Source organism: Nicotiana tabacum, chromosome 3, assembly GCF_000715075.1.
Source record: "Nicotiana tabacum cultivar K326 chromosome 3, ASM71507v2, whole genome shotgun sequence".
In the NCBI taxonomy this organism is placed as follows: Eukaryota; Viridiplantae; Streptophyta; class Magnoliopsida; order Solanales; family Solanaceae; genus Nicotiana; species Nicotiana tabacum.
In genome coordinates this window covers 181,124,794-181,196,882 of record NC_134082.1, presented here as the reverse complement: position 1 = coordinate 181,196,882, position 72,089 = coordinate 181,124,794, and the positions used below count along the sequence as shown (strand labels likewise).

Sequence of the window (72,089 nt, the reverse complement as noted above, 5' to 3'; positions counted from 1 at the left end):
ACAATTTCACAAGTTTTTCTCACAAGCAAAATATAAATGATTTTATTTCTTTAATAATCAATAAGAAATACTATAGCAGCATAAACCAACTCATACTTTTTTGTTTAGAATTTGGTCAAATAGGCTCGTATTAGACTGATAGGGGTGTTGAGCATAGAATAGTCAAAGCCACGCTTAAGCCCTAAGTATGGAGCAAAAACATATTAAGCGCTTCGTCTTGCTTAGCAAGCGCTTCAATATCCTCATCAAGGATTTAAGGACACACTTTTCCGAGCTAACGAGCGTAATACTAAAGAGGTGGCACTAAATAATTAATATTTTACTTTCTAATTTTTTGTCAATTTCTTTATTCATATATTTATCATTCATGTCTATAATTATTAGATTTAGGCTACCCATATATATTTATATTTTGTTGGGGGATATAATGGGACTTTTTCGTATATATATGAGATTTTAAACTTATTTATCCGATTTTTGTCTAAGCATTTATATTTATATAAAGTAACTAATTTTTTTTACATAATATATACAAATTCGGTCAAAATCTATAACTTATCTACAAATTAAATACATATTTTTTGTATGCCACTCAGCGCTTTTTTAGCCAGCATGTGTGCCGGCTTGTTCGCCTCCCTGAAAATGTGTTGTATTCCCTGAATCCTCACCTGCCTCATTAACAACCTGCACTCATGAATAATGTCATTTAGCATTATCATTCCATTATCCAAATAGTTAATGACATCGGTTGAATCTGTTTCTACTTCTAATTTAGTGAATCCTTGTCTAATGGCAGTCTGCAAACCAATCTTCAAGGCCATTAATTCTGCCTAAAGTGGTGTTGTTCCTGGGATGTTTTCATGAAAGCCAACTATCCATTGGCCATTTGTGTCTCTGAACACTCCACCAAATCCACAAAGCGATTGGTCTTCATTGAAAGAACCATCAATATTAAGCTTAATGAGTCCTCTAGGGGGTTTACTCCACGTAACGTTTATTGGAATTTTTACTGACGTTGTATTTTGTTTTTCAGTTATAAACTTAAACTCTACTGTTAAATTAATAGTACTTTTAAGGCTAGCTGAGTACGTATAGTTATTGTATAAATTGTTGTTTGTGTTAATCCAAATTGTCCATATGATAAAGGGAAATAGATCGTGCCATGTGATAATTGGGTTTTTAAAAGTAGAGTTATGGTCTCGAATATACGTTAGCCAACTATTGACACTATTCCAATTTTTGGGATCAATTCCTAAGTGTGACCACAATTGTCTAACTGCCATGCATTCCAAGAAGACATGTTTAATAGTTTCCGTATCAGTTTTACAAGTAGAACATATAGGATTAATGTTTATACCAATATGGTCTAAGAAGCATCTTGTTGGAAGTCTATTATGGTAGCATTTCCATAATAAAAATTTTAACTTGTTTGGGCACTTAGCTTTTCAAATCCACGTAAAATCCTTGTTGCATTCCATTTGACTGCCTAAGATGGAGTAGCATGATTTGCTCGTAAAGAGACCATCGGTGTTCAGCGACCAAATAGGTATATCATAGGATTTGTTTGTGGGGTGTGTAGTATTTATCTTCTTAATAATCCCTGTTTCAAGAGTCATTGAGAGCCTTTTTCTACACTCGACATACAAAATATATAATTTGTTTATGTCTTCTTTTTCTAGTTTTAATATGAAATTTCAACCAAAACCACATCGAATCTTCACCAAATTCTCTCAAAATTAAGATATAAACTCCAAAGGATATTTCCAATCATTTGTAACAGCACTCAATTCAATCAAAAAGTAATTTTGCAAATTTCGTTTTTCGAATTCAAAGCTTCTGCGTTTTCTAATGGATTAACTTAGTTTCCAATTCAATCTACTTGCTTTTGATTAATACTATTTTGTTTATTGATTCCAAAAAGCTAAAAGAAATAACGATCTTCTCTCATTCAAAAGTGATAATATTATTTAATATAAAAAAATAGAGAATAAAAAGAAAGAGAAAACATAATGGAATTGCTTGATGCCAAATCTCTTTGTTCTAGTTAAAGTATGGCTGAAATTGAGGAGAAAGAGGCCAATATTGATCTGTTAATTTATAATTTTAGCTTTGGGGTGAAAGAGGGAGAGAAAGTATGGAAGATTAGAATATAACACATTATTTTATATAAAATTCTTAATTTGTATATGCACTTGTAATTGAGTTAAAACCTCAATAGTGAAGGTAAATAAATTTTAAAATTAGTATAAATAAGTAAAAATCTTTTTTTTAAAATTTGTGCCTTTCTTCATTCATGTCCGCCAATATTGACCAAGCAGAAAATTAATAAAAAGTGTCCAGAAAAATAAAAAAAATTGGGATATTAAGGAATTTTGTTTTACACTCTTTCATAGGCATATTAAAGAATGAATTTTCTATGTGCTGTATTTTTCCTTTTTCCTTTTTAATGTACGAAAATTTTGACCTCTTTAATAAAAATAAAATAATGAGTTTCCTATATATTGTTTTATTCCTTTTTCCCTTATAAGTATGGAAATTTTGACCTCTTTAATAAGATATTAAATAATGAGTTTCTAATTATATATTGTCCTAATTTGTTCCTTTTTAACCTACGGAAATTTAGATTTTCCCACTAAGCTATGATATGAAGGGACCGTTCTACACTCTTTGTTAGAGTAAAATTAGGGATTCAAATTAAAGAAGGAGTTTACTTCTTCTTCTTTTCTTAACTATATTCCTTTTTATCGTACAACAATTTTGTTTTTTAAAAGAGTATTATATGTGTATTTATAATTGTGAGCACGTAATTTTTGCCTTATATGTATTACTCCAAAAAATTCAAAACAAAATAATTTCTGTCAGTGTTTGCAATTTTGGGGATTTTCGTGGCATTTTCTGGTAATTATTTGCATTTGTCGGTGCATTTTTTATTTTTATTTAATTTATGAAAATTGCAAAAATATGTTGCATTTGCATTTAGGATTTAATTTTACGTTTTAGGATTAATTGACAAATTAGTTATTTCATAAAAATGGGAAAAATCACAAAAAAATAGTTTATTTTGCACTTTTAATTTTAATTTTGAATTTTGGTAGTTTTTTCTTTAATTTGGTTTTTAATTATCTGTAGTAACAATTATTAGGGTTAATTAATTTAATGTGGAAGGATAATTTGGTTTAGGATTTCATTTAGGTTTTAATTTTAATTTTGGAAAAAGAAAACGAGTTTTTTAAAAAAAGGAAAAAAAAAAGAGAAAAATGAATTGCAAAAAAAAAAGGAAATAATGAAAAGGAAAATTTGAGCCAAAATCAATCCAAATCCCCAGCCCAAACCTACATCATCAGCCTACCCACCCCAATCACGCAGAAACCCGGCCCAAACCTGCCTCTACCCGGTCCATTCCCCCAACTAAGTGAAACGACGTCGTTTCATGGGCATCGGATCGGGACCGTCGAGGTTGATTGATCTAACGGACGAGAAGCCAGGGTCATTTGATATATTGATGTCCAAACGTTACCCTCCCCCCCAACTTTCGTCTCTCTCAAATCCCCTCAGAGAAATCCTAGAAGCCGCCGGGATTCCCCACCACCATTGATGGCGGCGCCGACGTCCAATCGCCACCAAACTTACACCAAACACTCCCCTCCTTCTCCTCTTTCCGAATCTACAAATCCCCGCCCTCGAATCAACCCAGAACGGCTCGAATCTGGTTTTGGAAAAAAATCCTAGCTGAGCCACCCCCAAATCCCCGGCCTCTGGTGGCGGCGCCACCTCCAAACGCCACCAAAATCACACCCTATAGTCTCCTCACTCCTCTCTGTCCAAATCTCAACTTGGTTTTCTTCGAATCCTCCGAGAACTTTTCGAATCTTGATCCGAAGAGAAGAATCCTAAATCCCAAAGTCCAAATCAACGGGCCCGTTTGAAGATTTAGGACCGTAATAGGCGTTATTCGTGTGTTTTTGCATGGAAACACACGATTAAGGGCTATTCCGGTCAGGAATTTGAAAAGCCCTTCAAAGTTTGTCGAATCGGCTCCTGGCTAGTGTTAGGTGTCTTTTTTGTTCGTTTTGTTTATTTATTTATCTTTTCTTTTGTGTTTCTGCTTCATCTCATCTTCTGGGTTTGTTTAGTTATTCCGGAGTGCTGTTATTCATGCATGATTAGTTCAGGATCCTTTCTTAATTAGTTAATCGTCTAACAGTTTAGTTAATTCTCTTCATTTGTGTCAGTTAGTAGTAATTTAGTTTAGGGTCTTAGTTTTGAAAATTGTTCCAGTACTTGGATGGTTCTGTCTTTCAGACGCTCATAGAATTTAGGGATATTAATGTACGAATTGGGCTTTAGTCTGTTGCTGACCCATTTGGCAAGTGTAGCCCGTTTAATTTGGTCTATGTCCTTGGGTCAATTTGACCCGTTTGGATTTCTTGAAGTAATTTTCAGAAGATAAAAGGGTAATTTGGTCAGTCTGCTTAAGGAATCTTGATGTAACTAACTGAGGGAAGCTTCTTGGAATCTGGGGTGGGGACTAATGTAAAAAATCTGATTTTTGGCTAGGCTTTTTAAGCTAAAACGAAAATCAGCAAAGGGGCAAAGTGCAAAGCTGAAGCTGCCCTAAGACTTGCCTATAAAGGCATCTTTTCTTCTGGGGCAAGGGAGATTATTTAGGGATTAAAAAACAAAAATACGAAAAAACCAAAAAGATCTGAAAAATCAGAGATATACCAGAAAAATTTATAAGAAAATACTATTCCATGGGAATTCTGTCAAAGATCTTAAGTTGTTCTTAGACTTCAAAGCAATTTCTGGAACTTTTGAATGTAAATGGCTTGACCTTGTGCTGGAAAAGCTTTGGGCTTTAGTTTGTTTGAAGTTTTCACTATTCCATTGATCTCTTGTTTGGTCTTCTAAAGGTTTTTTTAAAGTTTCGAAGCATTTTAGTGTATCTCAAGTCAAGTGTGAATTGATTTGGGTTTGGGAAACTAGTTCAAGGTTGGGTCCTGAGGTTGGTTGTGTGTCAACCTATGTTGAGTTGGGATTTTACTGGTCATTACTCCAATCTGTTCTGTGCTGCTTGCTGCTAGCTACTGATTCTTTGCTATTTTGGTTTCTGTCTTATTTACAGGTATTTCCCTCAAACTTTGGATGGAAATGAAGCCTGTTATGGCTATTTGTGTCGGAATCATGTAGTTTAAGTAGGAGAAACTGGCTGTTGACCTGCTCTGTTACGCGATCATCTTGGAAGCCTATTACATTTTGTCTTCATGTTTCTTCTAGGCTCACATAAGTTATTCAGTTTCTCATTATTGTTTTTATTTTAGATTCTTTTATGGTGTTATGTAAATGCTTCCCCTCCACTGACTTAGCTTAAATATTTGAAGGTCCCTGATCATACGTATGAGCAGTAGAGAACTACTGCAAAGAAATCTTAGTAACGTCGAAATGTTTCAGATCTATTATGGTTTGCTGAGGTTAATATTGTTGAATTGAGAGCATGCTGCTCAGTTTTCTCTAGCTAGCAATACATCTCAAGTTTTTCAAATTAAGGCTTGTTTATTGTTAGGAAGGAAGATTGTACATACTGTTGTTTTATTCTAAGGAGACTCGATATCGAGTCCTAAACCCTCCAGCTGTTGGCCTTGAGATCTGGCTTGGGCTTGTTTGGGCCCAAAGCTCATTTTCCTTGTGATATGGTCTCATGAGCCCAAGGCAAGCGTGGATCTAAGGTGCAAGCAAGATTAGATTATAAATTTAGTTGCTTCATGTTTAAATAATTAAAGAAGCAAAGATGTTAGTTAGTCACATGCTCAACGCAATTTTATGATCGGCGGTCAACAAATGTGTATAATTCTGAGTCCTTACGTGTGGTTTAGCGTTGGAATCTGCAGTTGGGCCATTAGCGTTGGCCTAATGTCTTCGGATGCGCTATAAATTGCGCTCAAGACCTCTGTTTCATTTGCGATTTGGGCTTATTGTTGATTTAGGCCTGATATTAATCGGATCTTATATTAGCAAAACGCTTAGTTAACATTTTAATCTTTATGAATCGAAGCACGCCGTTTAGCGAAATTTTCCATGGCCTTCACGAGTGTTATAATTTTAGAAAAAAATATGAAAAACGAACGTCGTAGTTTACCTTAAGCGCGTCAGTTATATAATTATCATGGTTATCAAAACCCGGGGGTGCATTTCATGTGACCCAGTCCTAATTTCCAACAAGGTTAAATAGAGCGTGCTGTAAACCACGGGTGCATTTCATGTGACGTGGCTTGCAATATGTTTTAAATAACCTGAATTAATTCTTTAAATAAGTAAAAGTAGTTTTCCAAAAGTTAAAAAATGCACATAGGTTTCCAAGATGTTTTAAAATCAGATAATAAGCCATTTATAACAGTTGAGCGACCGTGCTAGAACCACGAAACTCGGGAATGCCTAACACCTTCTCCCGGGTTAACAGAATTCCTTACTCGGATTTTTGATTCGCGGACTGTTATACAGAGTCACTATTTTCCTCGATTCAGGATTGGAACCGGTGATTTGGGACACCATAAATCTCCCAAGTGGCGACTCTGAATCTTTTAATAAATATAATCCCATTTCGATTGTCCTTTAATTGGAAAACTCCCTTTATTTAGACCCTTTCTGGGGGTGTAAGGTAAAAAGGAGGTGTGACAGCTCTGGCAACTCTGCTGGGGACTCGAACCCAGAATCTCTGGTTCAGGGTTCAAGAATTCGAGCTTAGAATAATTGTTATAGTTGGCTTTATCCATTATCTGAATTTGTTACATGATTTGGGCCTAATGTGCTAATTAATTGCTTTTACCGCTTTGATATTCCGTGAATTGTATATAAACTGTTGCGAAATCCTTCCTCTCTCTAAGTCTTCTAAATCATGAAGAAGTGTGTACTTCGTGTGACTTCTTTTTTGTTAGAGTCATATTCCAAATTTAGACAGAGGTTCGGACAAGTTGCAAACCCGGTGAAGCTTCTGTATTTTCGGTACGCTGCCCCCCCCCCGGCTCAAGCTGTCCACTCGGGTAAGCCAGATCTAGAACAATAAATCCAGGATTTAAACCTAGCAAAACACAGCTTCATGCCGGATCCCTAGTAGGAACGTTTGTTTGCATCATGTGCATTTTGACTTTGGAAACTCAACACATGGGTTGGGTCTGTCTAGGACAGGTGCACCCGAAACAAAAAGGCCATCCTGATGCATCCTACTTGCGCATTTATTTGCTTCGAATTTGCATGCTGACCGGCTTATAAACATTGGGAAAGGTTGAGGAAAAAGAAATGGCAGTATGAGGGTTAAAGAGAGTTAATCGCCTATTCTGAAAAAACCCAATGTCCAAATAGTGTCGAAACTCTGCCGAATTTTTGAGAAAATATAAAGAGGGAAGAAAGGGACAAAAGTTTTTTTGTTTTCAAAATAGATTGTTTTATTTACCAATGAAATGAAAAAAAAAGAAAAAAAAGAGAGAAAAAGTTTTTGTTTTCAAAAAATAGTTTTATTTGCCAATGAAATAAAAAGAGAGACTCTTATTTTCAAAAATAGTTTGTTTTATTTGCCCGAACTACGCCAGTTTGATTCTCACAGGGTGTAAGATACGTAGGCAACCCCCATCGGGTCCAACTTCTTTTTTGCAAAAATAGCCCAAAAGCCCAAAAATTTTACTTTGATTTGAAAATAATTAGGATGATGCCATTCTTGTCAGAAATAGCCGAATGTCCCTAAAAGGGCGCCGGAAGGCTGTTTTTGCTAGAACAGCCACTTTTGTCACTTTCAAAGGTTTTGGCCGGTTAGCTGACACAGCCTTAAAATCTTCGTTTTTGAAGTGCTGAAAGGCCGTGTTGGCAAGGCCGGATGTTCTATGGAAATTTTGGAAGTGGTCATTTCTCTTAAGTCAAAACGAGTCATGGTTTTCTTTTAAATTAAAATCACCTTAATAAATGTGCAGGATTAGCACAAATCAAAATGACCTTTCTCAGTCCGTGAAGAGATCCCTTTGGAGCTACATATGTGGTGGCATAATTTGGGGGACGACAGCAGAAAAGTTATGACAAAAGCACTGGGCGGTCTTATTGGGCTTTTGAAGGTCAAGCCCAGAAAAGACGTGATTGAGACCTTAATACCGTTTTGGGACCCAACACATAATGTATTCCACTTTGCGGATTTCAAGTTAACTCCTACGCTAGAAGAGATAGCAGGCTATGATGGTTCCGAAAGGAATCTCAGAAGTCAATACCCGGTAGCACCAAGAACAGTGACCCCCCACAAATTTTTGGACTTGTTAAGCATCAGTCGGGAGGTCCGAGATGGAAATTCGGCCAAAGGATTTTGTACTTTCTACTTTCTATACCGACGATACGGGAATCCACGTGGCTTCGAAATACCAGATGCTGGTCTTACTCATGCTGGGAATCAAGACAAGTGGGAAGCTCGGAGAGGATTAGCTTTCATAGTGGCGTTCCTGGGTATTTTGGTTTGCCCGAGAAAAGATGGGAACATAGAGATAGGATTAGTAGGGATAACTGACTTAATAGTGAAGAAGGCAAATGGGACTATAGTGCCGTTGATCTTGGCAGAAATTTACCGAGCTCTTACTCATTGTCGAGAAAGAGTAAAGTTCTTTGAAGGGTGCAATATGCTGTTACAAATATGGATGGAGGAACACCTTTGCCACCGTCCCGGATACTTGAATTGCGGTATGATTGGCCTCGAGTGCATCGAAAAACATGAAAAGCGAGTATAGGGTTATGAGTTTCTAGATGGTACGGAATCATGGCATGCTCATTTGATATTTTTGACCGCAAATAAGATCGAATGGACATTCAGATGGCTCTCGGTCAACGAAGTAATCTATATGTCGGCTGAGGTGTATTTTTTGCTGTTGATGGGTTTGCGGAGTATCCAACCTTATGCTCCATACAGAGTCTTGCGTCAGTTGGGCCGGTACCAGACCATCCCACACAATGAAGATTTGAGTCATCAAGTCATTGAGTTAGATCCAAAAGTTGCCTTCCCAGAAGAAAAAGTGCGTCGGGTTTGGCATCAGTGCAGATTCTTAGGGCCTAACACGCGAGTACAAGACCTATCCAGAGGCGAGGTGGAGCCCAGTTATATTGCTTGGTATGGTAAAAGATCCCGAGTTCAACATGAGCCTGACAGGCCCGCAAAGAGACCTCATGTCCAGCAATTCACCGACGGAGCTCAGATACAATAGGATTGGCTAACCGAAGAAAACGATTACAGGGCTACCATAAGCAAGTTGGAAAAGTAAGTCACAGAACTTCAATTCGAGAATAGCTTGCAAGTGGCGGCGGATGAAGGAGAAAAGAAAAAACTAGACAAAGAAAATGAGGCCCTTCGAGCTCAAATCCAGAAATTAAAAGTAGCAGCAGAAAATCCAGTCCGAAGTGACAGAGATGAAAAACTCATAGCTAACCTGAGGCAGAAAGTAAATGACTACAGTTTTGATTTGAATAAAGCAGAAAATGAATTAGCCAAGGCTCGAAAGCAATTGGCTAAAAACTCAGATGAACGAGTACGCTTGGTTAAGCAATTGAGAGAAAGGTACGAAGATGAGGTTGCAGGGTTAAAGAGAAGGGTCATCACTGCAGAAAACAAAATGATCAAACAGGCAAAAGACTTTAAAGTTGAAAGGGAACATTGTTATACAGCATTGGTGCAATTAGAAATAGATTTGCAACAACTTCAGGAGCAAAATCATGTGGCTGAGCAAACTTTGGAAGCCAAGGCCCAGCAGATTGGGCGTTTGTTACAAGAAAAGGGCTCCATAAGAGAGAGAATTAGAAGCATTGCCGACTACATCATTATGAAGTGCCACATCTGTGAGGATATGACTCGCACTACATTCTTTGTAGCGGTGATGACCTATGTTAAACAAATAATGAACGACTTGGACCGACTTCAAAGGGATCTTGCACATAGGCCCGTGGCGAGACCGAATGATGTCCCACGGGCACCAGGAGCTTTGATGTATTCGTGATTTTTCATTTGAGTCTGTATTTCCTTTTCTGTCGGAGTCTGTAAGTCATGTTGAGTTTGTATTTTCTTTCTGTTTTTGAGTCTGTATTTCTTCGGAGTATGACAACCCATTCTTGGAGTCTGTATTTCATCTTTGCATCGAAATCTGTTAGTCTTTTGGAATTTGTTAGTTTTGAGTTTGTAATGGAGGAATTTGTTGTTTTATTTTATGAAAACTGAAAATCCCAAAAAAAAAAAAGTTTTATTTCACACTTATCTACAAGAACTACGCGTGGTCCGATTCATGCGGGGTCATGATACGTAGGAAATCTCCGTAGGATTCGACCGCAACCAAATAAATAAATAAAAAACGAGAAAAGGGAAAGAAAATAAGCAGAAAAACAAGAGAGTGAAGAAAAGGAAATAGCGGAAAAACAAGAAAGAAAAATAGAAAATAAGAGAGAGTAAAAACAAAGAGTGAACAGAGGCAAGAATGAAAAGAAAGAAACGAAAAAGAAAGAAAAGGGGGAAGTTTGCAATTGTAAGAAAAGGCCGGGATAACGCATGCAACCGATCAAATACATAATAGAGACGGTTAACTGTTTAGGTGCATTCATGCCCAGTGTGCGGTTACCAATCTGTTAAAGCCTAATCGCTAACAAGGTTTTTTGTTTGATGTATTAAGTCCAGGCAGGTGGCTAGTTGACTGGCATTCTGGCAACTCACTCCTACAACACCCGATCAAAAGACAGGCTGAATATGGTCGACCAGGAACCGAAAACAAGTATTGTCGACCCATCGAAAGAGGTGGAAGAAATGGACGTTAATGCGATGAGGGAAGAAATGTATAAGTTGAAACAGCAGATGGCTGAAATGTACCAAGCTTGGGCAAAAGGGCATCCACCACCGGTTTATCCCGCCAATCCTGCTTATATCCCACCATCAGCCCAACCTCCGGAGCCTCTCACTGTGAACTCATCTCCAGTCTTCCCCCTCTACCAATAATGCCATGGCACCACTTCCCATACTTCTCAAGCTCCACCACCCAAACAAGTCATGTACCCTCCCCCACCAATTGCACCTGTTTTTGTGGCACCTCCACCTGCTACATTACACAGATCTTCCAATGAACCCCTATTTCAAACTCACGATAACTAGTACTATCCCCCTGAAACCACCTTCAAAGTTCCAGAACCATATCCTTACACTCCTCATCTTGATATCCCGGCAGAGACCAAGAAACCGCCCAAAAATCCCGAGCATGAAGAGATGATCAGAAAGGTTAAAGCTTAGAGCAATCGTTCCCAGACCATTTCCAGTATAATCTTGAAATCACCCCAGACCGTCTGTCACTGACGAAGATTGAGAAGAAGCCCGGTAAGAGTTTTAGAGAATATGGGTTCCGTTGGAGAGAGCAAGCAGCGAGGGTTGACCCCCCGATGAAAGAGAGCGAGATGGTTGATTATTTCTTGCAGGCTTTGGAGCTCACTTATTTTGGTCATTTGGTGTCAGCAGTGGGCAAGTCCTTTAATGAAGTTGTGAAAATGGGAGGCATGGTTGAGGAGGGACTCAAGTCCAATAAGATCATGAGTTATTCAGCAATCAAAGCAACCACCCAAGCCATTCAAAACGGTACTAGGGGTGTACTCGGAAAGAAGAAGAAAGAGGATGTTGCAACGATCGAGTCGACAGCTTGGGGTGGATCCAGGAACCTTCCACAATTCTACAACCAGCCTCGACCCTATCCCCAAACCTACCCCCACACTCCATATAGCTCACCACAACACTACTACCCACCGCCAGATCCCCATTTTTCTGTCTATCACGCACAAACCTATACCCAACCTCCCGCTCACGCGCAATGGCGTGCGCCAGCTCCACAGAGTCCCTACCAAGCTCCACAAAATACCTATCCACGCCCAAAAGCCTACAGAAATCCTCCTGGAACAGGTTTTCGACCTAATCAAGCCTTCAAGAATGAGAGGCTGCAGAAGCAGAAGACTTTTACTCCATTGGGAGAATCCTATACTAGTCTATTCCACAGGATGAGACAGTTGGGCATGTTGAATCCGATCGAAGCCAAACTGCCGAATCCCCTTCCCAGAAATCTTGATCGCTCGGTGAGTTGTGAGTATTGTTCAAGGGCCCCGGGCCATGACATAGAGAAATGCTGGAAACTAAAAACAGTTATACAAGAGCTCATTGATACTCATCGGATCGAGGTTCAGGCCCTAGAAGCACCAAATATCAACAAGAATCCATTGCCAGCTCACCATGAAACCCATATGATTGAGTTGATACACAAGGGATGGGAGGCTAAGAAACCCTCACAGACAGTGATGATGATCCGCTCCAGTGAAACCAGTTCAAAGGAAAAGGTAATCAGTGGGAAATCAGTGGTCCAGTTGAAAGGGGTAGACAATAAGCCAGTTGTGGTAGCCGGGAAAGGGTTGTCAAGTGCTGTCACAATGAAACCAGAGAAAGCTAAAGTGGTGGTACCAGGGGTTACAAGTAAACCTGTTGTGGTCGTGAAGGGTGCTCGCACAGAGCCTGTTATCATAAAACCGGTAACTCAATTACCGATAGTCAATAGCAAGGCGGTCCCGTGGAATTATGAACAAGTGAGAGTAACTTACCAGGGAAAAGAGGTTAAAGAAGAAGTGTGTGAGACCCATGGTTTGACTCGATCGGGGAGATGCTTTGCCCCCGAAGAGTTGAGAAAAGCTAAAATTTCCAAAGACAACCCACTGTTGGTGAAGAAAGCTGTGTCCGAGGAAGAAGTAGAGGAATTTTTGAAAAAGATGAAAGTGCAAGACTATTCCATTGTGGAGCAGTTGAGGAAAACACCGGCTCAGATTTCATTATTATCATTGTTGATCCATTCCGACGAGCACCGCCGGGCTTTGATGAAGATCTTAAACGAGGCTCACGTTCCTGACAAAATCTTAGTAAACCACTTGGAAAAGATAGCTAGCAAGATATTTGAGGTAAATAGAGTCACTTTTTCTGATGATGAGTTGCCCATGGAGGGTACCGAGCACAATAGAGCCCTTTATCTGACGGTGAAATGTGAAGATTCCATGGTTACTCGGGTACTGGTTGATAATGGGTCTAGTGCAAACATTTGTCCTCTCTCCACCCTGAACAAGTTGAAGGTGGATGATGAAAGAATTCACAAGAATAGTATCTGCGTTCGGGGATTCGACGGTGGAGGGAAGGATTCAGTCGGAGACATAGTGCTTGAGCTCACCATAGGGCCAGTTGAATTTACTATGGAATTCCAGGTGCTCGATGTGACTGTTTCTTACAATCTGTTGCTAGACGACCCTAGATTCATGCTGCCAAGGCAGTCCCGTCTACGCTACACCAAGTTGTCAAGTTTGAATGGGATCGACAGAAAATTGTTGTACACGGTGAAGATAATTTGTGTGTGCCCAATGATACCATTGTTCCGTTCATAGAGGTCGACGACGACAAGGGGGCGTGGGTTTATCAGGTTTTCGACACAATATCGGTGGAGAAAGTTTCAGAAGGAAAGTGCGTTCCGACTCCAAAGATGGCTGCGGCATCAGTCATGGTAGCCGTTGAAATGTTGAAAAATGGTTTCGTACCGGGCAAGAGTTTAGGTGCTTCTCTGCAAGGTATTGTGCAGCCAGTTTCTCTTCTAAAGAATCTGGATACTTTTAGTCTTGGGTTCAAGCCTACCGTTGTAGACGTGAGAAGAGCTAGAAAAATGAAAAAGAAAGCATGGGCACTGCCAAAGCCAATCCCGCGTTTGTCTAGGTCATTCGTCAGGCCGGGTACCAGAAAGCAACTGTTGTCAAAGGTCCCTGGACCACTGATTGGTGCCGATGGAGACTTGGAGAAGGGTTTCGAAAGGTTATTCGCCGAGGTTAACATGGTTCAGGATGGGGAAGGGTCCAGCAGGGCAGATGTGCAATTCGTGGGACCACGTGCAAAAGTCAACAACTGGGAAGCTACTCCTCTTCCTACCCGGAGGGAGTCTTGGTAGTGGGTTTTGATTTTCTTTTAGTTGTCTGGATTATTCCAGGGTCTGTAATTCAGATATTATGTTCCGTCCAGTTGGATGTGTTAAAACCCTGTTATCTTTATATTCAATGAAATGCAATTGTTCCTTTTCCTTCATTTCTTCTAATTTTATTTTTGTTTTCTTCTTTTGTATAGTTTTTTTTATGTTGATATCAATGACATTACATGCGTGAGGAATCTTTGGCCCAGTTTTAAAAGCCAATCTAACTCTGAAATAATAGTACAAGAAATTGAGTGTGATGACGAGTTGGAGTTTGAGGACGATGAGGCCTATGAAGAAATTAGTAAGGAACTAAGTCATTTTGAGGAAAAGCCCAAACCTAATTTGAATGACACAGAAGCAGTTAATCTGGGGGACCAAGAAAATGTTCGTAAAACTAAAATAAGTGTCCATCTGGAACCTCAACTCATGGAAGAGATCATTAAAGCACTGTTTGAATATAAAGACGTTTTTGCATGGTCCTATGACGACATGCCGGGTCTAAGCACTGATTTAGTGGTTCACAAGTTGCCCACGGACCCGGCATTCCCTCCTGTCAAGCAGAAGCTGAGAAAATTCAAGACGGATAGGAGTGTAAAAATCAAGGAAGAGGTCACCAAGCAGTTCGATGCCAAAGTCATTCGGGTCACCCGGTATCCCACCTGGTTAGCCAATGTTGTGCCTGTGCCAAAGAAGGATGGCAAGACCAGGGTGTGCGTTGATTATTGGGATCTCAACAAAGCAAGTCCGAAGGATAATTTTCCCCTGCCGAACATCCATATATTGATTGACAATTGTGCCAAACATGAGATTGGTTCTTTTGTGGATTGTTACGCGGGTTATCATCAAATCTTGATGGACGAGGAGGATGCAGAAAAGACGGCATTCATCATGCCGTGGGGAACGTACTGCTATTGGGTCATGCCATTCGGTTTGAAAAATGCTGGGGCAACCTACATGAGGGCAATGACAACAATATTCTATAATATGATACACCAGGAAATCGAGGTATACATGGATGATGTGATCGTGAAGTCTATAAAGTAGTCTGACCATGTCAGGGATCTGAAGAAGTTCTTCTGGAGGTTTCGCAGGTACAATCTCAAGCTTAATCCTGCAAAGTGTGCTTTTGAGGTACCGTCTGGAAAGTTGTTGGGGTTCGTAGTCAGTCGCCGGGGTATTGAATTGGACCCATCAAAAATCAAGGCCATCCAGGAATTGCCACCTCCGAAGAACAAGACCGAGGTGATGAGTTTGTTGGGGAGATTGAATTATATCAGCAGGTTCATCGCTCAGCTCACGACAACTTGTGAGCCTATCTTCAAGCTGTTAAAGAAAGACGCTGCTGTCAAGTGGACAGATGAATGTTAGGAGGCGTTTGATAAGATAAAGGGGTATTTGTCAAATCCACCCGTGTTGGTCCCGCCAGAACCATGGGGACCTTTGATTCTATATTTGACGGTATTGGACAATTCATTCGGCTGTGTATTGGGTCAACATGATATCACTGGCAGGAAGGAGCAGGCCATCTATTACCTCAGCAAGAAGTTCACATCCTACGAGGTTAAGTACACTCATCTTGAGAGGACATGTTGCGCCCTAACTTGGGTGGCACATAAGCTGAAACACTATTTGTCATCTTATACTACTTACCTCATATCTCGCTTGGATCCATTAAAGTATATATTTCAGAAGCCTATGCCCACAGGGAGGCTTGCAAAGTGGCATATCCTGCTCACAGAGTTTGACATTGTCTACTTAACTCAAATTGCAATGAAAGCACAGGCCTTGGCGGACCACTTGGCCAAGAACCCGGTTGATGAAGATTACGAACCTTTGAAAACTTATTTCCCTGATGAAGAGGTGATACACATTGATGAGTTGGAACAAGTCGAGAAGCCTGGATGGAAACTTTTCTTTGATGGAGCCGCAAACATGAAGGGCGTGGGGATAAGAGCAGTACTTATTTCTGAAATATGGCAACACTACCCTGTTACGGCTCAGCTTCGTTTTTACTGTACCAACAACATGGCTGAGTACGAGGCATGTATTCTGGGTTTGAGGTTAGTAGTGGATATGGATGTCTAGGAAATCTTGGTCTTGGGTGACTCGGACCTCATAGTGCACCAAATTCAGGGAGAATGGGAAACACGGGATTTGAAACTCATACCGTACAGATAATGTTTGCATGATCTTTGCCAACGATTTCAGTCGATAGAATTCAAGCATATCCCAAGGATCCATAATGAAGTTGTTGATGCTTTGGCTACTCTGGCGTCAATGTTACATCATCCAGATAAGGCTTATGTGGACCCTTTGCAGATTCAGGTCCGTGATTAGCACGCTTACTGTAATGTGGTGGAAGAAGAACTTGATGGGGAGACATGGTTCCATGATATCAAAGAATACATTAGGATGGAGGTATATCCGGTACAGGCCACTGGTGATCAGAAAAGAACAATTCGACGATTGGCAAGTGGATTTTTCTTTAGTGGAGGGGTATTATCCAAAAGAACTCCAGATCTTAGATTGTTAAGGTGCATAGATGCCAGACATGCCACAGTTATCATGACTGAGGTACACTCCGGAGTTTATGGACCGCATATAAGTGGGTACATTCTGGCAAAGAAGATTCTCCGAGCAGGTTACTACTGGCTCACTATGGAGCGGGATTGCATCAGTTTTTTGCGTAAATGTCATCAGTGCCAAGTGCATGGAGATTTGATTCATTCTCCACCATCTGAATTACATACAATGTCTGCACCATGGCCTTTTGTTGCTTGGGGCATGGATGTCATAGGGCCAATCGAACAGGTAGCATCAAACGGACACAGGTTTATCCTGGTAGCCATTGATTATTTCACCAAGTGTGTTGAAATGAAAACGTTCAAATCTGTGACCAAGAAAGCAGTGATTGACTTTGTGCATTCAAATATCATCTGTCAGTTTGGGATTCCGAAGGTAATCATCACGGACAATGGTGCTAATCTCAACAGACATCTGATGACAGAGACATGTCAGCAGTTTAAGATTGTACATCGCAATTCCACCCCATACCGCCCTAAGGCAAATGGAGCGGTCGAGGCAGCCAACAAGAATATAAAGAAGATACTTCGAAAAATGGTGGAAGGTTCTAGACAGTGGCATGAAAAGTTGTCGTTTGCATTGCTGGGTTATCGCACTACTGTCCGTACTTCGGTAGGGGCCACTCCTTATTTGTTGGTGTATGGCACGGAGGTGGTGATACCCCCAGAAATCGAAATCCCATCCCTTCGGATTGTTGCTGAGGCAGATATTGATGGCATTGAATGGGTCAAAACCCACTTAGAACAATTAAGTCTGATCTATGAAAAGAGATTGGCAGCAGTGTGTCACGGACAATTGTACCAACAGAGAATGGCGAGGGCATATAACAAGAAGGTACGTCCACGGAAGTTTGAAGTGGGTCAGTTAGTGTTGAGACGTATCTTGCCTCATCAGGCTGAAGCAAAGGCCAAACTGGCAGGGGCCATTTGTTGTAACTAGAGTGTTGTCCAATGACGCGTTATATTTGACAGATGTGGAAGGGAAATGTGTAGAAATGGCTATCAATTCCGATGCAGTCAAAAGATACTATGTATGATTTCCTTGTTTGATTGTACTTGTTTGTATTTGGCATATTTTGAATATTGAAATGACGAAGGCGTTTTGTTCTGCTATCTAAACACTTTATCCTTTGTCACCCCTTTTGAGCTTTATTTACTTTCTTTCATACCCCTCTTTCGAGATCAACGACACAATTCAGAAACGCAAGTGTGGAGGATAAGTAAGTGAAAAGAAAAAGAAAGAATGAACAAGAAAGGAAAAGGAGAAGAAAAATGAAAAGTGAGAAGAAAGAAAAGAAAAGAGAAAAAAAAGAGAAAAAGAAAAAAAAAGAGAAAAAAAGAATAATAGAAGAAAAAAAAGAGAAAGAAAGAAAGAGAGAAAAGAAAAATCGCAACAACAAAGTAATTTCTATGCCATGAACTACGTTCAACCTGATTCCTTTTAAGGATATCTAGGCAGTCTCACGGTTCGGTCTCATCAAAACAGAAGTCCAAAAGTTCCCAAGCAAGGAACTGGGGCAGAAGGTGTGGATGTTGTGAGAAACCTGATTCCGAAAGTTGTAAGTCTAACCCATTTGAATTGTTTTGAGCCTTTTATAACCTTTCTTTTTAACCCTGTCCAAAAGCCCACATTACGGTCCAAAGAAAGACCTTCTGATCAGTCTTTGAGAAATGCCAAGTCGAGCAAGCAAAGGTAATTCATGTCAGGGGCAACACTCTGGTTCAAGCAAAAAAAATAAAAATGAGAGAGTCTTATTGGTGAAAACCTTCACAGGCACCATAAGGCGACAGAAGTTGAGAGAAATAAAAATGAGAGAGTCTTATTGGTGAAAACCCTCGCGAGCACCGTAAGGCGACGAGAGTTGAGAAAAGTAAAAATGAGGGAGTCTTATCGGTGAAAACCCTCACGGGCACCGTAAGGCGAAAGTGAGTCGAGAGATGAACGAATGAAAGAGGTCTGCTGGTGAAAACCTTTCAAGGCACTGCAGGATGAACAAGGCCAAGGTTTGGGTAAAGTAATCAAGTCATGGAAATTCTGGGGCAACAAAGTACGGCAACTGAAAGTTGATTGGTTGGAATTGGGCCGATTAATTCAAAATGCATGTCATGATCATTGGTACCAGCTGTTCCACCCAGATAAGTTTCTTTTCTTTCTCCTTTGGTAGCAGTCATCTGGTTTTGGATTCTTCTTATCCTTAACCCGCAAAGTCATCGCATTTCATTTTCTTTTGGGTATTTATCTAAAGATGTTTCAATGTCAGTCTTGTTCAAATCGAGTGAAAAGGATTTCAAAGCTCACTACCAACTTCCAAAATTGCAAAGCACGGAGTGGTCAAAGCATACTAAGGATAACACGACGTAAGAGGGGGATACAAGGAATCACCGGAAGCTTCATCGGTGGAATGGTTTGGTAATGTCATGGGAGATGCAAATGTTCAGATAAAGGGGTCAGAGGTAAGACAACAGCGGGGGTATAGAACACTCGGCTCGTCAAAAGTCATGGGGTTTGAAAGTCAGTCAGAAAGTCAAAGCGGTTCAGGGCCAGTTAGGAGAAGCTAGTCAGAACAAACATTGCAGCAGAAAGATCTTCAGCAAGAATGCCATCAGCTAACCACCACTTTAAACTGAGAAAATTTTTCTTTGATTGAAATAGGAGCAAAAAATTCATTGGATTCGGAGAAACTCTCTGTGGAGAAAGGCAATCACCAAACAGGTTTGTTTTGATTTTCAGGACCCTCCTGGAAAATGGGACCTAGTTTAAAGATCAGAAATGGCATAATCTAGCATAAAAGCATTCCAAAAGAATATAAGTTAGCTTAGAAGTTTGCATGTTCGAGATAGGATTCAATTAGGAGTTGTCAGGACTCTCTTGAATAATGGGACTTAGCTTAAGATTTCGATTAGATACCAACATTTAGCGTAAACTCTGTTGTAAGGTAGTATAATTCAGACATGAAAGTTGTCACCTTTAAGATAAAATTTGACCTTTGAGTTTCAGGCCCCTCCTGGATAATGGGGAGTAGTTTAAAGATTCTCTTAGATAGCAAGATTTAGCAGAAGTCACACTCGTAGAAGATATAACTTAGATTTTAAATTGTCGTTAGTTAAGAGTTGTCAGGACCTCCCCTGAATAATGGGACCTAGCTTTCAAATCCTTGGTAACACTTGGTAACATGATATAGTTTTACAATCACATCTGTCCCCAACCGCCAAACTGGGGCAGAAAATTTTCTTTGTTTTGTCTGTTTTGTTAAAGTCAGGAGCCCGCCTGGAGAGCAGGGAGAAGACTTTCAAGTCAGCAATCAGGATCCCGCCTGGAGAACAAGGGAGTGCAATTGAAGTTTTAGTTTTCAAATTCTTTGCTTTGTTCATTTTGAAGTCAGGAGCCCGCCTGGAGAACAAGGGAATACATTTCAAGTTGAAGTTAGGAGCCCACCTGAAGAGTAGGGAATACTTTCAAATGCAACAGTCAGGAGCCCGCCTGGAGAACAAGGGAGTACAATTTAAGTTTGAGCCTTCAAATTCTTTGCTTTGTTTATTTTGAAGTCAGGATCCCACCTGGAGAGCAGGGAATACATTTCAAATTGAAGTTAGGAGCCCGACTGGAGAGCAGGGAATACTTTCAAATGCAGCAGTCAGGAGCCCGCCTGGAGAACAAGGGAGTACCATTTAAGTTTAGCTTTCAGATTCTTCGCTTTGTTTATGTTGAAGTCAGGAGCCCGCCTGAAGAGCAGGGAATACATTTCAAGTCAGGAGTCAGGAGCCCGCCTGGATAGCATGGGGATACATTCACGTTTTGAAGTCAGGAGCCCGCCTGGAGAGCAGGGAATACATATCAAGTTCAGCAGTCAGGCACCCACCTGAAGAAGGGGAAAACATCTCAGTTTACAATTCAAGGCGACAACAAAGAGATTCCGCTAAGAGAATAAAGGACAACAAGGCAACAAGAAACACAAGAGCATGTTTGGAGATATAGATAAGACTTTTGTAATCCATAGATCATAGTCTAGTCTAGCTTTTTGTTTTATTTGGACATGGTGTAATAAGGGGGTTCAGCAAGCAGTAGCAACAACAACAACAACAGTGAAATCACAGCTTCGTGGTAGTCCCAGCTACCAAAACTTTTTGAACTACACTGACCTGATTCCTTTCTAGCCAAGGATATGTAGGCAACCTCGGAACCAGGGTGTGGTCAAATCTTTCAAAAAATGCTTCCCACGGAGTATTCAAACGAGCAAAAATCGCTCGTTTCCGCTCACTTATCTTTGCACAAAACTCTTCGTGTTTCCGGACAAAGAAGGGCAGCTGTGAGCACGTGATTTTTGCCCTACATGTATTACTCCAACAAATTCAAAATAAAATAATTTCTGTCAGTGTTTGCAATTTTGGGGATTTTCGTGGCATTTTCTGGTAATTGTTTGCATTTGTCGGTGCATTTTTATTTTTATTTAATTAATAAAAATTGCAAAATATGTTGCATTTGCATTTAGGATTTAATTTTACATTTTATGATTAACTGACAAATTAGTTATTTCATAAAAATGGGAAAAATCACAAAAAATAGTTTATTTCGCACTTTTAATTTTAATTTCGAATTTTGGTAGTTTTTCCTTTAATTTGGTTTTTAATTATCTGTAGTAACAATTATTAGGGTTAATTAATTTAATGTGGTAGGATAATTTGGTTTAGGATTCAATTTAGGTTTTAATTTCAATTTTGGAAAAAGAAAACGAGTTTTTTTAAAAAAAGGAAAAAAAGAGAAAAATGAATTGATAAAAAAAGGAAATAATGAAAAGGAATATTTGGGCCAAAATCAATCCAAATCCCCAGCCCAAACCTACATGTTATGGTATAGTATGACACAGAAACCCGGCCCAAACCCGCCTCTACCCGGTCCATTCCCCCAACTAAGTGAAACGATGTCGTTTCATGTGCATCAGATCGGGACCGTCGAAGTTGATTGATCTAACGGACGAGAAGCTGGGGTCATTTGATATATCAATGCCCAAACATTACCCTCCCCCAGCTTTCGTCTCTCTCAAATACCCTCAGAGAAACCCTAGAAGCCGCCGGGATTCCCCACCACTATTGATGGCAGCGCCGGCGTCCAATCGCCACCAAACTTACACCAAACACTCTCCTCCTTCTCCTCTTTTCGAATCTACAAATCCCCGTCCTCGAATCAACCCAAAATGGCTCGAATCTGGTTTTGGAAGAAAACCCTAGCTGAGCCGCCCCCAAATCCCCGGCCTCTGGTGGCGGCGCCACCTCCACATGCCACCAAAATCACACCCTATAGCCTTCTCACTACCCTCTGTCCAAATCAAAACTTGGTTTTCTTCAAATCCCCCGGGAACTTTTCGAATCTTGATCTGAAGAGAAGAACCCTAAATTCCAAAGTCCAAATCAATGGGCCCGTTTGAAGATTTAGGACCGTAATAGGCGTTATTCATGTGTTTTTGAATGGAAACACACGATTAAGGGCTATTCCGGTCAGGAATTTGAAAAGCCCTTCAAAGTTTGTCGAATCGGCTCCTAGCTGGTGTTAGGTATCTTCTTTGTTCGTTTTGTTTATTTATTTATCTTTTCTTTTGTGTTTCTGCTTCATCTCCTCTTCTGGGTTTGTTTAGTTGTTCCGAAGTGTTGTTATTCATGCTTGATTAGTTCGGGATCCTTTCTTAATTAGTTAATCATCTAACAGTTTAGTTAATTCCCTTTATTTGTGTCAGTTAACAGTAATTTAGTTTAGGGTCTTAGTTTTGAAAATTGTTCCAGTACTTGGATGGTTCTGTCTCTCAGAAGCTCATAGAATTTAGGGATGTTAATGTACGAATTGGGCTTTAGTCTGTTGCTGACCCATTTGGCAAATGTGGCCCGTTTAATTTGGTCTATGTCCTTGGGTCAATTTGACCCGTTTGGATTTCTTGAAGTAATTTTCAGAGGATAAAAGGGTAATTTGGTCAGTCTGCTTAAGGAATCTTGATGTAACTGACTGAGGGAAGCTTCCTGGAAGCTGGGGTGGGGACTAATGTAAAAAAATCTAATTTTTGGCTAGGGGTTTTTAAGCTAAAACGAAAATCAACAAAGGGGCAAAGTGCAAAGCTGAAGCTGCCCTAAGACTTGCCTATAAAGGCATCTTTTCTTCTGGGGCAAGGGAGATTATTTAGGGATTAAAAAACAAAAATACGGAAAAAACCAAAAAGAGCTGAAAAATCAGAGATATACCAGAAAAATTTATAAGAAAATATTATTCCATGGGAATTCTGTCAAAAATCTTAAGTTGTTCTTAGACTTCAAAGCAATTTGTGGAACTTTTGAATGTACATGGCTTGACCTTGTGCTGGAAAAGCTTTGGGGTTTAGTTTGTTTGAAGTTTTCACTGTTCCATTGATCTCTTGTTTGGGCTTCTAAAGATTTTTTTAAAGTTTCGAAGCATTTTAGTGTATCTCAAGTCAAGTGTGAATCGATTTGGGTTTGGGAAACTAGTTCAAGGTTGGGTCCTGTGGTTGGTTGTGTGTCAACCTGTGTTGAGTTGGGATTTTACTGGTCATTACTCCAATCTGTTCTGTGCTGCTTGCTGCTAGCTACTGATTCCTTGCTATTTTGGTTTCTGTCTTATTTCCAGGTATTTCCCTCAAACTTTGGATGGAAATGAAGCCTGTTATGACTATTTGTGTCGGAATCATGTAGTTTAAGTAGGAGAAACTGACTGTTGACCTGCTCTGTTACGCGATCATCTTGGAAGCCTATTACATTTTGTCTTCATGTTTCTTCTAGGCTCACATAAGTTATTCAGTTTCTCATCATTGTTTTTATTTTAGATTCTTTTATGGTGTTATGTAAATGCTTCCCCTCCACTGGCTTAGCTTAAATATTTGAAGGTCCTTGATCATACGTATGAGCAGTAGAGAACTACTGCAAAGAAATCTTAGTAACGTCAAAATGTTTCAGATCTATTGTGGTTTGCTGAGGTCAATGTTGTTGAATTGAGAGCATGCTGCTCAGTTTTCTCTAGCTAGCAATACATCTCAAGTTTTGCAAATTAAGGCTTGTTTATTGTTAGGAAAGAAGATTGTACATACTGTTGTTTGTTTCTAAGGAGACTCGATATCGAGTCCTAAACCCTCCAGTTGTTGGCCTTGAGATCTAGCTTGGGCTCGTTTGGGCCCAAAGCTCATTTTCCTTGTGATGTGGTCTCATGAGCCCAAGGCAAGCGTGGATCTAAGGTGCAAGCAAGATTAGATTATAAATTTAGTTGCTTCATGTTTAAATAATTAAAGAAGCAAAGATGTTAGTTAGTCACATGCTCAACGCAGTTTTATGATCGACAGTCAACAAATGTGTATAATTCTGAGTCCTTACGTGTGGTTTAGCGTTGGAATCTGCAGTTGGGCCATTAGCGTTGGCCTAATGTCTTTGGATGCACTATAAATTGCGCTCAAGACCTCTGTTTCATTTGCGATTTGGGCTTATTATTGATTTAGGCCTGCTATTAATCGGATCTTATATTAGCAAAACGCTTAGTTAACATTTTAATCTTTATTAATCGAAGCACGCCGTTTAGCGAAATTTTCCATGGCCTTCACGAGTGTTAAAATTTTAGAAAAAAAATATGGAAAACGAACTTCGTAGTTTACCTTAAGCGCGTCAGTTATATAATTATCATGGTTATCAAAACCCAAGGGTGCATTTCATGTGACCCGGTCCTAATTTCCAACAAGGTTAAATAGAGCGTGCTGTAAACCACGGGTGCATTTCATGTGACGTGACTTGCAATATGTTTTAAATAACCTTGAATTAATTCTTTAAATAAGTAAAAGCGGTTTTCCAAAAGTTAAAAAATGCACATAGGTTTCCAAGATGTTTTAAAATCAGATAATAAGTCATTTATAACAGTTGAGCGACCGTGCTAGAACCACGGAACTCAGGAATGCCTAACACCTTCTCCCGGGTTAACAGAATTCCTTACTCGGATTTTTGGTTCGTGGACTGTTAAACAAAGTCAATATTTTCCTCGATTCGGGATTGGAACCGGTGACTTGGGACACCATAAATCTCCCAAGTGGCGACTCTGAATCTTTTAATAAATATAATCCCGTTTCGATTGTCCTTTAATTGGAAAAACTCCCTTTATTTAGACCCTTTCCGGGGGTGTAAGGTAAAAAGGAGGCGTGACAACAATATTATCCATTATAGAGTGCACTTATGATTAGTTATGAAGGGTAAAAAAGGCGAACGATATTTTACTAAGGGGCTTCGTGCTTTTAATATAGTATATATATATATATATATATATATATATATATATATATATATATATATATGAATAACCATATTTTGAATAACCAACTACATTGGAAAAATATTATAAGAAAAAGATTCAGCGGCAAGTATGGTAAACGAACTTGCCAAACGAATACTACAGCTAAAGTGAATTTTCAAGCTAAGTGATTTTGGCCAATAATTGAACGTAGATTTATGGCAATAATTCGACTATTCTATTCCTTTCCCCCCTCCCTCCCCCCTAAATATTAGAAAAAATATAGTTATAGTTGTGTCATAATTAAAGTAAATAATTTATATAAGGTAAAATTTTAATTAATTTTAAAATTATTTTCTAAATAATCCAATAAGGAAATATATAATAAATAAAATTTTAGTTGATTTAGAAGTCCTAAATATTAGAAAGATTATTTTGTCCAGTATAAAATATATTTTTAAAGGGTAAAAAAGGCGAACAATATTTTGCTAGGGGCCTTCGTGCTTTTAATATAGTATAGATAGATATAGATTATAGAATTCTAGATGTGAAAGAGTTTTATAGCTATATGGACCATTTTTTTTGGGCCAGAGGTGAAGTAGTATTTAATTATTTATAAAAAATAACAAAGTTCCTAATATGTTTGCACATGATAATTAACCAAATAAAGTAAATTATAGAGACATTTATAAGTTGTTCGCTTGGACTTTCGAGTTGGAGGTTCTGCAAAGTTTCTCAATTTCTTTTTTTTTTTTATACGGAAGATTTTGTTTTCTAACTAAGAATTTTTTGAATGTTTTCATAGATTCTTTTTTTGATTGAAGTATTTTTGAAAAAAAAGAAAGATAATTCTAATATAGATTAAATTTCTATAATCAAAGTGAATTGAAGATTGCCATAGAAGAGTCAAAATGGAATTAAAATAATTGAAAATTTAGTGACAATAAATGAGATTTCATATATAGTTATTGACCTATTTGATAATCTCCCCACAAATTATCCTTAAGATTGCCAAGTAGAAATTTGATTATAGTAAATGAGATTTCATATATTGTTCATAACGAATATTTCTTATTTAACAATCTCCCCACAAACTCTCCTTAAGCTTGCCAAGTAACTTGTTAATAACTTGCCACTTGGCTTAATTATAATAGAAACTTTATTCCTTCAATATAGATACTAGTATTAGTACCCCCGCGATGCGCGGACACAAATTATATCAAATTGTAATCTAGGTTGTTTGAATCATGTGCAAATAACTTTAAAATATAAACTTTTCATATAAAAATTATACAACATTAGACATTAATTTTTGAAGCAAGATATGAAACTATTATTCAAATCTCGTAGTAGACAACTTTTATTTTATTTGTAGCAACCTAATTCCTTGATTTTAGTACTTGTATTTTGTTTCGGTGTCAATATTAAAAAATACTAAATATGTCATGTTGTGATCTGTGTTGTTTGAGCACATTATATCATATTATTTTAAGAAAATTCTTACTATCACTTTGTTTTTGACTGAAAGTCAAATATGTCTTATTCATCACATAATTTTATACAAATATTTTTTATTTTTCTTCTTTTCTTATAGTTATTGTATTATTTATTATTTAATATTATAATACTGTCATATATTATTTATTTTTCAATTAATTTAAAGTATAAATCACACTACCTTTATTTTTTATACATCTCTTCCCTACTATATTTTAAATAATTTTTATATTAATATTTTACCTATAACCAAAATAATATCATATTTTATTTTAAATTGTAACTTTGACTTAGTCTAAAATATTAATACATAAGTTATTTGATTATTACGTTCCAAATATATTGAGTTCTCTTATAATTATTTTTGTATTAGATGCAGTTAAATTTTCTTTTCTTTTTAGCTTTAAGATACAAATTTAATTTTTAATTATCATTAGTAAAATTACCTATATTAGAAATTAATTTATATTTTTAAAATTTTAATTTAATCATAGAAAATGTTTTCTTTATTGTTTGAACATATTATATCTAAATATTGTAGTAATATTTTTACTATTTTATTTTTTTACATAATATTTTCAAAAAATAATTTATGAAATAAAAAAATCTTATCTTAAATTTAAATTATTATCATTCTATGTTGTAAATTGGACCGCATTTTTAAAATATTATGCTATGCTTTCAAACTTAAACTAATTGCACTCAATTCAGATATTAATCATAGGAAAATATTTTCTTAATTGTTTGAACACATTATATCTAAATGTTGTAGTAATATTTTCATAGACGCAATATTTTTATATAACAACTTAATCAGATACCGATAAGTAATCATGTTAATATATAACAACTTAATCAGACACCGATAAGTAAATTCATAAACGCAATCTTACTCATGATCTTCAAGTTCCACATTCATATAAGTGATGGTCTTAGCACCTTGGTTATGTGATTCTGCTTCACCATAACTTACAACCTCTACAATGACATCTATAATAATTTTAAAAAATGATCAGGATAAAGTTGATAAGACATTCAAATAAAAGAACTGCGAATTGAATACTTACCGAAGAGTTTACTTTCTTCAACATCAATTTTGTTTATCAAATACTCATAAGGTTTTAAGTCGAAGATACACATACCAAAAAGCTGATCATTTGCTTCCTCTACAATCGTCTTATGAGTAAATGCCAAATTCAATTTATGCCGCGTGTATTTAAGTTTCGTATAATTTGGTCCAACCACAAAGTTCTTCATAAAGTACAAACCCAATTCTTTTATCTTTGGTTTGAACATACATACAAGAGACCGATCAACAGTCGCATGAATACGATCGCCCTAGAAACAAAAAATTCATAATTAATATTGAGTCAGACAAATACTCAGTTGTACAGTGTTGTCACAGAGTATATTAAACAATGAAATATCAATGGGTAAAACATAATATGTGAATGCTTGCCTTTCCAAAATAACACATGCAACATATTTGATGGTAAATACTTTTCATAAGACAATAAACTTAGATATTTCTATGAAAAAACAAATGCAACTAAAAAAGAATGCATCTTTTCGTCTTGAATAATTAATTCAAGGGAGACGGTGTTGTCTGATTTGTCACGGTTTGGAACGTGCCACAATCTCACTATTCGTACCTTCAAATTCCAACTCATCTTGTTACTCGATATATTGCTGATATAGTCAAATGCCGTCATATTTCTTCTTAGAGAAAATTTTATAAGAGGATTGTCTGTCAAATGCCTTCAAATGTCGTATATATATATTAAATATATACGGAAGACAAACCCTAAATAGTAATTAAGTACAAAAAAAATCAGTTACTATATATATATACGGAATGCAGTAATTTATTTGTATGAAAAAATAAATTTTCCATAAAAAGATCCGTAAAATAGAGACCTATGCATTTGGGATTCCCCATTTAGTTGCTATCCCGAAATATCTGGCTTAGATGTCGTCCTCTCTTAAATGACACATCTCTCCAGAATCCAGAGGCGAAAAAGATGAGAAAAAACGACCGGAAAAATCATCAGAATTTCTAAGAATGTCAAATTTGAATGCCTCCTCTTCTCCCTATGTATCCCAATCCAACAAAATTGCGGAACAGATTAAAAGGCTTAGGTTTAAGCTTTGAAATTCCCAATATTATGCGTTATTCGTATAGAGAAAATCAAAGAGACCAGCTTTAATGAGGAAGTATAACGACCCGACCGGTCGTTTTGAGCTCTTGCATCTTTGGTCGCCAGTTCTCGGGCATGACTTGCCCCGTGTGGTGTATTATGACTTATGTAAATCGTTGGTTTAGGTTTTCAAGGAAATCGGAACAAATTTGGAAGAACAATTCTCATTTTGTAGCTTGAAATTTGAAAGATTTGACCAAGATTTGACTTGTTTGTATATGATCTCGGATCGGAAATTTTATGATTTGATCAGCTCCGTTGGGTGATTTGGGACTTAGGAGCATGATCGGAATGCATTTTGGAAGTTCGTGGAAAGTTTAGGCTTGAATTGACGAAATTGAGATTTCGGTATTTTCCGGTTGATAGGCGAGATTTTGATATAGAGGTCAGAATGGAATTCCAAGAGTTGCAGTAGCTTCGTTGTGTTATTTGGGATGTGTGTGTGTAAAGTTTCAGTCATTCGGACGTGGTTTGGTTGAGTTTTTGATCAAAAGCGTATTTCAGAAGATTTTAGAACTTAGGCCTGAATCCGAGGTGTTTTGGTTGATTTGATATTGTTTGAAGTGTTTTGATGATTGGAACAAGTTCGAATAAGGTATTAGGATATGTTTGTGCTTTTGGTTGAGGTCCCGGGGGGCTCGGGGTGATTTCGGGTGCTTAACGGAGAAGTTAAATGTTGGTTGCAGCTACAGATTTGCTACTTCTGGTATTTTCGCATCTGCGGTTTGGGGACCGCAGATGCGGCGCCGCAGATGTGGGTGATTTATCGTAGAAGCGAAAAAGGGTTAGATAGGCAGAGACCGCAGAAGCGGTATGGTGACCGCATCTACAATGTCGCAGATGCGGGAGATTAGTCACATAAGCGACTTTGGTCCCTTAAGTGATTCCGCAGAAGCGGAGGTTTAGACCGCAAATGCGGTACCGCAGAAGAAGATCTTTGACCGCAGATGCGGAAAGGGCTGGACAGAGCATATATGTTATTTCATTCGCGAGTTTGGGTTATTCCACCATTTTTGACTTCGACCTTGGAGCTTTTGGGGTGATTCTGAAGAGGGAATCAAGAGACTTCGTTAAGGTAAGGCATTTCGGACCTAAAACACATTTCTATGGTGGTATTTCATGAATTTAGACTGAAATTAAAGGAATTTAAGGGCTAAAAATGGAGGATTAGGGCTTGAGTTTAAGAGGTCTTAGATTGAGGATTTGAGGGGTCATTTGAACTCCGATTTTGGTATTCTTGATATGTATAGACTCGTGGGGAGATAAGGAATCTAATGATGTAAAAATTTCTGAGTTTCAAGAAGTGGGCCCGGGGCTCGGGTTTTGCTAATTTCGGGATTTTATAGTATTCTTCAATTGTTTTCGCTTGGGCTTTGTTCCCTTGGTATATTGTGACGTATTCGTTCTGATTTTGGATAGATTCGACGTGCGTGGAGGCCGATTTGAGGGGCAAAGGCGTCGCGAGCTAGAGATTTAGCTGGTTCGAGGTGAGTAATGATTGTAAATGATACTCTGAGGGTTTGAAACCCCAGATTTGCACATCGTTGTGCTATATTGAGGTGAGACACACGCTTGATGACGAGCGTGGGATCGTGTACTATTGGGGAGTGTGACTTGGTCCTTCTCGATTGATGATTTTACCGCGTATTTGACTGAAAACTATTTGCTATCATCATTATTTGGGCTGAATGCCATATTTGGGCCTAGTGCCAGTTATTTGATCCCTTCGAGGATTTTTGTTGATATTTTCTCACTGTTTTGACTTTATACTTGAATTCAATCATGTATTTTTCCACTGTTTTCAAAACTCAGCCAAGTTCATTTTGCTTTAACACTTGAAATGATATTTTAAATAATATTTTGGGCTGAGGATCATGTTTTACTGTTGCCCGAGTGGCTTATGTGATTTTGACTGAGTAAGGCCGAGGGCCTGTATGGTGAGGATACTTTTGGATCGGGCTGCACGCCGCAGCGGTGAGATCTGATTTGATTATGAGGCCGAGGGCCTGAGATATGTACGCTACGAGGTGGCTTGTTGATATTGATATGAGGCCGATGTCCTATTTATGATGCCACGAGGTGGCTTTATATTGCGCTTGGGCCGTAAGGAGCCCCTCCCGGAGTCTGTACACCCCCAGTGAGCGTGGATACCTATTGTGATGTGAGATATAGCCAGAGGGGCTGATATTGTTCTATGTGATAGCCCGATGGGCTGGTATTGTTCTATGTGATTGCTCGAGGGCTGGTACCGTTCTATGTGATTGCCCGAGGGGCTGGTATTGTTCTGAGATATTTCCCGAGGGGCAGGGTTGTTGACATTGTGCCCGAGGGGCGAACCTTTATATGTTTATCTTTCATATTTACCTGTCATTCACCTGTTTAACTATGGTACTTGTGCCCGAGGGGCGGATTTCTGTGCTTATCTACACTAACTATTTTTGCATTCATTTGCGTAATTGTTAAAAAAAAGTCATTTTCAAAGAAGTTTAAATTGAGCTAAGATATTTTAAGAGATTTGTACATTTTCACTACTTTCTCCTTGGTTTTTGAACTGCTTCTATACAACATCTTGATATGCTTTACGTGATTTCTTACCATTCAGACTTTAGTTATGATTATTACTCATTGAGTTGGAGTACTCACTTTACTCCCTGCACCTTGTGTGCAGATTCATGTATTTATACACCCGGTAGCGGGTTTTGGCTGGTCGGAGGCAGAGTCATCAGAGTTTAGCAAGGTGGCTACCGGCGTTCGCAGTACTGCTTTTCTCTCTCTTCATTCATTAGTCTATATTTGTACACTTCAGACTTTCAGTTGTATTTACACCCTAGCAGATGCTCGTGACTTGTGACACCCGGTTTGGGCTGTGCCGGGTTGGATTGTTCCGCACTGTTACTGATATTTCCGCTATTCAGTATTATTAAATTATGTTTAGACTATTTTTGTGTTGATTAACTGCTTAAAAAGATGAATTGGGTTAAACTGGCTGGCCTTGTCTTCATGAGAGACGCCATCGCAACCGGAATTGGGGTTAGACAAGAAGCGAAGAAAATGGGATACGCGTTAATGAGGAAGCGAAGAAAATGGGATAAGCGAAGAAATATGCTGTATGTGTTATTTTGGAGGGTGTGACTCAATTTTTGTTATAAATGGGATTCCTCGTTTAGATTGGTATCCCGAAATTTACTCATACGTTTATTTAGTAATATTTTATTATTAAATATAGTAATTTTACACAATAGAGGCCTATACATTTGGGATTTAAAACTTAGTTGATAGCGCCGAAAAATATAGCTGTTACAACTTGCATTTTAATAAAATTAAGTTTTAATAATTAAGTTGCCATGTGTAATTTTAATAGGTTGCCACCTAAATTTCTAATAACTTGTCACTTGGCTAAATGAAAAGGCAAACTATCTTGCTTTAATATTATATATAGATAACCATAATATTTATTTGCACTTGATATTCACGTCAAATCAACATATGCATGACATATGTCTGTACACAGATTTCTCTCATTTAATTATGCTTAATTAATATACTAAAAAAGGACTAAATTACTCATGCATATACGCCTAGGGACACTTTTGCCATTCGTTAATAATTAATGTACGAAAGATGGCCAAAACTACCAATGTACTATCTGCATATGGAAACTTTTGCCATTCGTTAATATTTGGGTATTTCCCCCCCCTGTCGTTACGAAACTGGGGAGAAATATTAATTGTCAATATTTATTTTGTGGTTTTAATATGCACAAATTAAGGTTTAAAATGGACCCCTTAGTGAAAAGAGAAAATATTAATTAGAATTTTCTATTGAGAACAAAAGGAAATATTTTGCAAACTTTTGAGGGGTAATTTGGACCTATTTCATATTTAGTTTTAATTTTTTAATGGTTCCGTTAGTGAAAAAGGACAAAAGTGAACCTTTGGCATATCACAAGTGCAAATATGTGCCAGCTTTGTAAACGTGTCCATAGACGAATAGTAAATAGGCAATTTTGGTCCTTTTTTTTATTAATATATATGATTTTTGATATCATTGAATTACTTATCATGAAATTAATATAGTTTGTTACAAATGTGACATACAAAACAGAAGAACTTATATATCATGGAATTATTTTTACCTTGTTTTGAAAGAATAGAACTATAGAAGGAAATTGAAGTTTTTACCGGCATAGTAGTGTTAAATTATTTATGGAGGATCAATAAGACCTTCTAAGGTAAAGTTCTAAAAGTTCCAAAGAACAAAATTAAACGCAAAAGGCATAGTTATTACCAAAAGGGCCTTAAATCAACAATAAAAACACAAACCCAGATATCCACGTTAACTTTCTTGGCTTTTCCGCTTTACGGTGAAGAATAGAGTAATAAAGAAATTGCCGAATAAAGAATCCTGTACCTCGTGCATTAGCACTTGTACATATTAAACCAGTACATAAAAACGTGGACGAAGCTCTTTTCTTTTTCACCTCTCTTCCCAGTCCACCACCATACACCAACGCCACCGTCGCCGGCGAGCTCACTCTTTAGCTTTGAATAGTCAATGCCTGCTCAAAAGCGTTCGTACGACACTCCTCCTACTCCTCCTCCGCTACCGGACGAAAAAAACGATGATTCGTTACAAGGTAATCAAAATCACGACGAAGAAGCCTACGACAGCGACGGTACGTGTATACATAGGGGTGCTTTGTATATAATTATCTGTAGATTCGTATGTTTACATTTTATTTGTATATGCAAACAATTTTCAGCAGTGACTCGAGTTTCACTCAGCATATCATGATATTTTTGTGATATTTTGCTCTGTGTTTTGACTTTCAGATTCGGATGGAACTACTTGTTCGAGCGGCGGCGAGAAAGATGAGTAATGCACTCTTTCTCTTTCATTTTTTCATTTGTATATGTTTTGGTGGAATAATGCATTTTATATATACGTAAGCGCGATACGTATACGATTATTTCCCGTTGCAGTTTTGAATTCAATGATGTGATTTGGTGGTTTAAGGACCTTGTGTAATGTTAGAGATGGCGTATAGTTTGAGATCTACTAGTTTTGTTTTGTAATTCAGTTTGTAATTTTGCTTCTTATGGACATTGCTATAAGGAGCTCTGTAGCTTCTTCTTCCCATTGGCTTATTTTTTTGTTTTTGTTTGGAGGTTGGAGAGTGATTGATAGTATTTGTTTGAAAATGGTCAGGAAATTTGAATTTTGATCAGCTTTATTTTATACATAATATTGTTTGCTTGCATGTGGCATGTCTAGATGCAGTTGGAAGCTATAATTTGCTAGGGTAAATCAAGTTTGGTTGGATATGATTATAAGAAATCCTGCTGCTTGAGTTATTTGAAGATATTGTAGGTTTCAGTCATGAACTTGTGTGAATTAGATTGTGCGAACTCAAATTCTTTGATCTGTTTTGCATAAATCTAGAATACTCCACTCATCTTGTCCTGATTCCATCTGTAACCTGCCATTTCACAAAATGCTCCTACACATCTCCTGAATCATTAATCTGCTCTCCTTAAATCACATCTTTGTGAAAGCATTTGCGTTGTGAGATACATGAACTCAGAAAATATAGACTCCTTCCATGAGCAGATTATTGACTGGATCCAAAATGGTGTTTTCTTTTGACCCAAGCGATTAATATCTTGTCATGGTTAAATAGACAGAAATCACTTCCGGATCGTAAACATCCTCTTGGATCTGGAACCATTCCATGATAGAATTAGAATTGACTCCATTTCTTTGAGCAAAACCAAGGGTCCAGCTTTAGCAAAAGATATGGTGTTCATTACCTTCTTCTACGCATCCCTGTCTAGGATTGTTAGCATAAATACCAAAATTGTTCCTTAAACTAGAAATTTTGTTATTCCAATAAGTATGCTTTGACCAAGTTGTTTTGTTCTTGAATCTTGATAAATTTTGGGACTTCCAGCTCATCAAAATTATATAATAATGAATCCTGAAAATGTAGTTTAATTTTATCTCCACCCCCTCTCCCCCCCACCCGACATTTGTTTTTGTTTTTTTTGTTAAGTTTATTTCATCTTATCTTTTAAAGCTGCCTGCTTAACAATTATACTCTGTACGTGTATTTAGCTAATGTAGAGAAAAATCTATTCATGTCCCTATTTTTCTTTACGATTTTCATATTATGTACTTTTCCAAAAAAAAAGTGCATGTTTCCTTTACAAATTATTTTTCAATTTGAAAATTGTGGCAAATATTACTAGTCTTTATGCAGAAAAATTGCACTGCACTTATTACTAGTCTTATAGAATTTCATTTGAATTCTAATTAAAATAAATGTTTTGATGACTATAGTACTTGGTCCTCCTTGATCTGGTGATGGATGTGTAATTTTGTATGGGTCATGCAGTTGGCTTCCTAATAATTCTTCAAAAATAGCTAATTGTGTTGCGAATACTTGTGCTTTCTGGAACTTGTGCCTTTTACAGAGAGTTAGAGTAACAACTTCAGGAACTAAGATTCGAATCTCAGCAGAGGCGACACTAGGTGAATTCCTTCCATGGGTAGAGTTACCCAAGCGATCGGGTGGATTAGTTGTGGTGCTTGCAAGTTGGCATGTATACCACCATTATAAAAAATACATAAATAGAAAAATAAAATTGTGATTTCTGGAAAATGTGCAGTTTACAAAGAGAACAAGCATATGATACTTCTTACACATCTATGGAACGCAAAGTTAAAGTTGGTTCCCCTAGTTGATATTAAGTATTGAGCCCATGAAATATTTTTATTCGCCAACCTGGCTTTGGTAGGAAAGGAAAGGAAGCAACAACATGTCTTTTGTGTCTGGTGAAGGAAAGTGCTGAATGAGATGTAATTGCTTTGGTTACTTTTAGTGTTTTTATTTGGTGACCTTAAAATTTCCTATTTTTCTTTCTGGCAACTTGCTCACTTAAGCATTTCAACTGTTTCTTCAACTTGGGCTTTGGACATTTGGCTGGTGACTGTGAAGAAGTTTTGTTGCTGCTACTTAATACTTATCAATAAAAAATCTTGTAGTTGCTGCACTTATATTAAGTTGAAGCAAATTGGTTATGGGCCAAGCACCTTAAGTTTCAATGCTTAGGATTTTCCTATGACTTTGACAAGATAAATATAATTTGACATGATAGTGCAGGCAGGGGCGTACCTGGGGGGGGGGGGGTTCCATGGGGCACGTGAACCCATGCTCCCTTCCCTAAATCATGTATGGTAAATATATGTGTGTGCACCCATGGTCAAAGTATTATATAATGTGATGATTATTTTGTGTATCTCTCAAAGTGAGGTTGTGAGTTCAAATCTTATATCTATATTGTTATTTTTCTCTCTCTTTTTTTCTAGCACTAGACGCCCACGTGAGATGAGCGTGTGTGGTGTCACTTTTTGCGTATTAATTAAGTACTTTTCTTTTTATATCTTTTTTTTGGTTTATTCTTTCAAAATTTTCAAATATTGAGTTTTCTATTCTTTTTTTGTCACTATAAAATCTTATATGATTAAACAAGATATGTATATTATAACTAGTAGCAGTGTATAATGTAACATATAGTCAATGAGTTCAATTGATCCTAATATTTTCAATATTGAAAATAGATATAGATGTAAGAAAATTACTATTTAAAAAAAATTATTTTTGAACTTGTAATTCCAAAAGTGTAATGGGTGCGCAACAGTAAGAATTAAAGGTTGAACCCGTAAAATTTATATCCTGGATCCACCTCTTCTTAATAGTGCACTCATCCTGCCAAAATCCTGAGTCCGCCTCTGACAGGCACATCTCAGTTTTGTCCTTGTGTGAATTTGGTAGTAAGCAAAGTTGCTTATAGAAGCATGCAACAATACCTTTTCAACTAGCTCCTTATTAAGTTACGACCTCGAGTTTTACATGATATCTGATTTAAAGAATGATAGTGGGAGACAGACTTGTGGATTTTCTCCGAAGGGAGGTATAAATACTTCTCTATATGTTGTTTTATTCAACTAAAAATCATTACTTCCCCTTCTTTCCAGCTTGAGAGAGGTTGCAAAGTCCAGGTGGTACCTTGTTCCCCTTACTTAACCATTGTTTACTACAATAAAAGTAGTGCACATGATGCTTCTTTTACTTTCTCACCTTCTACTGTTCCTCCTTTTGCAACCTAACATATAATTCAATAATATAAGCATTGTAAACAACCGAAAATATTGGGAATAGGATGCACAACCAACAATACTGCAGAGAATGCGCATATCAGGAAATGTTTTTTGTCAATATCAAAGGTAGACTGACTTTTGATAGAAAATAGCCAGATGAATCTCATAACAAAATGGCTCAACAATTTTTGTTGAGTCAGTCCCTTCTAAGAGTATTCTTGTCAACCTAGGTTAGCGCTAAAGCCCTGTTTAGACAGCTTTTTTGGAAATGTTTGGAGATTTTTTTTTAAAATTCCGTGTAAAAGAAAAAAACAATTATGATAGCTGTTGTCTAAAAAGTTTTCTTCTGACGCAAAGCATTCTTTAGGAAAGTGTCTCAAGGCTATTCTTAAATGCTAGAATATTCTTCCAACAACTGATCAGACAAATACATTGTGAAGTTCTCCAAAGTGGCTAAGTGGTGTCTCGTTAACTTGTAAATACATTCTTTTGGAGAACAAATGAAGAAGAATGTTGCGGTCTTTTCTATTAAAGGAAGTGTACATAATCTTCTGTACCCCATAATATAAACTGTGTATTTGAATAAGCGCGAGTAAGTTTGTTCTTATACAAATGACTTACAACCAAAGATAATAGGGGGGCTGGTAATAGTACATCAACGTGGTGTGGATGTGGGGGATGCACTCTAATAGAAATAGGAAAGAGCTTTTCAGTTATGGTCTTGCTCTATGTTTTACTACCACAAACATGCCCTCAAATACTTAAAAGAGAGGCGATTCGATTCGAGTCTGTTAGTGAAGACCTTAGATGTTTCATTCAAGATAAAGAAGTTTTAAAAAGCATAAAAATATTAAGCCAACTGGAAGAGAATGGAAACAATTTACTGCTCTGAGAAAGATAGACAGGTAGAAGATTGATAAGGTGTGATTACAAGCAAATTCAAGTGCTTTCTTGTTATGCTACAAAAGGAATTAAACCTTTTAGTAGGTGTAGGTAATTGTTTCCATTTGGTACATTATGGTTAATGCAAAAGAAGAAGGTATTGCTCCAATAGATCCATACCATAATTTAAAGATTACGCATTTAGCATCTAGGATTGATACATCTGTTTAATACATCAATTAAGCACAGCTTTTTGGATTGATGATCTATGTACCTAAACTAGTTGGAAAAGGCAACACATTAGTCTAGGTTTTGGCTTAACTGACTGTAGTTACATGTGCATACAGATATCCAGGCTAAACCTAGTTCTGGTCATATTTTCTTCATGTTACCTATCAAAACAGTGTATGTTCTGGTAAAATTTTACTTTCAGTATATAAGATTTTTACTTGGTTTCTAATTTTGTTTGACATCATTGTCTTGTAACGGTGTATATCGGAATATATAGCGGCCGGAATTAACCTTTTTTTCTTTTTGAGAATTTTCTTGATAAGTAAAATCCTTTTCCTTTCAAGAATTAAATAATTTGACGCTGATATTATTGAGTTTGCAAAGGTTTTGCTGGTAGAAGATTCTGTTATATTGTAGATTTATCTTTTAAGCATATCATATGTCTTATTGTTCTGACTACTTGACTATGTTTAGTTGTATTTGGTTGGGGATCCATATAAGTTGAAGCCCACATGAGCAACAGATTGTTGAAAAGACAAGGTGGTAATATTAAAATTTGATATAAACATTGGTGTTCTTTTGTCCTCTTTGGCAGTATATTATTTAGCACTCAACTGTTATATTATTAATATATGATAGTTTGCAGAGCCATCTAAGTAATAAATACTAAGACTAATATTTTCTTTGGCACCTGCACGCTGCACCTGACCTTTCCTTCTCTTCTGCTGCCGTCATTTTATACCATCTTTCCAATGAATATGTTATTGCTTTGCACTCTTTGTTTATCTTATAGTGAACTATTGTTAATTCGGAAATTGTTTGATTATTAAGTTATTGGAATATGGGGTATCCTGGATTTTGCTTATTGTGTTTACTTTTGGTTGCTTGCAGATTTATCACTGTGAGACTTTCAGAAATTCGCAAAGAAGTACAGTGCCCTATATGTTTAGGTCTGGTTCTTTGCTCTTTCTTGATTGCTTTTTTATTATTATTAGAATTGGATATACCTGGAGAGTATTGCATAGGCAAGATGTGTTTATGGTCGTACCACCTTATTAAATACTGCATTTCAAAGAACCGTAAAAAATTGCATGTCAGGATATGTAGTTTTTGGAAGTCATGATGCACATAAATATGCTGCCTTCATTGTCCTTTGCATATGGTAGAGGTTGGGAGAGGGAGAATGTGAAGCTCTCATCTATAGTTGTGTGTAAATGTTATGATAGTTCCCCCCGGGATTACTGATGAATTCCTTTAAGCCCGATATGAGATTCTAAGAAAAGATCACACTCAGCTGTTATACTTATTTTTCTATCTCTAAAAGCTTAAAACTATCTCTAAGTTATTTTTTCATGCAGTTTCTAGATTTTGTTTAGTGAAATGACAAACATGGCTCATTGAAACTGGGAATCTGAGGACAGCTATGTTAAAAAATCCTTTTTCTCTATCCAATTTTTGAAAGGCAGTATCAATAAAATGGAGATTTTGGTCGGAAGCAAGGAGTTAACCTACCTTCCTTTTATGTACCTAATAAAACAGCATTTCCAGCTCTATATTATCAAGTAAATGTTTCTCTATTAACCCAATTTGCAGTCTCTGCTTCAGCTCTGCAAGAAACTTTGCTAATTGGGGCTTCTCTTTCCTGTTAGGAACTGATATATGTGAAATTTTTTTTAAGTTGCCTACATAAATTTTCCTGTCGTTCATATTATGATTTGGATCCACTATGTGGATACTGGATCTGGTACATGCTTCTTCCTGTTGATTGAGGAACACATACTTTTAATGGCAGATCCATCAGGGGAAAGATATCACTTATCTGAGAAAACAACGTTAACACATATTCACTAAGAAAAGGAGAGCTACATTAGTTCCTGATTGTCTAATAGAGGAGCTATTTTAACTATGATTCAAGCTATATGGGGGGATCTCTTATAGAACATAGTGATAAATCTCTGTTTCTGTAATGTATGCCTACTGCCTACTGTTACTTACCGGTTTACCACTGTGACATGGGCAGGCATTATTCGAAAGACCAGAACAGTTATGGAATGCTTGCATCGCTTTTGTAGAGAATGCATTGACAAATCTATGCGAATGGGGTACCTGCTAAACTTATCTTTCATTAGTTAAGAAGTAACCTGCATTTGTTTATCCAGTTCAACATGTCAATTATATTTTAGGAACAATGAGTGTCCTGCTTGTCGTACCCACTGTGCTAGTCGCCGTTCTCTGAGAGATGATCCAAACTATGATGCTCTAATTTCCCTTCTATATCCAGATATTGATAAATATGAAGAGGAGGTACTACTATTAAACTCTTGTATGTCTCATGGAAAAGGTCTACCATTGACCTGTTTCAGGCCATGTACTTACTCTTTTGTGTATCACTCAGGAATTGGCTTTTCATGAAGAGGAGAAAGCTCGGAATAAGCAGGTAAGCTAATGCCAAGTTCAGCGTCAGAGCTGTATTCCATGTAGATTATCGACTTCAACAGCAGATCTTCTTCGTTCTTGTAAAATTGTCAGATACGCCCTCGTAATGGAGGTGTGGTTGATTCCACGTGCTATGTCAAAGAGAAGTGTACATTTCTCTTAATATATATTGGTGGGGTTATATCTATTGCAATGTTGAATTTGGGTGAAGTGTATCCTCTGCTGTAGGGGACTTTAGGTTATTGCAATGTGGACCATTAGGTATTTCCTATTTTTTGAAACACATTGATCTGAATCACCACCTGAATGCCTGCATTGCAGCCAACCGAATCACATGCCTACTCGAGTTTGCTTTTCTTTTTGCACCAATTCATAGTTTTCATACTCTTTGAACAGATACAAGCTTCAATTGCACAGACATTACGGCGACAATCAGAAGCACTGGGAAGGAAACGGACTGCTAGAGCTACAGCAGCAGCTTTTGCGAGGAGATCTCAGGGACGCTATCGAAGTTTAAGGGGAAGAAGAAATTTTCAGGGTGCTGAACACCAGATATCTGATGAGGAGGAAGATGGTAATCATGATATTGGCAAAGATTCTTCCTCTGCTGATGATCGCTCGATAGAAGTCAAACCAAAACGGTACAAAAAGAGGGGAGGAAGGCCTTCGCAGGCTTCAGCAGCTAGTGACGAAAATGATGCAGAAATAAACCAAGAATCACTTGGCGCATGTAGTGGACTTATTCGCTGTTCAGAGATTCTTGCCTGGGGAAAAGGTGGCATGCGAAGTAACACGAGACATGGGGGTCTTGGGGGAGGCACTGGCAAATTTTCCAGGAATAGCCGAGTCTCAAAGCTAATTGATCGTCTTTCTTGTTCAGATGAAAATGAAGGGAAGGTACAGCAAATCAATCCTATGTACCTATTGGATGCTATACTTTTAAATATTTCCTGTCTGTGGTTGAGCCTGAAAGATATTGTTTTCTGAATAGTTTTGTACATTTGAGATGATCTAATACTCCCTCCGTTCCTTTTTACTAGTCCTCTATTGACTAGGCACACTCCTTATGAAATCATTTATTAAGGGTTTATTTTACTTAATTACCCTTGTTAATGGTTATTAAAGTTGTAACTAGGAGTGTGGGTACTTAATACTAAGGGTAATATTGAAGAAAATAATAATTTTCTCTTGATTTGCTAAAATAGACAAGTAGAAGGGAAAGGGACTAGTAAAAGGGAACGGAGGAAGTATACACTATCGCTATTTGCTTGTTGCTTTCTATGACTGAGGTGATATAGATGGATTTTTTTGGTTTTGCCATGGATCTAAAAGGAAATATTTTGTTTTCTTTCAGTTGGATGTCAGACTGAAGCTTGTTCCCATATCTGAAGAGGATATACCAAGTTTGCAACGACCTTACCTTTGCTGCCGGCCCACTATGGAAGTTAAACATTTGAGCCAAGTAAGTGTACCACCATCAACCTTTTTCACACTTTACAAACCTAAATCATTACCAGACAAATTTATGTCTGCATGCTTCATTTGAATGTATACTCTATGCAGTATGTAGCACAGCAAACGTCCATAGAAGTCGGCAAAATCGACATAGTGCTGATAAAAGAGCTTAACCCCAGTGACAACTCTTCAAGTTCTGATATCATGGCTATTTCCACACTCGTTGGAGATCCTTGTAAGATTGAAATCCATACGGTAAACGAGCATCAGACATTAGGGGAAATCCAAGAGATGTGTGGTTTTAGCCAGCGTAATCTGGTAAGCTCCCTGTAAGACAACGTAAACAATTCCAGAAACATGTCGACAATTTTTTCTTCCTTTGGGGCAACTATTTTCATTACCAAAATGAAAGAATTACAGCTGAAAAAGACAACACTGGTCTAAAATTGGACATGAAGCCCCAACTTTAGACAATCTTATATTTGATAGTCATATAGCTGCGTTATAGTATTGTGCTCCTCTAGTCAACACACACTGTTCCTGAAAGATTCCACAATATTCCATTGATACTCTTCTTCTTAGCTTTATCTTGAGTATACTAATTCACGTGCTGTCTTTCAGATCTTAGCATACGGATGCAAGTCAAAGGATAGGACAGACCATGATGAAGGGAAGGTGACCGTGTAATTTGAATATACACAGAATATAATACCCGAAAATCCGTATCTGTAATTTCAACTGGGGCGTATCTGTAAATCCGTATAGAAAGTAAGTAGCTTAGTAAGGTGTATCATACACAGATGTAGTTCATTATCCAGGAAATAATCCCTTCAACTACATCGAGTCAGTTATGCACCTTGAAGTTCACATTAGTGTAACGATTTATTTACCTCTTTATGCACTCGTTTCATGTACTGTGCTCCAAGTGCTTAAATATAGCCTTAACTAGCCAAGATTTTGCCTTGGTGCTTCAATTTTTAAGATTAGATTGGTGCTACTTCCTACTTGTGTCACATTTGACTAATCGCGACCATATTGTTCTTTTGTTGGTTATAGACTTATAACAATCATAAAGAGGACTTGAACCTTTCCTTTGCAACTAGTATATGAATTACCCTTAGCTTGTCTCTTGCTTAAAGGCATTACAATCCAAAAAAGTCTGCTGATTTATTTCTAAAAGTCTATTCGCGTCTCATGCTTTGCTAGGAAGGTGCTTATTGAGTTTTGCGTCTCTACCTTGTTTTACCCAAAACACTCTCATTTTAGGAAAACCTTGGGCCATACAACACATCCATCTCGTGTACGTAGGAGATGATGCCTTATTGAGTTTTGCGTCTCTACCTTGTTTTACCCAAAACACTCTCATTTTAGGAAAACCTTGGGCCATACAACACATCCATCTCGTGTACGTAGGAGATGATGATCTAATGTCGACGTAGATCAGCCAGTTTTCTCTTTCCTTTTATAACCTTTGGGAAAGGGAAAGGAAACCATTTTAGAGTTCTTTCCTATCCTCTTGTGAAAACGAGAGTATGGTAGATCTTAACAAAATTGTTCTTCCTTTACTGTTTTACTCGGGTTGCAGGAACAAATATCTCGAACCTTATTCTTTGACAGTGAAATCTCCATTCTTTTTCAACTGTGACACTTCTTAACAACTGACTCCCCCCATAAGTGATTTTTTAGCTTTTGACACGCTCTTTAAGAAAATGCAAATTCCAAAAAGAAAAAATAAGGATAAATTTTAGAAAAATAAAATTAAGTCTTTCTTGATTATGTAAAATGATACTTGTTTTAGATAAAAATAAAAAGTCCAAAAGATCATTATGGACACGAAGGAGTAACATTATTTGACAATTCAATCTCCTACTTTTCCAATGCTTCAGCTCACGTGACATTCAACAGGCCCGCATACCTTATTACTGCCGAGAGTGGACAATGGGCCCGTGCCAAGTTTCATAAGAATAATTGTTACTCCAATTGAAAACAGATAAACACGAACTTGCAAAACGATAATTACGCTTGACCATATAATAACAAAACAAAAACATCACAATATTCATAACAGATCTTTAATACACAAAACAAACATCAAAACAGTGGTCTACCACAAACATACAGTAGTATCAGCAGCGGCATTTGGATGGCCCTTAAAGCTCAAGTTAGCTTGCAAAACCTAACTAAAACATACTATAGTAGTTGCTTAATACCCAACAGAAATTCATATAATACGAAATAAAGATAAAAGTCCAGTGATCCATGCTTCATTAGCGAAGCAACTAGCAGGAAAAAACACTATTTACATAGGTTTCAACTTGTTGCCACCCAAAAACTCTCAGCACTTCTCGTGATGCTTAGATCTGGTGTTCCCATTGTAGAGCCTGCCATTAAAAATATAAGAGTTAAGTACTCCAAACTGACGGTGTAAATTAAAAAAACTTAAAAAACTTCAGATATATATATGTGTGAGAGAGAGATCTGAGTCATGTAACATACCAGTCATAAACAGTGGGAGCGTTAGGGTGAGAGGGCTTGTCAAAGACTTGAGCACCAATTCTCTTGGTGGCAATATTGCTTCCTGGGTGAAAAACACTCCTCCATACGTTTTCTTTACTTGCCGTCGGTGACGGAGTTGTTGGTGTCGCCGGAGTTCCTGGCGTCGGCGGACTGGCCGGCATCGAGAGAGACCTCTGGTATTTGCTAGATCCTTCTCCAGATTCCCCACCTGCTCCATATTCCATAAACAAAACATCACATAAAGCAAGAAAACAACAAACGAAAACTTTATATATCCAAAACATATTGCATGGCAGCATCTATTTTAATATCCTTTAAAACATATCAATATGAAAATTAAGAATTTTAATTAAGTCAGTGGATCTGTGATTCTGTTTGTATATGTACTTCTAGTTTTTCTTTAATTAAATATTTATGAGGATCAATTGGAATTCAACGGAACTCACTGCCAGTATATATATTATAGGTCCGCCTCTGGTTCAAACAGAGTTTTCAATTTAACAAAAGGATTTACATATAGGAGTATATGCTTTTGAGAATTATATATATGAGTACCAGTTTGAACAGTGAGGCTTTTTCGGAGCTTGCCAAGGCCATTATCAGGTTGAGGTCCAGCCATAACATCATCCCATAATTTATCAATCAACACCATCTTCTCTCTGATCTCTCTCTTACTTCACTATTCTTTGATCTTCTGTAGTCAGACTTGAATTTTTCTAAGTCTGTGGTGTAAATGCTAAATGTTGCGTGCTCCAATATATAGACACTCAAAAATATCTCCTATTCAAATCTCTAACTACAGTTTTATCTTTTTTCTATTTTTATTTTCCATAGATTAATTGTACTACTTACAAGTGTTAAAATTGGAAGGTAGGAAATACGAAGCGGTAAATTTAATCAACAGTACCACAATCAATATGGCTGTCTTTTTCTATCCGTACGTAGTAACTTTGTGCTTGTATGACTAAGTTCTACAGTTGAGAACGCCCCCCGTTTCCGAATAGTTAGTACTAAAAGTTTTATTTCAAAAAATATTTTGTTATAGTATTTTATTTCCATATTTTAGTGTGTTTTAGCTAGCTATTGTAAAAAAAATTGGAAGTGGATATTGGAAGCTAAAGGTGGATAAGGATGAAGACTAAGCAAAAATGTGGGACCAAGGAGGCTGAGCAGGTTATGGGTTGCTATCCAAGTGTCCGATTATTTAAATTATATATATTGTCGTATTCTTCTGGTTATAAAAAGAAAAAGAAAAAAAATAAGACGTGGGGCCACCATGATGGGATTAATTTTGGTCTTACAACAATGAGATATTTTGTATCATTATTGGTTTGGTTTTGGGATCATATTCTATGAACAAGGTACACACATCATCATGTTGCGATTTTCACTGACGTTGGTAATTTGATTCGGGTAATATTATCAACTTTCTAACAATCAAGATTTTAATAGTTCTCTCAGGAAGAATTATTTAAGCTAATTAATTCTTCGGTTGTCCTAATTTGTATCTCATTTTTTCTATACTCTTTAATTCTCAAAATGTTTGACCTCAATTTACTAATAATAATATTTTATATAATTCTCACAGATGCTGGAATTCAGATATTTTTTTGTTTTATGTTCGATATTATCGAATTTGATAGTCATTGAATATGTTAAACTCGGGTTACAATCAATTGGTGTCACATAAGCAAGAGGAACGAGGTATTATTGGAAAAATAAAAATAATAATAATAATAATAATAATATATATATATATATATATATATATATATATATATATATATATATATATATATATATATGTTTTGCTTGTCCAAGGGTGAAATTAAAAAATAGCCAGATTTACAAGTAGTAATTGAAAAATAACCACAGTTTCAAAAGTAATCGAAATTTAGCCACTTTTCATGTAAAGATAAATCTGAACTAAAATATTGTTAAAAATCCGAAAAATATTCCAGAATAATATACTGGAGTTCGAATTTTTTATATGTGAACTTCCAGCATTATATACTGGAGTTCCAGCATAATATGCTGGAGGTTCATACACAAGTGCTCCAATCTCCCGTATATTATGCTGGAACTTTCGGAGTTATTATGCTGGAAATTCATAGCACCAATCTCCAGTATATTATGCTGGAGTTGTCCGTATTGCGGCAAAATAGTGATTATTTTTTCAATAACTTTACAAATGCTGACTATTTTTCAATACCAACCCAAAAACTAGCTAATCCGTGCTATTTTTACCTTTTTCGGCTATCGAATATAAATAGTTTCTGGCGCGGGCAAAAAATAAAAAAGTTCTACATTATTACTAGCAAAGGCCTTAGTTTTATAGCCGGACTTTAAAAAAAGGCCCGTAAGCGTTTAGTGATCGGCCCATCTGAGACCTTATACTCCCGGCCCATTGGAGAGACCTTGTATTCCCATCGTCACACGGCATAGATAGTCATTTTCACGGATGCTATTTAAAAATTATTCAGTATTTATTTTATTCTAAAATTCAAACCAAAAATCTTAACTTTAAGATAATTCAAATATTTTTATCTTGAAAAATTGAATTGAAAAACTAAAATTCAGGACCCACAGACTAATTTCTAAATAGTAGTCTTTTAATATGGCAACCTAGTGTCATTTCTACGACGAACTTTTAGTTTTGGACGATCTAAAATGTTGATATTGTTCTGCTAATAATATTGTTCTAAATAATTTACAGAATTTCGAAGAATTCAAATTCATCAAGCATGTCAACTTGACATTACGGTGTTTTCTCTGTCAAGCTATTTTTCCAACCATTATTTTATAATTTATTCTTTTACTACCACTAACATAATTAAAAGAAATCGAACTATCTTAAACTTTATCCAATCAAATAGTCATATAAAATGAGATTGAGGAGTACTAATTATTCACAAGGTCATGTATGAAGCTACTTCCAATTTTCATCCCTATCCGTTATGTTATTAACGTCTAATTTGTCTGTTAATATTTGTACTTGCCGCAAGACTTTGGGTCAAAATTAGTCGATAATTACGCTGTTCCTTTGAGCTAGGACTGTCCAACAAATGAATCAAGTTATCACAAAATACAAACCTAAGGGCAACAACAGAATGTCTCATCACTCTCATTTTCAATTTTACTTTGTAATATCCACCAAATCATAACTCCACATCACAAGTTATTCAACTGAGAAAGTGACTACCAACAAATGTACAACTAAAATATACCAAATTAATGTTGCAGTCAGTTTCAATGTTGGTTCCAAACGGCTCCATTTCAATTTGTGTATAAAAGACCAAAAGTCGGATAACATAGTTGTTCAACAAGCAAGCAACATCGCATATATGGCGAAGAAAAAAGCATCAGTTTATGATGCCAGAGATTCTGTATCGAGTGATTCACTCTCCTTTACAGGCCTGGTGTGTATTCAGGATCTACCGTCGATTCAGGCACGGAGCAATTATAACATCTCCTCATCTCTAGCCAAAAAAGAATCATTTGAATTTGGTCATGTAACTCAGAACACAGCTGTGAATCCAACTATTAGTAACTGCCCAGCTGATATTTTGTTCTATAAGGGTCAGCTCTTACCACAAACAATCCAACCACAGCCAACTCAAGCTCAATCGCTCAAGCAATCTAATTCAGTAGGAAACAACAACAAGAGATCAGGGATCAATGAGTCTAATCTCAACAATGGGGCCAGCCAACTCAATAATGGTCATGCCAAGATCAGCAGCACGAAAACGAAGGACGCTACTGCATGTCAATCGTTTGGTCAGAAAATTTTACGGTTTGCGACCCCTTGCAGAGACTGTCGTGCCACTGAAACAACTCCATCTATAAAACCACAAGCACTAAGATGATGAAACACAAACATAGTTCTACCATTTGATTATTTCTGTAATGAAAATTGTTTAACCCAAAAAATAGTTTTCAAGGTCAAAGCAATAATTTTATATGACAGGCCACAAACAATCGATTCAATCCGAAAGATATAAATTTTCGTTAATGCATCGTGATAGAGATGTGGAAAATAAATTCAATGACAGATAATATAATAAAAATAAAGCAAAGAAAAAAGAATTCTTATTGAATGATGCTTGAAGGGCCGAACTATGGCTAACTTGAGAGCAATATGCTATAAATTACAATGTATAAAATTGTAGAGAAGAAAATTAGATTCTCGTGATGATGGTAAAAGTATGTCTATTTATAGGGCTAAATCTAAATAACTATTCTCCTTGAATTATGGGTCCATTATGAGCATTTACTCAATCCATCTGTTACTTTTGGAAGACTTGTATCAGCTGTGTACAACAACAACAATAACAACAACCCAGTGTAATCCCACAAGTGGGGTCTGGGGAGGGTAATATGTACGCAGACCTTACCTCTACCCCGAGGGGCAGAGATGCTGTTTCCAGGAGACCCTCGGCTCAAGAAGGCAACAAGAGACACTATATTAGTACTATCAATAGACTTATAATAAAATAACATAAAATACCATAAAATCCATAACATAACATAAATACCATAAAATAACAAAGTAACAGCAATATAAGAGATATAGGAAATACGAGAAAGATGTAAGGTATACTAATAAACAGCAGATAAAGCCCATCATCAGTAGCTGATCAATAGCATCCTAAAACTAATTCCTAATTGGATAGTCTCACTCCAGTGCGCGGTAAAAAAGAAATCACAATTTCCCCTAACCTACAACCTTAATGCTCGATCTCCATAATTCCCTATTTAGGGCCATGTCCTCAGTAACCCTAAGTCGCGCCATATCCTGCCTGATCACCTCTCCCCAATACTTCTTAGGTCTCCCTCTACCTCTCCTCGTACCCACCACAGCCAATCGCTCACACCTTCTCACCGGTGCATCAGTGTTCCTCCTCTGAATATGCCCGAACCATCTGAGTCTTGCTTCCCGCATCTTGTCCTCCATGGGGGCCAAACCCACACCCACTTGTATCAGCTGTGTAAATGCTGGAATTCCGTAACTGATGAGTTAAATCCATAACTGATGAATTAATTCCGTAACTGATGAGTGAATCCTGTGCCCGTTGAGTCAATCTCGTACCTGTTGAGTCAATCTTGTAATTGATTGCCTTATTCTAACCGTTACAATCATTTATTGCATTTATTGTATGTTACATAATTGATTTGTAACTGATGGTGCAATGATGGTAAATCCCATATAATCTAGGATTAATTGATTCCTTCCTCATTTGTAATTACTAGATATTCTCCCGCACCTGATCCGTGCTATTTTATGATGATCAGTTTCTACACTAACATGCACGGTACGAGTATGTTCGGTCTCGGAAGTGTTTCACATATCATCTTTACATGTCATTATTCACTGTTCTCCAAACTTTGCTGACACGTGTCGCCATTTAATAGACCCAGGTGACGAGTCTATTTTTCACCAATACAGACAGTTCCCCACTTTTCGATTATTCACTGTGATATGATCGGAAAGTGAAAGATTTTATCTTTTTTATCCTTGCCTCTGCCTCATTAAAAACCTTGCTGAAAAACCCAATAGAGACAAAAACCGGACGAAGGAAAAAAAAGAGTGCAGAACTTAGAGATTCAGATGACAACTCCACCGCTTATGTTCCTTTCGTCAATAATCGGTTGGTTTACCCATGTCTTGTTTTGGGGTTTAAAGACAAATGTTTGCCTTATGTTTGCAAAGTTTGATATATAAATTTCGGCTTTATTTTCTGCCTATTTTAATGTTTAGGTTTTTGTTTCACCCTTTGTTATTTAACGCTGCATTAAAAATGCTTCAATATTCCGTAATTCTGACAGACGCGAAATCATAATAAAAGAGGTGATAGAAACTAAGCGTCTACCAAATTGTATAGAGAACCAGGTTCTCTATCAGTTCCCATTGTAAGCAACAGACTATCAGTATAGGGAATCAGGTTCTCTATTTGTTCCCACAGTAAATCGGCAGTAAATACAGAACACAGAGGAATTTTACGTGGAAAACTCCCAGCTCAACGGGATTAAAAATCACGACCTACCCTTGTAGGTTTTCAACTTTACTACTGAGCAATCTTTAGATTACAACCTATTATAACCTAGGAATTAACCTCTTAATTTCTCACTAAATTATAACTACACTATTACAAGCCACTTTGTAATAACTCTATTGCAAAAACTTAATCACTCACTAACTTGTAACAACACTATTACAAGCCACTTTGTAATAATTCTATTACAAGGACTTTACAAGTCGACTAATTCTAGCCAAGACACAAACACAAGAGTTTATGATTTACAAAGGGTTTCCTACACAATGTTTCTAACTAAGCTAAGTAGGAGTTACAAATGAAGAACAAATAACAAAGACTCAACAAACCTACGGACTTAAGATATCTTCAATCTATGGATCTGGTCCTTGAGGTTGCAGCAGCTTTGTTCTTGAGAGAGGTTGTGGCTAGCACTTGAGAGAATATTTTCTTTTGATTTTGCAAGTGTTAGAGAGATGAAATCTCTTGCCTGATGTTGATAATGTATGTGTGTGATGTCATCAAGGATGATGCAATAAAGTGCCCTTTAGTTTGACCTTAGAAAGCTACAGATGTGCTGCTGCCAGACGGTACAATACATCAGCCTACCAGACGGTACAATGCAACAGCTTTTACATATGTAGAGTTGACTGTACAATGACGAGGGAAACTGATCCCTATCTGGTCCCTCTGCTATTTCCTTATCTGATTTTATTGAGAATTGAACCAGACATATGACTAGTTATTCTGAATGCAAGGGAACTTAATTTTATCAGATTCCTTATCTTGTTCTCTCATGAAGTAAGTTGTTTTACCTTCCTTGATTGTATTTATACATGTGTGACATAACTTACAATGATGTAAGCAAGGTAGTTAAAAAGCCTTCCACAGAAAGTTGACTACTGCATTGTTCCTGTACAGTAGCGTGTGCATGAAACAATTTTCCAGCTAGAGAGTTGACTTCATACAGTCTCATCGGGAACTGGTAAGGACCCGTTCCCTCAGTTGTTCCTTCCACTCTAAAGAGTTGAGCTATATCCCACGCTGGATCCCAACTTGGAACTTTGTGATCTTAAGGTATTGTAAATGTATAACAGGTTCCTTATCTGGTTCTGGATGGTAAGTTTGTTAGATCACAAAACATAAAGTAAAGTACTTATGCCCAAAGAACTTGTAACCTATCAATTTCCCTTTTTTGATGATGACAAACTTAGAATTTATATTCCCCTTGAGAACCGGATCTCCACATTATTTCCCCTATGAATAAGCCATATCCCCCCTAATAACCAAACCTAAGGAGTTGATCACAACTGGTTCCTCAAGACTGTTTGTCAAATCATCAAAACTCAAAATACCATAACTTATCAGTTTCCCCTTTTTTGATAATGACAAACCCATAATTAATATTCCCCTTGAGAATCAGATTCCTTACATGTATTGATCATATCTGGTTTGTACCCAGTTACTTGAGAACGTTTGTTATCATCAAAACATGACATAGTGTAACTTAGAGCAATTTCTCCCTTTTTGATGATGACAAATCCAAAATTAATATGCCCTTTGAGAACCAGATTCCTCACATGTTTCCCTACGGATCAGACCTATAATCAACATATTATCAGCAACGTTCCCTTTGCGAAGCAGAACTATCTTTCATGTACAACACAACATATCAATTCGATTCTGTTCCTCCCCCATGTTGACACCTATATAACTTCTCCCTTTTGGCAACACAACATAAACAATAACAAAAACAACAAGTGAATGCCATTGCATAAAATAGAGTGATTGCCCATAGTAGAGTAATTATAATAAAACACGGTAGTTTCAACAATGTATAATATGACAATTTAAACAACTAAAGTACCAATGTCATCAAATATAGGAATCAAAAAAAGATAAGAATTCAATGGAGTTTGGAAGGAGTGAAACACACGGATCACTGGGCAGGAGGAAAAGTAATGGGCTAAGGCCTTGATGAGCTTGTCCATTAAATGATCATCTGCTATCTCAGTTCCTCCACCTGTTTCCTCAATCTTTCATTCTCACCCTTCAACTTAGCATTCTATTCTGCCAAGGGTCCACGAGGACCTGGTTCTCAACCTATCTAAGTAGGCTGAACTATCAATCAGATCACCAAGAATCTTCCCAAGCTTCTTCTCATCAAGAACAAACTCAGTCCCATGCACATATAGCATTAGAGTATCACATAAAACATAGAAGGTTTTACTTCTTCTTTATATACGTTGGGACTTAGAGGAACAAAGAGGTGATTCTATTATTGGAACTCAACAATGTCAAGAAGTTCCTCCATTTTTCAGCAATATCAGAGTCAACACTCTGCCTAACAGCACTTTTTGAGACTTCAGAGTTTTCTACCTCTCCAAACCTGATGACTCAACCTTTTGCTTCTGCAAGGAACTAGGTTCCTCACTTACACTACCCTTTCTATCCCTGAATAACCATGTTTCCCTCTTTTTCTTCTTAATCTTCTGCTGCATCTTTCTCACCCAACTTTCTTTTCTCCATTTTTTTGTCACTTCATTCTCTATTCCACAATCACATCAGCAGGTCACACCACTTCATCATCACTGGATCGGAAGTTTGTTTAAACACAAAACTCAGAAAGAAAAAGATCATCATTAAAATTGACTTCCTAAGAAGGACTTGAGGGATCAGGTCCCTCATTCAGTTCTCACATTTACCAATTTCTCCATCCTTCAAGACTTCCACAAATTCAGCAACAATTTCAGTCTCACGCTCTAGAATATTAGATCTACCCTGTTCCCTTTCAGTTAAACTTCCATCAAAATCTACCAAAGACTTTTTGGGGTTTTGATTCAGATGGAGTTAGGATTTTGGAAAGTGACAGAGTTGGGTTCACTTCTAGCATATTTGGAAAGAAGGATTCTTTTTGAGATAAGGTTGATTTTGGTTTGGAAGAAAAGAATTGGTTTTAGTTGGGTGTAAGATAGAAAAAGTGGTTTTTTTGGGGGGCAAAGGGTCAGTTCAGAAGAGGTTTAACATTTTGGACTTCAAAAATTAGTAGAGAGGCAGGGGAAAGGCGAAAATAAATTAATGACATGACACTTCAGCAGCTTAAAAATGTATATAAGTATTAGAGAGACTACTAACCTGAGTCGCAGAAACCAGGTTCCTTGACGGTTTTTGAAAATATGAGCAAAGACTTCTAGAAGTGCAATGTCATTGTTACTTGTTTTGTCCTGAAACTGCCATATGTGTATACCTGTAATGGTATAACTTTGAGTTAGATGTCACCGAAAAACACTTTTTAGCATTGTACTTTTCCTTCTTAACATAGCCAATCATCGAGGGACCATGTCCCTCTATTAAGCTTGGTCAACCCCAACTCCAGATGATTTCTTTCAAAGTGTAACTGCTCACGCCTTAGTGAAGATGTCTACTATATGTTCCTCCGTCTTTAGGGATAGTAGAGAACCAGGTCCTGCATCCATTTGAGATATCTTAGGATTCTCTAGGTAGCTTTCAGATGAGATTCCTTTGGATTGGATTGAAACCCGGCATACAGACCCATACTAAAAACAATATCTGGTCTGCTACAGAAGTAACCCTATGATACCTCTATACATGGTCTGATTTATAGGGGAACTGGGTTCATCCATGTCTAGACGAGTAGCTTTGGCGATAGGAGTGACAATTATTTTTGATGTCTCCATGTCAAATCTCTTCGTACATCATCCACGACTTTGTTTTCTGCTTCAGATATTGTGATTGAGGGATCAGGTTCCTCTATGTCGGCTGGAGTTTCATCTTTAGTTCTGAGGAACAGGGTCCATGTAAATCTTGATTAGTCATCCACAATGACAAAAATATGTACCTCTTTCCTCCTTTACTTGGCACCCTCATAGATCCACATAGATCCATATGGAGGAGATCAAGTGGCCTTGAGATGCTAACTTCCTTTTTGGGCTTGAAAGAGAATCTTACTTGCTTTCCTTTTATACATGCATCACACACCCTGTGATCCTTGAAGCTTGACTTTCGCAGACCACGAACCAGGTTCTTCTTGACCAATTTGTTCAGCAGCGTGAAACTTGCAGGACCCATCCTTCTGTGCCATAGCTCAGCATTATCATCAACAGCACTTAGACAGCTAAGATCCCTTCTCGATCCTTCCAACTCCTAGAATGTATCCTTTCTTCCCATTTTCTAAGGATACAATCCCTCCCTACAGGGCCTTCAATGAAAGGAAATCATTTGTACTTCCAGTCATGTGCTTCGAGCAACCGCTATCTATGTACCAGTGTTGATTGCTCCCTTTCACTATTCCCTGCATAAGAAAATCAATGGTTAGACTTAGGAACCCAAATAAGTTTGGTCCCTTGTAATGAGGAAAGGGGTGAATGAGGGCTTTTTTTGTCCAAGAAGGCATTATACGTTTTTTATGTGAAGGATCAGGTTCCGTAGTAGCAGTTACTTTTTCAGCAAAAACTTTGTTTTTCTTTGAGACTGAATTCTGGCCTTACAATTTTCTTTAAAGTGCCCAGTATTGCCACAGTGAGTGCAAAACCAATTGTCAGGTACAATAACGTACTTGCTATGAGGGTTTTAGGAAGTCTTTTTCCTTTGGAACCCGATTCACTGCATGTTTCCCCCATTGTTTGTGTACAAGGCAGTGATAGTATCAGAGGACCAGGTCCACTTAAGTGATTTTTCAAGATCACTCTTCCTAGTTTTCCTGAAGTTGTTTGTTTTTCTCAAGCTCGACACACAAACTAGATTTCACTAATTTTAACTCATTTTCAAATTTAAGGTGTGCCTTACTTGCAACTTCCTTTCCCGTTTGAGTGTTCACAAGCCTATTTTCCCTTCTTAGTTCCTCAATTGTTTCCTTTAGGTCTACAACTACCACCAATAGGTCATCTCTCTCGTGCTCTATATTCGCAATTCTCTCAGTCAAGGTATTTTTTTTCCCGTTTTAAACTCTCAATGGTCTCTCTTAGATCAACCACAACCACCACTAGATCATCTCTCTCGTGTTCTATTTCTCATAGTTCTGTGGTTAGTGCATCTTTATCATCAATGAGATTGTGATAAGCATCAATTAAAACATTTTCCAAAGATATAAGGTTCTTTTGAGAATAGGATTTCAAATTTCTTTGAACATCCAGAAGGTTTACCTCATTATCATCGTCGTCATCTCCATCATCATCAGATTTTTCCATCAATGCAAATATGGAATCATATTTTGCAGCTTTACTTTCAACGACCATTATGGAGGTGTTTGCCTGTTCATCATCACCCTCAGATTCACTAGAGGAATATCCCCAGGCATCCAGAGCTTGATTTACAATATTATCAGCGAACTCTCTTCTCTTGAACTTTCTATCGGGTACCGGGTTCCTCTTAACCATCTTTTCAGCATTGTGTTTGTAATGGTCCTGATTGTGGAGAGGACAATCTTTGATGAAATGTCCTGACTTTCTGCACTTGTGACAACAATTGTATCCTTTAGTGTTTCTAATAGAGCCGCCCTTCTTGGGAATGCCTCCATTTCTACGAACAATTTTCTGAAATCTTAATGTTCTGTCGGTTGATTGACTTTCCTCGAAGTTTGGTGGAGCAGCAGTGTAGATCCTTTCTATGTGTTAACCTTTTAGAAAGAACCTGCTCTAATACTAATTGATAGAAACTAAGCGTCCACCAAATTGTATAGAGAACTGGGTTCTCTATCAGTTCCCACTATAAGCAACAGACTATCAGTATAGGGAATCAGGTTCTTTATTTGTTCCCACAATTAGTAAATACATAACACAGAGGAATTCTATGTGGAAAACTCCTATCTCAACGAGATTAAAAACCACGACCTATCCCTGTAGGATTTCAACTTCACTACGGAGCAATCTTTAGATTACAACTTATTATAATGTAGGAATTGACCTCTTAATCTCTCACTAACTTGTAACTACACTATTACAAGCCACTTTGTAATAACTCTATTACAAAGACTTAATCACTCACTAACTTGTAACAACACTATTACAAGACACTTTGTAATAACTCTATTACAAAGACTTCACAACTCGACTAATTCTAACCAAGACACAAACACAAGGGTTTATGATTTACAAAGGGTTTCTTACACAATGCTTCTAACTAAGGTAAGTAGGAGTTACAAATGAAGAACAAATAACAAAGACTCAACAAACCTAAGGACTTAAGATATCTTCAATCTTTGGATCTGGTCCTTGAGGTTGCAACAACTTTGTTCTTGAGAGAGGTTGTGGCTAGCACTTGAGAGAATATTTTCTTTTGATTTTTCAAGTGTTAGAGAGATGAAATCCCTTGCCTCATGTTGATAATATGTGTGTGTGATGTCATCAAGGATGATGCAATAAAGTGCCATTTACTTTGGCCTTAGCAAGCTACACTTGTGCTGCTATACTACTGCCAGACGGTACAGTGCAACAACCTGCCAAACAGTGCAGTGCAACAACTTTTACAGCTGTAGAGTTGATTGTACAACGACGATGGAAACTGATCCCTATCTGGTCCCTTTTCTATTTCCTTATCTGATTTTATTTAGAATTGAACCAGACATCTGACTAGTTATTCTGAATGCAAGGGAACTTAATTTTATCAGATTCCTTATCTTATTCTCTCATGAAGTAAGTTATTTTATCTTCATTGGTTGTATTTATACATGTATGACATCACTTACAATGATGTAAGTAAGGTAGGTAAAAAGCCTTCAATAGAAAGTTGATTGCTGCACTATTCCTGTACAATAGCGTGTGCAGGCAGCAACTTTTCAGCGGGAGAGTTGACTTTATACATTCTCCTCAGGAACTGGTAGGGACCTATTCCCTCAGTTGTTCCTTCCAATCTGAAGAGTTGAGTTATATCTCACGCTGGATCCCAACCTGGAATTTTGTAATCTTAAGGTCTTGTAAATATATAACAGGTTCCTTATCTGGTTCTGGATGATAAGTTTGTTAGATCATCAAAACATAAAGTAAAGTACTTATGCCCAAAGTACTTGTAGCTTATCAAGAGGGCCCTTTTATAAACGACACTGATGAAGATGACGTCTCATCTTCATATTGGTGTAAATATATGAAAGAAGTATAAAGAAAAAATAATTTGAGTAAGTTTTATTCTTGAACTTTCAATCTTTGTACATCATTCTTTGTTTATGTAATACAACATTTACAACTCCTTCACAAATGTTTTATTTACAAAAGGTTCAAAAATTTTGGGTTTATAATCCCGTGACTAAAAACTCAAATATTTTGGAGGGGCCACTTTTTTGGCTCTTAGGCTGATTCAAACTTGAATTTTGACTTTTTGTCTTCTTGAATACCTGATACTTTTGTCTTCTTGCCTTTTGCCTCTTCATATGTATATAGTCCCCCCAGTGTTAGAGTTTTGAAGTATGAAATCTCGAGCATCAGATCGTTTCTTCCTTTGGTCCATTCCCTGAAAAGGAAAATATAGACGAGACTCGAAAGTATATATTTAGATGATGACTGCTTAACCCTTTTTTATCAGAAGGGTTGTAACCTATACCGGAAATAATACAGTGTTCCTCGTGTCTTTCGTGTTTAATATCATTATTTGGCATTTCAGGAAATTTATCCGAGTACTAAGTTTTCTTGGCACTTTAGAAAATTATTTGAGAGCTCATACCTAGTCTTTTAGACTTAAAATATATATTTGGATGCATCGTTACATGTGCGGTGTCTTAATATTGCACCTTTGGGTGTCTAACTTTAACATAAAAGAGGGCCCCTTTATATATTTTAAACGCTATGAAGAGGACGTCTCCTTTTCATTCAGGCGTAAAATAAGATCGATTGATCCGAGTAGACTTTTAGTCTGAGGGAGTATTAATCCCGGTAAGATTTACAAGAGTATTGACCTCATTAAAATTTACGGGAGTATTGATCCCATTAAGATTTAGGGGAGTATTGATCTCGGTAAGATTTTGAGTTTGAGAGAATATTGATCCCAAATAAACATATATCTTAGTAGATTTGTCCTGAAGAGACATTTAATCTGATTGGATTTTGAATCCAAATTGGAGTATATGAACATACTTCCAAGTAGAGAGGGACACATGTCCGAAATAATATTTGAGATTTTTATTTATATATGCGGGATAATCGATCCGAGTCATAATACAATTAGCCATTAAGAAACGCTTATATATTTAACTTGAATGGTCGTTGTTGGACTGAATATAAGTCACGTGTTTATTCAAAGTGAACTTTATTCTGGTGACATATTTGCATACATTTATCTTGACTTATATGTAAAACTCTCGTTTTTACCGTGGGATTCTTGACTCTGACACGGAGTTCTCGATCCTTTTTGTGTATGTGTAGTATATGTATTTTTGAAGAACTCATTCAACACTGTTTGAAGTGTTTATGCTTGTATGAGCAATACAACTAACTGAGTTGAGATGGTAAATAATGTCGGAATATTCTTAGGAATTCTATCTCCCAAGGCAATCAATTGTTTGTATCACTTATTATAATGTCAGGTCAAATTGACTAATCTTCAAGTATAAGTAATCTCCCTAGTGTTTGAGTTTTGAGGTATGAGAATTCAAACACTGGAATCATAATTAGACAGTCCGCAGTTTAATAGTCCCCGGTAGGATAGTTAGTTCCGATATTGATGGACTTTCAAATGGTCTAGTTCCAACATAGGGACGGTACCAGAGCTCTTTTTATCAAATATTTTGTACTCTGATCGGGAACTACGGAGGTTCTAAAATGTTATCGAGGATCATGCCATATCTTTATTTGAGCTATTCATACTGACTTTGATGAGTTTTCGATTTAAGGCCTTATTACCAGAGTAATTTTCATTGCTTTCTTTATAAATTTCTAGCATCATATATTTTGTTTGTTTGGTCCATGTGGTATTTTAGCTTTTGGAGCTTTGAATATTCTCAAATATAATTCTCCTTCAACAAGGCAGTACGGGATGAGACACACTCAGAGTTATCGATAGCATGCTTATCTTTGGATAAAGTCCCATTCTGCAAGTAATAAATGAATTTATTATGCCAATTCCAAATTAAATTAGTCAGGCTTACCTCATTTCATTCTAATTGATGACAGATCAGATCGCCTAAATAAGAGATGACTCGATCCCGAGACTGTTTGATCCGGAAATGATATTTCTCAACAAGAGCCCGGAGTAGCTTTCGGAGTCAGTGATATCAGCAGTAGATCCGAGACTAGTACATCCAGCTCGATTTTCTTGGGCTGCATAGTTTTCTTGGATTTGATCAATCATTAAATCAATATTTTTGCTCTGTGTCCCCCAGCTAATTCAAGCCATGTAGCATATGCTTCGTACTCGGCTTTGTTGTTAGTAATAAAATAACTTTTATGAATTATCTAACTACTTTCCTTGATAGGCATTAAGCATTTTTCCTAACTCAGGAATTTTAGTATTTGTGTACCTAATTGTGCAGAAAGTTCAGATCCCAAGAATTATTCCAGAAATAACATGTACTATTTTTTTTAGCTTCGGGTAATATGTTCGAGCTAAGATTAATCATGAAATCTGCTAAACTAGTGATTTTATAGTCATACACGACTGATAAATAATACTAAGTTCGACTACTCATTTAGCTAGCTTTCCTAACAGTTCATGTTTATGAAAAATATTGCATACTGAAAATATAGTGACTACGGGAATTGAATGAGATTGAAAATAAAGCCTTAGATTTAGGGCAACTACAATTAATGCCAACTTATTAAAATATAGATATGTAGTTTTCGTATCTAAGAGAATTTTATAATAGATATGAGAATGTGTACCTTTATCTTCTTGAAGTAAAATTACATTTACCGAGACATCCGAGATAATTTGGTGTACCAGCAATCATCTTTCTCCTCGAAATTTTGAAATTAATGATGTGTTGTTGTTAGCTAGCAAGCTCGAATGATTCGACTTTTCGGACTAAATCGATCTTTCAAAGTTCTATAACTTTATCTTTTATTATTTGACTCTAGTTTCTTCTTTTGCTTGACCGAATTATACCGCGGGTCAATATTGAGCATATAAACCTTTATCTCTGGTGGTATACCTGTTATGTTAGCATGGAGGCAAGCAAAGCAATTTTTTGTTAGCATGTAAAAGTTTAATCAACTTACCTTTAAATTCGGTGTCGAGTCTCGACCAATGTAAAACTTCCTATTTGGGAAGTCAATGATAATTTCTAGTTCTTCAGCATTTGACCTCGTGGCTTCTGATGCCTTCGGTTCAATGATTGATTCCAAAAATATTTGTATAATTGTCCAAGTTTATTAATGAACCTTCCTTCCTCGTGGTCTATTCCATCCCGCAGCTATCTCTTCTTTTTTCAGTTGTTAGGTGTGGTATCTTTGTAAGCAATCACGTGGGTGTTTTACCCATATTCTTCCTAATCTTCATTCTTCTCCTGTGAAATTTTACAATTTAGCAAGGTAATTCCTTACCTGTTCGGGTAGATCCGGATCTTTTCTAGCCCGTGAAGAAAATCTCGTATCTCTTTGCTCGGACCTGTTTTTTAGATTTTTGTGTTTAGATTCAGATCACCCAAGAATCACATCCGTTTGATCTCCGGACCTGTTTTTGACTTTCAATTGAATGAACATGTCTTCCTCTATTTGAAGCTTTGTATTATATCAAATGTCAATTTTACTCCTCAATTCCTAGAAGATCCGGCGTTATTTTTCTGACTCCTTCAATTGGATCCGGAATTACCTCGGTTTGGTTTTCGAACCTGTTTTTGGACATCTTATTAGTGTTAATTCGACTTACCGTATTTTCTTCTGTTTAAATCCTGGTGCTGTAATAGTTATGCATATCATTCTTATATGATAGATAGGAATTTCTGGAGGTGTTCTATCCACTCGTTCTGTTCCTTGATCTGTTCCTGTAAGGTTAGAACTAAATTTTGCAAATTAAAATTACCTAGTGTATCTAAACCTCATGTTTCGAAACTGTTTTTACAGATCCGTTATAATAAGTTTTGGTACTAATAGTTGCGGTACCAATATATCGATGTACATTCTCCATTTTTCTCTGCTTGTTGCTTGCTTATCGTTATCATGGCTAATCTTCCCTTTTTATTTTACATGGTAAAACCATCTTCAATTTGGTTGTCCTCAACTGTGTTGATTGGCAAATTTCGGCCATGATAGAGGTTTAAACTAAAACAAGTGAATATTAACAAAACTTTTTACTATATTTGGATGAATAGCAAATTTGTTTGAGTTCCCGGTAACGGAACCAAATTGTTTAACCCAAAAAATAGTTTTCAAGGTCAAAACAATAGTTTTATATGACGGGCCACAAGTAACCGATTCAATCTGAAAGATATAAATTTTCGTTAATGCAACATGATAGAGATGTGGAAAATAAATTCAATGACAGATAATATAATAAAAATAAAGCAGAGAAGAAAGAATTCTTATTGAATAATCCTTGATAGGATAATGAGCCGAACAGAGCTTGAAGATCGGAACTTTGGCTAACTTGAGAGCAATATGCTATAAATTACAATCTATAAAATTGTAGAGAAGAAAATTAGATTCCTCTGATGAAGGTAAAAGTATATCTATTTATAGGGCTAAATCTAAACAACTATTCTCCTTGAATTATGGGTCCATTATGAGCATTTACTCAATCCATCTTTTACTTTTGGAAGAATTGTATCAGCTGTGTAAATGCTAGAATTCCGTAATTGATGAGTTAATTCCGTAACTGATGAGTTAATTCCAAAACTGATGAGTTAATTCCGCAACTGTTGAGTCAATCTCGTGCCTGTTGAGTCAATCTTGTAACTGATTGCCTTGTTCTAACCGTTACAATCATTTATTCATTTAGTGTGTGTTACATAATTGATGTGTAACTAATGATGTAATGATGGTAAATTCCATATAATTCGAGATTAATTGATTCCTTCCTCATTTGTAATTATGAGATATTCTCCCGCACCTAATCCAGACTATTTTATGATGATCAGTTCCGAGACTAACAGGCACGGTACGAGTATGTTTGGTCTCGAGGGTGTTTCACATATCATCTTTACATGTCATTCTTCACTTTTCTCCAAACTTTACCGACACGTATCACCATTTAATAGACTCACGTGGCGACTCTATTTTTCACTAATACAATAATGTGTCAAAGTATGAACTTCCTGAAAAATGACTTAGCCTGGATCTTTTTTTTTTTTTTTTTTCAATGTTTCATTGGGGAGTGAATTATACTTTTTAGGAAAAATCATTTATGTATGATTGAGAATAATGTTAGCATATCCAGCAGTTTGCTTGATGAAGTTCTAGAGTATTAAAGATTGATAATAATGTATGATTATTCGTTGGAGCTCTGATATAAAGTAAGATATGATTAATTGTGAAGGAAAATGGGATTCATCATTATGGGATTCGTTTCACAGGTGAACACCCCTTCCACCTCCAGCAGTACAATTAGCAATTAGTATTCATGTAACTGCAAGCCAAAATTATGTTTTGATCAGCAACAATATACTTTTTTCACTTTGCCTTATGATAAATAAATAATTTTTTTTTTAAAAAAATCTGTAAGCTCATGGATTCCAGGTGCAGCATTTTAAAGAAAGGAATCTCCAAGATTAACATTCACACGTTCATTAGGTTATAAGACTTCTCATACCACAAAAGAATTCCTCTCCCTCTAAATATTTTTCACACTCATCAACAATTATAGACCACCACGATTTGGTATTTCTTGACATTGAATATAGAGTAAGAGCAATATCCACCAAAAGGATAAGATAGTTTGACTAATTTATACTTTAATCTAAAATGTATAACCAAATAGTCACAACACCATCCCAGTGGAAACATCACTCTGGATACATGAGAAACTATTAGAATATTTCAAAAGAACAAAGGCAACTGATTCAATATATGAAAATGCATTTACACATTGCTATATATATGCCCACTGACCAGGGAATTTCCTACAGAACACAAAAGGCAACTCATTCAATAAATGAACACATCCAACATAGATAGTTCCTCATTCCATAACTCCATTAATTTGCTATTAATTAAGTTGCAGCACACATTTTAAGATAAGATAAAGTAGGATGTGAAGTTCCAAAATACAAATTTCACACATCTTTTTAGCTTATTTTTTGTATACTTCATTCCACAACAGGAAAAGGGATGTCGCCCCACATTCTTTCAACATGTCACAACAAATAAGTAAGGCCTTGATTGTAGCAACTTCGAAATTTATTGCGGAAAAATGCAGAAGAAACAACTGGCTTTTATGAGGGCTTTAAGTTGAATAGAAAAGAAGCATACTCCCCACCAAATGAACATCATCACAATCATATGCTACTGCGCACACACACATAAAAGGAAATATTGAAAAGGTACTAGAAAGAAAAAAAAAAGTTTCATTAGATTTTTTCGTAGTACGTTTAGATTCTTTCGTAGTACGTTTACTTTTTCTTTATTTTTCATTTTTATGTTTTCCATCATTGCCTGTATGAGGAATGTGATATAATTTAAAGAAGTTGATTAAACTTAAAATAGAAAGTAGATAGGGTTGTTACAATCAAATTAGAAAACGGTAAAGCTAATACATAATGGACCAATTCATCTGTTTATAGATTACAATATATTTTTGTACACAAATTATGAAAAGGAGAAATTTTGGTGATTTAAAACACAAGAGAGACTGCACCACAAGTCAAAATCTCACATAGAGATATGTGTAATTCACTCTAAAAAATACTCCTATATAAAAGGTAAAAGATTGGAACATAAAGCGATATTTGAGCTGTAAATAAGGAAATATAATAATCAAATCCCTTTATCCAGAGCACATCTTAGGAGTTAAGAAACTCAATTGGAGAGGAAATCGGAGTAATTTATGGCAGCTTGGCGCTTTGATTATAATGGAAGGGTCTAAACTGCGATAGCCGAGGCATTCTTAAGTCTCAAATGTCAATTTATTTTATTCTTTATTGTGGTCAATGATGTAATTATTGGAAAATTACGGGGCCTAACTCACTTTTTAATTTATAGTTTCTTTCCACGTTGGTAGCTATTGTCTTCTAGTGGAACAGAAGAATATGTAAGAAAGAAAGCAGTTACATAGAGTAAAATCGTTAGCATCATCTAGCCTAGGGCTATTCACGGTTTGACGGAAAACCGACCCAAATCGAAAATCAAACCAAACCGATTAAGTAAATTAATATTTTTTTAATTTGGATTGGTTTTGGTTTTAAATTTTAAAAATCGATAATATTTGGTTTGGTTCTATTATAAAAAACCGAAAATTAAACCAAATCAAACCGATTAATTATATACAAAATTTAATAATTATTTATATACAATATAATATCTTTTTCTGAATAATTTTAAATATTTTATGCAATTTAATTGTTATTTTGAATTTTGGTTTATCCTACTTATATCTTAAAAGATTCCCTAAGCCCGAAACAATAGGAATCGACCAATTTTCTTTTCCTTAAGAAACTTTAATTCTCTAACCGTCTGCACATACTTTTGCCTAACAACAACAACAACAACAACCCAGGAAAATCTCACAAGTGGGGTCTGGGGAGTGTAGTATGTACGCAGACCTTACCCCAAGGCTGTTTCCGAAAGACCCTCGGCTCAAGATAATAAGAAAAACAAGAAAAACAAAAGGGGAGAATATTAGTTTCACCATAGAGATCATAGGAAAAATAGGAACCTAAAATGCATAAGAAAAATACAAGGCAGAAATGATGGCTAGTAAATAGATCTAGCACCGAAAAGAGGAAATATTAAGACACGATAATGCCCCTAGTAATTTTCGATTAAAACCTTACCAGACTAGGCTCACAATGGAACAAAGTAACGCAAGACTCTTCTCTTTTGCCTAACAGAAGAGTTAAAAAAAATCTTGCCGTAAGAATAAAGAAAGCAAATTCAAATTGCAGGACTACAATGGCTAAAGCTTGAGAAAACAAACTTTTAGTTGTTTTTTTGTTCATTCTTTTTATATAAAGAGGTAAATAAACTTTCAGTTCCGAAAGAAATATATAAAAAAGTATAAATTTAGTAAATTATTTTCAGATTATTGTCTAGTGTTGTTTCACTATTATCGACTTATTATTAGTTTACTACGAACCGAAAAATCGAACCAAACCGAACCAAACCAATGACAACCAAACCGATGGTTTGTATTTAATTTGGTTTGGTTTTAATATTAAAATTTTAAAAACCGATTAAATTGGTTTGATTTTGATTTTAATCAAAAATCGATCAAACCGAACCGTGAACACCCCTAATCTAGCCATATTGCGCAGGTCCATGCTCATCCCATGCACTTGCATCACGTGGCTTTGTCGAGATTAACCTCAATACTATAGTTTGTCTTTGTGATAACCACTATTTATTTGATAAAGAATTATTCAATCTAATTATTCTCAAAAAAAGTTAAATAACTTACTTTAGATATTAGTGTATCACTCCTATGATTTACTAATTTTACCAGCAACATTAATGTAATATGTCCAGTACAATAATACTAAATTACTAATACGATAGCTTAATTGCAACGATACTCATTATTTGCTATAAAAGTAAGCTTAATATTTTATTTGTTTGCACTAAATTTTTTTTGTTGTATATTAATCATTTAAATTTAATCACATACTTAGGAAAATAGAATATAGTAAAGGCTAATTTTTTTTCCTTTGATTAGTTGATTCCACATGTTTTGTCTTTATGAAACAAAGGTCTTTCAACAACTTAATTTTATTAGAAAACCATATTAGTATTAAATCATAATGTCTTATGATTGAAGCTTTGCGATGCACGTGACACCTCAGCAGCTGGTAGACTTATAACAATGGCCCCCTTCATTTCACGGGTCAATATCATAGAAGAATGATATAAAAAAAAGAAAGAAATATTCGACTTTCCTTTACTCTCATACCTGCACAACTCGTCTCTACAGATTATGAATTTATGGTAAGTGCCCACAAAACCACAAGGGAAGTACAAGATTTGAGTGTGAATGCAATGAGTTTGTAGGGGGAAAACACAAGAAATTGGAGGAAGCCCAAGTAGCATTTGGAGTTCAAAATGATGAGATTCCACTATGGTTTCTTCTTCCTTTGCTTCTGCTTGGGTCTTCAGCTTGTCTGCTCTCGCCGTGGTCAGCCCTTTTTCTGTGCTTCTATTGTGAAAATGGGTCAAGCATTTTACTGGTTTTTTCTTCTTCTTTTACTATGAACACTACTGGATCTATGTGGTTTAGTTACTCGACTAAAATTTACTAACTTACAAGTAGTTGTTATTATTATAATTATTATTTTTTAATTCTATGGATTTGTCTAGAAGTAGTAATGGAAATTGTGTTGCTCATTGATTGTGATTTTGCGATGGACTTGCTTCGTTTTTGTTCTATCGTTATTGATTTTTTAATATAGTTTGAATATACTGATTTAGCTTATTAGTTCTTCTGCTTCTGTTCCTGAGTTTATATTTTGAATCGTTTTTTTTCGGCTGACCTTTTAAGCTATAGTGATCCTTAAAAGAAGTTATGGGTAGTGTATAACTGCGGTTCAATTTTCCCGAATCAGTTTGGAACAATTGCGGTTAGCTATATGAATCTTTTATATTGGTTCCACTCTACTCAGGTCCATTTCATTCCAATACTAGATCTTTTGCCTTTTAAGTCGATTTGAGGGCTCTGTTAATCTCACATTTGTCCTTACACGGATTAGTATTCTCTAAATGAATAAACTTTCTTAAATGCTAGGTGTTGTTCTAGCAACACCTTTTGTCATTGCTAGGTGTTGCATTTAGTTGTTCTAGGTTGCCTTTGTCCTTCGGTTGAAGGTTGGAACTTTGAAGTGGGGGTGTGAGAGGGAGTAAACATGATTTTTTTCAGGTGAAACGAGCAAATAAGGGTAGAGTCGAAAAGCTGTTAAGCCTCCTTAGATCTACTTTATGCTCGGTAACAATAAGCTTTTAACTGCAACCAAATCAAGGTAACATTAGTGAAAAATAAACATTATTCCACCTAAAAATTTCAAGCTGCTCCTGCTCCCTCTTACGTGTATAGTCTGATAAATTCAAGTACCTTTCCGAGCACATTTTTTCCCCATAAGAATAAGCTTTCAAGTGCATTCAATCGGTGTAACATTAGTGAAGATTAAAAGTTAGTCCCCCGCTGATATTCGAGTTGGACTTGCTTCCTCTTTAGTGTACCTGTTCTGCCTTTTCTGGATACCTAGCGCTTTTATTCCATGATATTCATAAACTTGGTGCTAATGATTAGGCTCTTCAAGTTGGTATTTCGTTCACTAAACTGTTTACTCACTGCAGAGCCATATGTAATGCGAATAAGCTGTGGAGCTCGACATGATGTTCATACTGTCCCTACAAATACCCGCTGGTATAAGGATTTTGCATATACAGGAGGGATACCTACCAACGGAACACGCCCAAGTTTCCTTACACCTCCTCTCACTACGCTGCGGTATTTCCCTTTATCGGAGGGACCTGAGAATTGTTATAATATCAACAGAGTGCCCCATGGCCACTACTCAGTGAGAATATTCTTTGGATTGGTTGCAGAACCAAGCTTTGATAACGAACCACTGTTTGATGTTTCTGTTGAAGGCACCTTGGTTTATTCTTTGCCATCTGGTTGGAGCAATCATGACGATGAACAAGCATTTGTTGAAACAGTTGTTTTTCTTGATGATGGTACTGCCTCTCTTTGCTTCCATAGCACGGGTCACGGAGATCCTGCTATACTTGCAATTGAAATTCTCCAAGTAGATGGCAAAGCATACTATTTTGGTCCTGACTTTGGTGAAGGGACAATTATTAGAACTGTTAAAAGACTCAGCTGTGGTGCTCAGACTTCAAAGTTTGATGTTGACTACAGTGGGGATCACTGGGGGGGAGATCGTTTCTGGAGTTCAATCAAGACCTTTGGTCAGAATTCTGATCGCCCAATTTCTACCAAGAATAGTACAAAATTAGCTTCCAAAGCACCAAACTTCTATCCAGAAGCACTTTACCAAACTGCTCTTCTTAGTACTGACAATGAGCCAGAATTAACATACACAATGGATGTTGATCCCAACAAACATTACTCTGTTTGGTTGCACTTTGCGGAAATTGATCCTTCAGTTACAGCCGTGGGACAGAGGGTCATGGACATCTCTATCAATGGTGACACTAAATTTCAAGATGTTGACATTGTGAAGATGGCTGGGGGTGTTAACAGTGCCCTTGTGCTGAATACAACAGTTGTAGTCAGTGGCAGGACCTTGACAATCACATTGCGTCCAACAAATGGGACTCATGCCATAATTAGTGCCATTGAAATTTTTGAGATTATAATTGCTGAATCTAAGACATTACCTGACGAAGGTAAATAAGTTAAAGTTTTACACTTCATGTTTCTTGGATGCTTGTTCAGCGCTTAAAGTGGGAAAGAAAGATGTAATCTAAAGTTTGTACAAGTTTTACCAATGGGATAGCTTTCTCGCTTTGTTATGCTATAGAAAGGGGCCAAGAGTAGTTCTGTATTCCTTTTTGACTCATTGGTTCAGCTTGTGCCATTAACATTCTACTGCTCTGATTGTAGAAGTTACCTGACCTATTATTGATACTATTTTATCCTTCTTTACTTCTGCAGTCAAGGGTTTGCAGTCACTAAAGAATGCACTTGGACTTCCCCTTCGACTTGGATGGAATGGTGATCCATGTGTGCCCCAACAACATCCCTGGAGTGGAGCAGATTGTCAATTGGACAAAGCTAGCAATAAATGGGTCATCGATGGGCTGTACGTAATTAAGCTTTCTCTTTACAGAAATTTCTATCTATATGTATGCTTTTGTAGTCGGGCATAAGGTGTACATATGGGCATATTTAGATATAACTTACCCACACCCATGTATTTCGCTTGTATTCTTCAGTCAAGTTGCCCACCTCAATCTATAGGTTTTGGTTGATAAGTTTCTGGACGACTTGGTGAATTATCTGATTAACACAATTATTAATTCACCCAAGATAAATAGCAACCCCCCCAAGGAAATCAGTAAAAGAGGTGGGGCAGCTTTAGATTCACTTTTCTTAATATAGAAAAATGAATCTAAACATATGCTCTCACACAAAAAACTCATTTTCTTTGTATTCTTTCCTCAAGTTCTACACCCAATCTTGTCGGAATTTATTTAGAGTGATTCAAAAATTTAATGTGCCTGCTGTTGAAAAGGCACAACATTTTCTGAAAGATATATCCAATTTTATAGGACATAGGACATATCTATTCATTAATTGAAGATTGTAGGGCACATCTATTCATTAATTGAAGAGATGTATTCAATCCTTGTTTGTTGATTAAATGTTCTTCTTAGTGTTCCATCTCTAATGTTTTTTTAAAAATCTAACATGTTTCTGGTGGTAAGTTGTTTACAACTTGTCTTTCTCTGCTTTGTGTGTAATTCACTAATTAACACGTTCATTACACAAAGTAGGGAAAGCCAAGTCGAGTGTGTGAAAGGAAGTTTTGACAATGAGGTTTAATATTGAGATTGTGAGCAAAAGCCAAGGACTACGGGGATGCCAGAAAGGGGGCTGTGAAAGAGGGTGGTGAGAAAGAATGGTGGAAGTGGCCAGAAAAGGGGAGTTGTGGCAATGCGGGAAGGCTTGGGTAATATATAAGAGGGGGATGAGGAAGAGGAAGAGGAAGAGGAGTGAGCTGATTCATTGTGGAGATTCAGCGCGCATTCTCTAACTAGACCAGAAAGCCCATGTGGAATTGGGTAAGAGCGTAGCACTGAATTAGTCAGGACATCTGGTTTACTTTTGTTTTAGCCTTTTAGGTGATGTAGTGGTAACCATGCTTAATAAGAACTGTAGGGACGGGCTGATTGCTCCTTTGTTTATGAAGTATGGATTTTATCGAGAAGCATCCAGGAGACGCAGAGAAGTACAAATGGTGATCAGAGTACAAAAAGATGATATTAGCTCCTGTACAATTACACTTTTAACTCATAAATTCAAGGAGCTAAGAAAATCCATAAATTGATCTAATTTATTTCCATTGCTCAGCTTACACCAACAAAAAGATTTAGCAAGTATTGAAAGAATGGCTGGGAGCCTGGGTGTTGAAATCCCAGCAAAATATCTCTGGTTTTGATCTTATTCCATATACACCAAAAATGCAGGTTGGTACCATCTGCTACAACCTTTTGATGTACATTCCAACTCTTCATTGTCCCATCCATTTTATGCATCTTTCATTTTGTAAGGCATCACCCAGTATACCGCAAAAAGATTCTAGAATATGTCCCAAGCATCCTTTGCAGCAGTAAAGTGAAGGACATCTTCAGCTTCCATGCACATATAGCATCTCTGGCCCAAGATAAATCCTCTCTTGCTGTGGTTAATCTTATGTTAGGCAGGCTTCTGGCTCAAGCTACGTTTGTTGGTGCCTTTGTTTCCCATATCAGCTTCCACTGTCACTTGTCAACTATCTTATGATTTGTTGAATGTTATAACTTATACCACGCTTTCATAGTGAACTGTCCAGTATCATTGCTGTCACTTCATCCTGTCTTTCCTCTGAGAGTTTGTTGTCACTTGTCCCAGCTTGGTCGTCAATTCCATTAAGCCACTCGGTTTCCAGTCTGGCAATTACTACTAAATATTGTGTTCAAGAATTACCGCCTTTACATTGTATAATACTGGCCTGAGGGTATCTCACAAACGGGAATAATTCAATGAATTCCTCTTTTTGTGGGCTGCTCCCGACCCATTTATCATGCAAAACACTGATATTTTCACCATTACCCACTTCAAAGTAGACATTTGAGCTGAACTCCTCCCACAGTTTACTTATATACCTCCAAGGTCCTGCCCCATATGGAGGTGAAGTTATCTTCGGGCACCAGCGACTCTCTTCACCATATTTAGCTATGATCACCCTCCTCCGGTAAGCATTGTCAATTATACTCCCACAGCCACTTCATTAGCAAGCCTCTATTATGGATTTCTAGATTTCTGATCCCAAGATCTCCACTTTTTAGGTAAAATGAGTACCCATTACTCCATTAGATCACATGAGCTGGTTGTTATGGAGATGGAGATCTAATTCTCTAAGTAAACCAGAAAGCCCATGTGGAGTTGGAGGAAGATAGCAGTTGAATTCGTCAGGAATTTCTGTTTTTCCTGTAAGCTCAGGCAAAGTACAAACTACTCCACCTTTAAAAAGTTTGCCATCCCTAGCTGTCATGTCAAATTTGTATTTGAGCATCAAATTATTATTTTTAATCTATCACTTCTATTCCCTTTTTAGTTTATCCGTAAAAGGATGACACCTTTCTGTATTTAAAACAATTAAACTTTAAACTTCCCATTGTACCTATAGTGAGATGATTTATAGCCACACAAGTATCTATGACATGTGTTAGACCAAAAGTTTCAAAAGTCTTCCTTTCTTCCTATAATTCCGTGCTACGAAAACTCTGTGCCCTGTCAAACACCAATCACTTAAAATGGGACGAAGGGAGTAGGTCTTTGAAATCTAAAATAATTCATGTGATATCGATAGTTTAATAGGCTTTTGTTTGTGATACAGATAGTTTTATCTCTTTACTATAACTTCTTACTTTTATAATTGGCCAGTTTTAAACAAAGTAAGATGAAGTGTTTGTTAGTTAAACCTTCAACTGTTACAAATTATCATAATTCATATATTTTTAATCTCATTTCTTGGTTCTACTATGACAATATAATAATGTATTTTG

At 36.8% G+C, this 72,089-nt stretch overlaps 3 protein-coding genes across 3 annotated transcripts in view; 2 read left to right on the top strand and 1 right to left on the bottom strand.

Annotated features, from left to right (window-relative positions):
• The first annotated feature begins 32,918 nt into the window (after positions 1-32,918).
• On the top strand, positions 32,919-42,675 carry LOC107792781 (putative E3 ubiquitin-protein ligase RING1a). Its single transcript, XM_016615017.2, has 10 exons — positions 32,919-33,233; positions 33,391-33,433; positions 38,723-38,781; positions 39,852-39,933; positions 40,015-40,135; positions 40,227-40,268; positions 40,664-41,164; positions 41,622-41,729; positions 41,831-42,040; positions 42,344-42,675. Exons 1-10 carry the CDS (start codon positions 33,113-33,115, stop codon positions 42,407-42,409), a joined length of 1,353 nt encoding a protein of 450 aa, XP_016470503.1. The 5' UTR covers positions 32,919-33,112; the 3' UTR covers positions 42,410-42,675.
• Positions 42,676-43,753: 1,078 nt separating this feature from the next.
• On the bottom strand, positions 43,754-44,985 carry LOC107792782 (auxin-repressed 12.5 kDa protein). The gene is made up of 3 exons (XM_016615018.2): positions 44,795-44,985; positions 44,219-44,447; positions 43,754-44,103 (listed from the first exon to the last, which is right to left on the bottom strand). Exons 1-3 carry the CDS (start codon positions 44,889-44,891, stop codon positions 44,058-44,060), a joined length of 372 nt encoding a protein of 123 aa, XP_016470504.1. The 5' UTR covers positions 44,892-44,985; the 3' UTR covers positions 43,754-44,057.
• Positions 44,986-66,177: 21,192 nt separating this feature from the next.
• The window catches only part of LOC107780564 (receptor-like protein 4), a 9,181-nt gene continuing 3,269 nt past the window's right edge, over positions 66,178-72,089 (top strand). The window contains exons 1-3 of the mRNA XM_016601109.2: positions 66,178-66,471; positions 67,647-68,705; positions 68,974-69,121. Coding sequence (XP_016456595.1) covers positions 66,399-66,471; positions 67,647-68,705; positions 68,974-69,121 — 1,280 coding nt within the window. The 5' untranslated portion in view covers positions 66,178-66,398. The remainder of the gene's footprint in view (positions 66,472-67,646; positions 68,706-68,973; positions 69,122-72,089) is intronic.

Coding starts and splice junctions, on each gene's coding strand:
- LOC107792781 (XM_016615017.2), top strand. CDS start 33,113: ATGCCTGCTCAAAAGCGTTCGTACGACACTCCTCCTACTCCTCCTCCG. Junction 39,934..40,014: donor GACAAATCTATGCGAATGGG/GTACCTGCTAAA, acceptor ATTATATTTTAG/GAACAATGAGTGTCCTGCTT. Junction 41,165..41,621: donor CAGATGAAAATGAAGGGAAG/GTACAGCAAATC, acceptor GTTTTCTTTCAG/TTGGATGTCAGACTGAAGCT.
- LOC107792782 (XM_016615018.2), bottom strand. CDS start 44,891: ATGGTGTTGATTGATAAATTATGGGATGATGTTATGGCTGGACCTCAA. Junction 44,448..44,794: donor AAGCCTCACTGTTCAAACTG/GTACTCATATAT, acceptor AATATGGAGCAG/GTGGGGAATCTGGAGAAGGA. Junction 44,104..44,218: donor GCTCCCACTGTTTATGACTG/GTATGTTACATG, acceptor TTTTAATGGCAG/GCTCTACAATGGGAACACCA.